The sequence below is a fragment of the Cyprinodon tularosa genome, unplaced genomic scaffold, assembly GCF_016077235.1.
Source record: "Cyprinodon tularosa strain WSP-4 unplaced genomic scaffold, ASM1607723v1 ctg988, whole genome shotgun sequence".
Lineage (NCBI taxonomy): Eukaryota > Metazoa > Chordata > Actinopteri > Cyprinodontiformes > Cyprinodontidae > Cyprinodon > Cyprinodon tularosa.
The window spans coordinates 54,413-126,285 of record NW_024039771.1 but is presented as its reverse complement, the minus strand read 5'-3'; the positions used below and the strand labels follow the sequence as shown (position 1 = coordinate 126,285).

General features: G+C 46.2%; 1 protein-coding gene across 2 annotated transcripts; it reads left to right on the top strand.

The window, feature by feature from the left end:
- Nucleotides 1-27,231: 27,231 nt before the first annotated feature.
- plppr5b (phospholipid phosphatase related 5b) lies at nt 27,232-64,904 on the top strand. 2 transcript variants are annotated; one of them, XM_038275988.1, is made up of 6 exons: nt 27,232-27,677; nt 38,539-38,671; nt 48,917-49,167; nt 55,344-55,520; nt 58,428-58,559; nt 58,743-58,958. In XM_038275988.1, exons 1-6 carry the CDS (start codon nt 27,474-27,476, stop codon nt 58,941-58,943), a joined length of 1,098 nt encoding a protein of 365 aa, XP_038131916.1. In that variant the 5' UTR covers nt 27,232-27,473; the 3' UTR covers nt 58,944-58,958. The 2 variants fall into 2 exon arrangements, with proteins under 2 accessions (XP_038131916.1, XP_038131915.1); XM_038275987.1 differs by lacking the exon at nt 58,743-58,958 and adding an exon at nt 63,793-64,904 and having other exon boundaries at nt 27,241-27,677.
- Nucleotides 64,905-71,873: the final 6,969 nt, after the last annotated feature.

Genomic DNA, 71,873 nt, shown 5'->3' with positions numbered 1-71,873 from the left:
GCGTCTCTCTAAGCGTCTCTCTGAGCGTCTCTAAGCGTCTCTCTGAGCGTCTCTCTGAGCGTCTCTCTGAGCGTCTCTCTAAGCGTCTCTCTGAGTGTCTCTCTGAGCGTCTCTCTGAGCGTCTCTAAGCGTCTCTCTGAGCGTCTCTCTGAGCGTCTCTCTGAGCGTCTCTCTGAGCATCTCTAAGCGTCTCTCTGAGTGTCTCTCTGAGAGTCTCTCTGAGCGTCTCTCTGAGCGTTTCTCTGAGAGTCTCTCTGAGCGTCTCTCTAAGCGTCTCTCTGAGTGTCTCTCTGAGTGTCTCTCTGAGCGTCTCTCTGAGCGTCTCTAAGCGTCTCTCTGAGCGTCTCTCTGAGCGTCTCTCTGAGCGTCTCTAAGCGTCTCTCTGAGTGTCTCTCTGAGTGTCTCTCTAAGCGTCTCTCTGAGTGTCTCTCTGAGAGTCTCTCTGAGCGTCTCTCTGAGCGTTTCTCTGAGAGTCTCTCTGAGCGTCTCTAAGCGTCTCTCTGAGTGTCTCTCTGAGCGTCTCTCTGAGCGTCTCTCTGAGTGTCTCTCTGAGCGTCTCTAAGCGTCTCTCTGAGTGTCTCTCTGAGTGTCTCTCTAAGCGTCTCTCTGAGTGTCTCTCTAAGAGTCTCTCTGAGCGTCTCTCTGAGTGGCTCTCTGAGTGTCTCTCTAAGCGTCTCTCTGAGTGTCTCTCTGAGAGTCTCTCTGAGCGTCTCTCTGAGCGTTTCTCTGAGAGTCTCTCTGAGCGTCTCTAAGCGTCTCTCTGAGTGTCTCTCTGAGTGTCTCTCTAAGCGTCTCTCTGAGCGTCTCTCTGAGAGTCTCTCTGAGCGTCTCTCTGAGCGTTTCTCTGAGAGTCTCTCTGAGCGTCTCTAAGCGTCTCTCTGAGTGTCTCTCTGAGCGTCTCTCTAAGCGTCTCTCTGAGTGTCTCTCTGAGCGTCTCTCTGAGCGTCTCTAAGCGTCTCTCTGAGCGTCTCTCTGAGCGTCTCTCTGAGCGTCTCTAAGCGTCTCTCTGAGTGTCTCTCTGAGCGTCTCTCTAAGCGTCTCTCTGAGCGTCTCTCTGAGCGTCTCTGAGCGTCTCTCTCCTTTACCAGGAATGTCTGTTTGCAACTGGTTGGCTTGTCACTACAGGTCAGATGGATGCAGACAGACAGCGATGGGTCAGGGTCTGTTTGGGGTGGAGGGATCCTGTATTAATGTTTTGATGCCATCTAGTGGCAAAGATGATCAACTGCAGCCTGACTCCCCATCAGACCAATCTGATGTTGTTTTTCCGTGTTATATGCTGAGGTCATCACCTCCACCTTCTGTCATAGTCAATCTGCAGTTACGCTACTTTGAACTTGCTGTTTTTTTTTATCCTCCCAAGATCTTTCAGTCTGATTGGAAACTATGTGAGAACTACCAAAGGATCTTCAGACAAATACATAAATAAATGAATAAATAAATGTTAGTTTGTAAAGAAATCAGTTATTTTTTGTTGTGTTTTGAATGAAACAACCTTTAGAGCAAACTGCTGACAAGCCTTCAGTGTCCGTCCATCCATCTCCTGTGATGGACCACAGGTCAAAAGGTCAGAAGGCCTCTCTCTAATCTTCAGAGTGTTTCAGAGGTCTGGACTCTGACTCCAATTTAGCTCCAGTCTGCTATAGGCTTAGACTGCTGGAGGACATAGGGACCCCTTTTTCATTATTCTGCTTCATTCTGTCTCTATTCTGCCACTCTGCAGAATCTGTTAGTTCAATCTCTAACGTTCTGCTCTCTCTTCTTTTCTCATAGTAGCTTCATCTGGTCTGTTCCTGTTTGGCTGTGACTCCATCCTGGAGAGAAATATCAGCTCTGCCTTCCAGTCACTGAGTCGATGCAATCAGCTGGTTTTCCTTAGATAGAAACCTTTGAATCAATCTGACTGCATGATCTGGCTGACTCTGGAAAGTGACCTGAGATGACATGAAGTGAATTGGAGCTGTAGAAATAGCTTAAATAGAGTTTTAAATAGTTCTGGGCCTCAGACTTAAACGCTGTGAGAAATAAACTGGTTTAACTGGTTTCTGTCTGCTGCTGGTAGAGAGCTGAAGCCTCTATGTCTGGTACTGAATGTTTGACAGAATAATGCCTCCAGTTATTTCTAAGAGTCGACTGTTGGAACTAGCAAACATTTGAAGTGGCTCTAGGATGGGGACCACGTTACCACAGCGACGCTGAGTGACTGGGATGGCCAGACGTCTGGCCTTGGGTCGGACAGGCTTTTCATCACGCCGTCTGGCATCCGGCGCTGCATCCAGCCAGACGCCTGTTTGTTAGTATCCAATCATAGGATATAAAATCAGAAATGCATTGACTACCAGGTCTAACAGATGATTGGCTAAGAGTGGCACCGTGTCAGATTAATATCTGCTTGTCATTGGTTAAAAAATTAAACAAGGATCAGATTGCTGCTAAATTATGCTTTGATAGAAAGTGAGAATCAGGCCAAAGACCAAGTTTATTTCTCAAAAGACAATAGAGCATTAAGTAGTAGAGAACACCATCATGTATTATTTAATTATAGATACTGGGAACTAGGGCTGCAAATAACCATTATTTTACAAATCAATTCATCTGTTGATTATTTTTTCAATTAAATGATGGGATAACCAGCGATTCCTTAAAGTAGAGATTTTACAAAATTAAACCAAATGAAACTAAAACTTTTCCCCTTGAGGAGTTCTGGATAGAGCAAAATAAAAGACTAAAAGTTATTTTTATCTTAAATGCAAAATATTTAGATATTTTACTACAATCTTAGTATAATTCCTGCTGAGTTGCTCTGTCGACTAAAAGCATGTTTTAGATCCTCTAAACTCCAGCTAACGATTAATCGATTACTAAATCTGTTGATGATTCATTCAATAATCGATTAATCAGAATAAATCTAATTTAAATGTTTCAGCCCTGCTGGGAACCAATACTTTTTTTATTGTACCTCTTTGAACCCCTCCACATTGTACTATAAATGACAGTATACCAGATTCTTCTGAACACCGTAGTAACTGATTGATATGTCGTATAATGTCCTCCTTTTTGGTGCTATAGCAACGGCCCGATCCTATCAGTGAGCGACTCCTCTATTTCACCAGGACTCTGTGATCCAGGCTGTATTCTGCCAGGAGGAAGATGGCGTCCAAACAGCTAAGCAGGAAACAGCAAAGGGAACTCTACACGTGCGTGGCGTGGGAGGTGAGTTTGGTTTGCTGTGGGTACAGAGCGCCATGTTGAAGCTGGGGGCAGGTTTCTGTTGACCTCTGGTTTGTTGGACCTTCTGAGAATGAAACAGGCCTCCTAAATGTCCTCAGAGATGAAAGCAGGAAGGACAATCTGTAAATAACCATATTAGGATGTTTATTTGGGAATCAGGATGTCCTGATGTGTTCCTGGCAAACAGCTTTGAAATGAAGCAGTGTTTTCTTTTATATTCTTCAGTAGGACCCTCATTTAAATCGGGGCAAAGCTCTGGATTAACCGATGGATCCACGTTCCCACCCTCACCTATGGTCATGAGATGTGGGTAATGACCCAAAGGACAAGACTGCGACTACAAATAAGTTTTCCTTGGCAGGGTGGCTGGGCGCACCCTTTGAGATGGGGTGAGGAGCGCAGTTACCAGGGAGGAGCTTGGAGTAGAGTCTCTGCTCCTCCACGGTGAAAGGAGCCAGCTGAGGAGGCTCGGGCATCTGTTCCGGATGCCTCCTGGTCGCCTCCATCTGGAGGTGTTTCAGGCATGTCCCATTGGGAGGAGGCCTAGTGGAAGGACCAGGACACGCTGGAGGGATGATGTCTCTGAGCTGGCCTGGTGTCCCCGCAGGGTCCCCCCAGGAGTCTGGGCATCTCTGCTTAGACTGCTGCCTCCACGACCCGGCCCCGGATAAAGAGGAAGAAAATGGATGGATGGGACCCTCATTTGATGGTTAACGGCCATCTTGTTTCAATCATTTGGGGATCTGATGGGAGGATGTTTGTAGATGATGACTTGGACGTTCTCCCTCTTCTAGAATGTCTTATAACTGGTGTGTAGCTGGTTGTGGAGTTCAGCCTCACCCAGGTTGTCTCTGAGATGTCTCCTTTGATTGTTCAGTCAGACAGCATTTGTTACACAGATGTTCCAGCTTTGTTCTGAGATCCAGATGTTCTCTAACCACTGAGTGAAAGAAGGAAACATCCTCCCACCACCGGCTGAGCGTCCTGCAGCGGTGCTGCTCTACTGCCAAAGCCAGCAGAAACACAGAGCACTACATTACATCACTAGTCTCTGGCATTTACGCTGGAAGAGCCACAGTGAGCTAGGTTAAGTGTGAACGTAGCACCACATGCTTGAAGCCACCAATGGTCTTCCATCTGCTGTAGTCCCTTTTCCTCTGCTGATACATTCTTGCTGAAAGACCTACTCTTATATAGAAACCACAGACTGGCCTTTACTGCCACCTGCAGGACTGAAGCGGAAGTGTTCTTCACAACTTGCCCTGGTTTAAATGTTCAACAGAAGGAAAAGCAACCCTGGATTTAACAAATCCCCTGCTTTTTCAATCCAAGGACCTTGGATTGAAAATGAAGACTGTCCTTTCCGTGGTGGTCTTTCACCTGTTCTTGTGTCATTGGGAGTTTTTCTAACATATTTCTTGTCCTTGGATCAACTGAGCTTGTTTTTTATCATTAGCCCTGCTCTGGCCTTTCTCTCAGTTCACGCTGAACAATCGGACCGGTACACCTCAAACTGACTCTGGTGCAGTTCACCTCTGGTGTGAAAATACCAACACGGGTGAACATTGCTTCTCTCTCTTCAGCTGAACCCAGAGATATCCAACGCTGTCCTACAGAGCTGGCTTAGTGTGGTAGGGACGAACTGGACAGGCTTGACTCACAACCCAAAGACAAAAGATTTAAAAGGTTGATCAAAGCAATCTCCGAATCACTGGGCAAAGGCAGAGTCAGAGAAGTAGGATGTTATCAAAGGGCAGGAAGTAAAATCTAAAGAGACCAGTTGAATAAATCTTGCAGGCTGAGCAGCAGCAGAACTGGGTCAGATCGAGGCCTACGCAGCCCTCCCAGGGCATCCCCTATCTCTGCCCAGAGAAGAACATCACATGATGAACGGCGGCCGTCTCCAACCATCCAGAGCCGGTGTCCTCCTTTAGATATGTCCCTCGTTCCTCAGCCCTGAATCAAACAGCTGGAATGAATCATAGGATGCTGACACAGGTCCTCCAGGGTTGGAGACTGCAAAACCTCAGCAGGTTAAGAGATGTTCAAACACATTTACGTTACAATGTTTCTTCATTACACTGATAATAGAACCATTAGGCTCCTAGCATTGATCTTTTTAGACATGTAAACCCTTTTTGTATTCAAATAAGAAAATAAAAAGGAAAAGGAGAGTTTCAACCTGAGCATATTAATGTCACCCTATTGGTTGATGAGGAGGATTGTCCTTCAGTATTCAGTGTTGCCTCTAATTTATGTTTCCTGTCTGGAGCAATAATCTTTAACTTGAGTCAGTAAGTAGGATTTATGATTGCAACGAGGTCTTGTAGTTCCAGGATTTCACCAGAAGATGGCACCCAACACTTCTTTATACAGCAAAGACTCCGCCAGCACCTTTATTAGGTTAGATTATGTCAGAAAATGGCTCATCAACCAAACACTTCCTTTCATGAGCAAGCTAGTAGGACCTGCCTGTGTGTCACAACCAGTTTAGTTTCCATGGTAACCAACCATAGTATTGGCTATAATTGTTTAATTATAGGAAACAGGAACAGACCAGATGAAGCTACTATGAGAAAAAGCAGAGAGAGCAGAACGTTAGAGATTGAACTAACAGATTCTGCAGAGTGGGAGAATAGAGATAGAATGAAGCAGAATGATGAAAAAGGGGTCCCTATGTCCTCCAGCAGTCTAAGCCTATAGCAGCAGAACTATAGAGATAGATCAGGATAACCTGAGCCACTCTAACTAGAAGCTTTATCAAAAAGATCTGGAGGATCCAAGGTTATTCTATAAATTTCCAAACCATTTTGATTGCTGTCTAGTTTCAATTGTTGGTCAGTCTAAAGAATTCAGAGTTATCGATAGCTTAGCATCACAAGTGGACGGGCACTGATCCAAAACTTCCTCCATTTTCTGTTGTGTTACTCCTCCATCTGAACCAATCACCACAGCAGACTCAGACTTAGACAACTTTTACTGTCTAAGTCTGAAATTTCATTTTTGCAGCTCTCATGACATTTCCATTTCTTAAAGTGCAGCAGTGATCAAATGTAAACAGTGTAAACAGACCAAAATAAGAGATGGTCAAAAAAACGCAATAATGTGCGGTGTTGTTGGTTTGGTGTTATCAGTGTGATGCAGAGTCTGTGATTTAGAGTTTCAACATTCATCAGTGTGATGGCGGTGGGGAAGAAGCTGCTGCAGAACCTGTTGGTCCTGCATTGAATGCTGTGAAGCCTCTTCCCAGAGGGCAGCAGGGAGAACAGTCCATGGTGGGGGGGGTGAGGGGTCATTGATGATGTCATGGGCTCAGGACACGCAGCGCTGGGATGAAATGTTTTTAATGGAGGGAAGAGGAGCCCCCATGATCCTCTCTGCTGTTTGGTTTATTCTACCACCGCCGTGCTGAAAGGCTGTTTCAGTGTTCTTAGAGGTGAAAGCCTCCAAACAGCTCGATCTGTTTCTTAAACTGACCATTAAACTTTTCCAGAAGTTTCTCTAGAAGTATTAGTTTGTCTACTTTGTCTGTTGGAGCCATAATGACTCCAGTTCTTCTCCTCCTGACCATGTTTCAAATAACCAAACATATCGGTCTATCATATAATATTGCATGCATATTTGAGTCTAGGTGCATCAATTGATCCTTTGTGTGGAAATCGAGAATTAACTCTGACTTTTTAGGCTTTTTTTGCTTTGTTAAAAACGGCTGCAGCTTTTTTCCTTGTTTCAGACACCTTGGAAAAAGAAAAAGGTTCAGATCCATCACTAAAATGCTGCGTTCCCACGGCATGCCCTCAGACGGTATCTGGTCCACTCCTTTTGTGACAAGTCATGGTTTAGGGACTAACCCAGTTAGTCCCTAAACCATTGACATGGTGAAGAAATCCTGCTTCTGTTATTATTTTCCCAGGATATTTTTTTCCTGCCTGAAATCTTCCCTGAAAATCCAAAATGGCCGCTGTGCCACAGAACATCAGAGACAGCAGCAGTGGTTAGAGGGGTTTCGTGTTGTTAAACGGACGAACCGTATAACTTTTTGGTCATACAGAGATCATATGGTCAGACATCTGCAGAAACACATTCACAGCTCAGCGGGCGTCAGGCATCAGCTGCCTTGCTCAGGGGCATGCTGACATGTGATCCTTCCATGAAGAAGCTTCTTCCCCTGAAGGAGGTCAGCAGCAACACTGTGGTACCACATCTGTTAATAAGCACTCCTGATGGGGAAACCTGTTGTTCCAGCACTATGCTGCTACTGGGCGCCAGTTCACTCAGGAAGCTTTCTCAATTCAAAATGTCTGGAGTAGGGTTTGACTTCCAGGCTTGAAGATGCAGTTAGATCTTTTCTGACACATTTTTCACCATGTGGCTTAAAGATCTCCCCACAGCCCTGTAGCAAGCAGTGAAATAGAAGGTCTGGAAGTGACACGAAAAAAAAATGGTCCCCACAGCACCGTGAAGTCAACGAGTAATGCCCAGCACTCACAGGTCACCTATTGGTTCATGACATGTCAATCATGGTCGTCTAATTTTCCCTCCCCCCTGCGCCCGTCACTGCATGAAAAGTGAGATTTTTGTCCCCGTAAACTCCCGCAGATCTGCCTGATTTTCGTCAGTTTCCGACAATTTGCAACCCGTGCTTGTCCGCGTTTGTCGTGCCACAAATTGTCGGAAACGTACCATGACGTATGTGGAGAGCGATCAGCTGTACTAATGGCCCTAATTAGCATATGAATGCAGCAAACCCGCGCGGCTGGCCAGGTCTGGCTTGAATAACCTTCTCAGTATTGCCTGAAACCACTATTCTCAAACAAATGAAATCGCTCGTGATTGGCAGCAAAACCACACGTGGCCACGCCAGGCTTTAATTTTCTTACTGAGTATTGGACGGAACCACTTCTTTATAAACAAGTAAAGTCGCTCGTGATTGGTTGGCATATATATATATTTACATATATATATTTATTCATTCATATATATATATATTTATTCATTCATATATTTATTCATTCATATATTTATTCATTCATATATTTATTCATTCATATATTTATTCATTCATATGCTGTGTATTTATGTTATTCTACACTACTACACAATTATTATGTTACCATCAAGGACATGAATGAATTTATACAGGAAATGAACATTTGCCAGGAAGCTGTTTATGCAAAGAAAGAGCTTTATTGAAACACACACAACTATATACAACGCGTATCCAAACACATGCCTATCTAAAAATTAAAACTCCGTGAACGGTCCGTTTGCTTCCTCGGGGTTGGAGGTAACTGGCAGCATTCCCTCCGAGGCAGGTCCGATGTGCAGACGCCTACTGTGCGTGGCCCTGTACTTCGGCATCGCTTCTAACCGAGACTGCAGCTTAACACAGAGTTCAGTGAGATCCGGCCTACGAAATGGCGGCGACCGTACAATCCATCCAGAGACACCGCCGACGACGCCATCTTCTTCGTCGGACATGAGGTCGACGGTGGCGGACTTCCAGAGTTCCACTTCCTCATCTGCTAGCACACTCTGCCTCGCCTTCAGCAGCTGAAAAAAAAACAATGAATCAGCGCACTGCATATGGACACAACACATCTATTAATGCACCTGAAAAATAGTCACCAAATAAAGTCTTACCCTCTTTCTTCTGGCCCGACTCCGAGCAGATTGCTTGGCAGCCTCCGCACGCAGCGTGTTGGCTGGCTGCGTATATCTGAAGCTCCTGCGTACCGTCTCAAAATACGTCTTACAGGCAGCTGGAAAACAATTAAATGAGAGTGGTATGAATAAAAAAAAAAAATCAAACGCAAGTCACAGTAACAAGGAAGGAGAAAAGATTAAAACAAGTCACTTACACACAATGTCGTCTTTATCAACATCGTGCAAATCTGGACTTGCCGAGATGGCTCCGAGCAAATAGGAGGTCACCGCCTCATTGTGAGGCGACTGTAGTCTGTGAAAAAAAAAAAAAGTACAGCTATGGTCGGTATTTATCCGTATCCATGTCCTTTTACCGCAGAATGAAAGCATATTCTTTAAACCTTACCCCTGCCGGTTCATAGCGCCTGCAATTAGTCTCCGAGTTGTTAAGACGGCGTACTGCTTCCTGTGAATCACAAAAAATACACTTTAATAAAGCTTTAGGCTAGGCTGCTTTTAGCTTACCTAGCTAGGCTAGGTTGTCTTTAGCTTGCCTAGCTAAGCTAGGCTGCTTTTAGCATAGCTACCAGTAATCGAACATATATTTACCGCTAGCGTGGCGTTGTGCACCCGTCTTCTCTTCCTCGAGTTCGTATATCCCGCAAAGTTGCTCGACTGCAGAGCCGCCATCTTGTCCTCTATGGACTGCAACCTGGAGTGCATCGAATTCTCCAGCTGAGTGAGGCGCTCATTCATGTCGGCAGTATGTTGGGCAAGCTGACGAGACAGTCCGCTGATAGCAATCAACAGTTTCTTCTCGTCAGTCTGCGGGCTGGCCGAAAGTTGTGGACTAAGAGCAGTTGGAGGCGAGTTGAACGCGAGACGTCGTGCAGCCATTGTTCACGTAACAACAAAATACAAACACGGTAACTGGAGATGAAGTTCTTCTGAGTATAGTAACACAAACATGTCTGCTAATATGCTGGTCTCGCGAGAAGTCGTAGTGCACAAAAGCTCACACGTAATTGGACGATGGGGCCGAAGGCTCATCAGGCTCCTCCAATCACATACGACGTCATTGTTATACGGAAGGACTCGCGAGAAGAGCTCGCGTCGCTCCATTCTGGAAGGTGGCGGTAATGCACCTATAAATTGTTTGCAATTGCAATTGTTTGTCTCCATAAGATTGAATTTGAGCAGGTGGACATTAGAGATAATAAATGCAACAACAAGTTTTTGAATCAATATTCTATAAATAATATGTACCCAGGAAGAACAAAAAGCACAGCTCTCTTACAAAATTTTAAGAAATCTATGATAGTCAAAATTAGGACAAATTATTTGAAATTCCCAATTCCTCCTAAATATAAAGAATTACAATTTAAAATAATAAATAACATATATCCTTCAAATGAGTTTTTAAGAGAGAGATTTAAGTTTAATGTTGAGAATTGTGGCTTTTGTACAACTCAATTGGAAACAACTAAACATCTTTTTTATGAATGTAAAGAAGTATTAAACTTATGGGATCAACTTCGAACCTTTCTGTCTTCTAAAACAATAAATTTAGATTTTATTTCCTGGCAAAACATTCAATTCGGTTTATCCATTAAAGAAAAAAAAATTGGAATTTTTAATCAATATTCTAATAATTGTAACAAAGTATTATATCCATAAATGTCGCTATGCAAAATGCTCCCTCTCAATCTCTGCTCTCAAAAATGAACTTTCCCTTTTCAAAAGATGTCTGAGAAAGATGCAGAATTTAAATGCAATTAAATTGTTTGAGTTAATTGAAGAATTTCAGTTGGTAGTCCCCACTGATTAATTTACTTTAACTACTATTATTATTTTATTTATTTATTTTATTTTATTTTATACTTTGTTCCAGCCTGTGCATTTAATTTTTTTTTTCAAAAGCAGGAGTTGTGATATTTCTTCTTGTATTGAAATATTTGTTATTGACTTGTTATTTGAGATTGTTATTGTTTTCTTATATATTCAATAACAAAAAAAAAAAAAAAAAGTGGAAATCTAAAAAAAAAAATTAACCATTACAGCCAACTGATTCTGATTAAAACTAATTTTTGAAGTAAATTATTTTGTGTATTTTCTTTACATAACATTTGCATACACAGTAATCTAGCGTACTTTAATTAAATAAATCAATTCAAGCTAAAATGTAAGAGTCTATAAATAGGCTATACTGAGCCTGATCTATTTCTACCATCTATTTGGGGGATATTTATTGCCACACTTTGGGCCACTTAATACCAATTTAGCATGCTGACCTACACTATATTGCCAAAAGTATTTGCTCACCTGCCTTGACTCACATATGAGCTTAAGTGACATCCCGTTCCTAATCCATAGGGTTCAATATGACGTCGGTCCACCCTTTGCAGCTAGAACAGCTTCAACTCTTCTGGGAAGGCTGTCCACAAGGTTTAGGAGTGTGTTTATGGGAATTTTTGACCATTCTTCCAGAAGCGCATTTGTGAGGTCGCACACTGATGTTGGACGAGAAGGCCTGGCTCTCAGTCTCCGCTCTAATTCATCCCAAAGGTGTTCTATCGGGTTGAGGTCAGGACTCTGTGCAGGCCAGTCAAGTTCATCCACACCAGACTCTGTCATCCATGTCTTTATGGACCTTTCTTTGTGCACTGGTGCACAGTCATGTTGGAAGAGGAAGGGGCCAGCTCCAAACTGTTCCCACAAAGTTGGGAGCATGGAATTGTCCAAAATGTCTTGGTATGCTGAAGCATTCAGAGTTCCTTTCACTGGAACTAAGGGGCCAAGCCCAGCTCCTGAAAAACAACCCCACACCATAATCCCCCCTCCACCAAACTTTACACTTGGCACAATGCAGTCAGACAAGTACCGTTCTCCTGGCAACCGCCAAACCCAGACCCGTCCATCAGATTGCCAGATGGAGAAGCGCGATTCGTCACTCCAGAGAACGCGTCTCCACCACCGCTTTACACCACCGCATCCGACGCTTTGCATTGCACTTGGTGATGTATGGCTTGGATGCAGCTGCTCGCCCATGGAAACCCATTCCATGAAGCTCTCTGCGCACTGTTCTTGAGCTACATGAAGTTTGGAGGTCTGTAGTGATTGACTCTGCAGAAAGTTGGCGACCTCTTCGCACTATGCTCGTCAGCATCCGCTGACCCCGCTCCGTCAGTTTACGTGGCCTACCACTTCGTGGCTGAGTTGCTGTCGTTCCCAAACACTTCCATTTTCTTATAATACAGCTGACAGTTGACTGTGGAATATTTAGGAGCGAGGAAATTTCACGACTGGATTTGTTGCACAGGTGGCATCCTATCACAGTTCCACGCTGGAATTCACTAAGCTCCTGAGAGCGACCCATTCTTTCACAAATGTTTGTAAAAACAGTCTGCATGCCTAGGTGCTTAAATTTATACACCTGTGGCCATGGAAGTGATTGGAACACCTGATTCCAATAATTTGGATGGGTGAGCAAATACTTTTGGCAATATAGTGTATGTCCTTATGACCACAGTGTACCAATCTTCTAATGGCTACTTCCAACAGGATAATGCGCCATGTTATAAAGTGAATCATCTCAGAATCATTTCTTGAAACTTTTCCACTTAAGTAATTGTGAATTGAGCATATTGACAGACAACATTTTATTTTTTATCTTAAATGCAAATTTAAAAAAAAATAATTACTGCTCTAAATGTATTGCTCTGTCAGCTAAAGATCTGTTTTGGTCTCTATACTTTAATTAAATAAATCAATTCAAGCTAAAATGTAAGAGGCTATACTGAGCCTGATCTCTTTGTATCAGAGATTTTCTTCCTCAGAAAGATGTCACTTGGGGTAAAACCCCCCCTGCAACCCTGGTTTGCATTTGTATAGCTCACAGCATGTTCATTTACATGTTAAAGCCTCCCCTAGAATTCCATGGGGGGGAGGCATGGGGGGAACACTGCCTAAGAAAGTCCACGTCAATTTCTGACAATTTACGGGAGTTTTCGGCGAAGCCTGCAAATTGCCGTAAACTGCCGCTAAACTGAAGTTCCACGACAATCTACAGTGCCGTATATTGACGAAAATCCCACTTTTCATGCAGTGCGTACCCTGACCCATGAACAAATCGACCCCCCAATGCTTGTGCAGGCGCGAAAGTACAACCGTGACAGCCTGTTTAAGTTCTATGAGATGTTGAACAATCTAATGCTACGTTCACACCAAAAGCAGCACAGGCAGCTAAAATGTGTGTGCTACTCCATTTTTTATGCTTGTATAAGTTTAGCTGTGATGCTAAAAAAGCATCTTTGCTGCTCTAGCTGAGCTGTGATGGGCGGAGCTACTCTATCCTTTCTCTGCCTGGAACTATGGCAGCCATATCTGCTGTGATCAGCGGGTAAAAAGTAGTCTGAATCTATGTTGAAGTGAGAAAGTCCTCCTGAAAACATGGTCTGTGCAGTCAGTTCATCCAGATTACCATCCTGCCTTCAAAGATGATTTCTCTGTGGGAGCCGCTCAGACCCCCACATACCGGCGCTGCGCTGTCACTGGGAATCCCCAGCAGCAGCTGCTTCAGGCCCGCTCGCCTCTTGGGGGTTTTCCCCTCCTGTTGGTGGCGGCTGGAAGTAGATGTTAACGTTTTTCAGGTCTGTGCTACAAACTGCAGGCAGCAGGATAATAAAAGCCAACATATTCTTTCTACATTTGAAGTTAATTTAGGCGTTAATAAACTGCTTCAGAGGAGTGATCATAGCGCTCTGCATCAGCAGTGCTGTGTCTGACTCCCTGCCAGCTCAGATCAGCTTCTCTCATTGGTTGATGTGGCGCGTCCAACAAAAGTAGAATTTTTCCAACTCCGGCATCTGCTGCTCCTGAAGCGCGTTGTGCTCGTCAGAAGCTCATGAAATCAACACTCATGCCTCAGCTTCTCGGACGCGTTCCTTTTGCTGCTCTAGATGCTGCAGGACCTTCTGCTGCGCCAATATCTGCGTCAGCCATAGACTTTGCATGTAAATACGCTGCTTTTGCTGCTTCTGCTGCTTTAGATTTGAACGTAGCATAACCATAGATGGAGAAGAGGACGCCATGGCTGGAAGCTAGCCACCGTTGTCACGGCTCGTGTCACGGCTTGTTTCATTTTCGATCTCGGAAGCATCCGAACACCTCAACAGACAGCATCTGTTTTGAAGGCGCGGCTTTGAGGGGTGGTCTGAAAGGAGAGGCATGGTTGTGTATGTTCAAAAATATAGCTTGCTGGAACCATTTTTCAATGATCTCCTACGGCACCTTTAAAGATTAGTCCAACAAAACCTTGCTATGGTTTAGAAAAAAATGCTGAAAAAACAGGTCCACCCTTTATTAATGGGGAGTTGTTGAGGTTTGTGTTGGCCTGGCTGCCTAAGCGAGATGTTTTGTTCCCCTGTAAAGGGTTGGGGCTGCGATGAAAGCAGGAAGGAATGTTCTGGAATTTTGTGTTTGGAGAAAATCCTCTTGAGTATTTCAGGCAACATTTGGGATGGAGATGTTTTGCATTTAAACTTTTCACCGTTATGTCGTTTGGATTTCCACAGGTTTGGAGAGCATCTTTGATGTGTTTCTGTTCTTTGTGCTTGTTTTAGTAGAGGCATGCTCGGCCTGGTGTTGGAAGGTTCTGATGACTGAAAGTTTGTTTTCCAGTGGGTGGTGTGAGTCATTAGCATGATTGGATTTCCTATAGACTTCAGTGTGGAGGTTTCCATCTCCTTCCATGCTCACCAAACAGTCCACTCTGTTTGTGCCATTCTATAAAGCCTGGAACTCAACCCTATTTCTGACATGTTTAAGTGAAAAAGCTTCCTGGATCCGAAAAGAAACGTCTTAAAACTTGGAAACAAAGTCCAGGGGATCGTTTTATAACTTTTTTGATTTTGTTGGAATGTCCAAGACCTGGGTGGTTGAGAATCTTCACCAGCATATTCAGTCATGTAGCCGACCATTAACAGAGCCCACTGGGATTCCAATGGGTGACTGGAACATCGTTGGAAATCTAGGTTAATTTCAGTCAGCCTGGAATGGGATGAGGCCACCAGGAGAGGGTCCAGAGAGGCAGCAGTAGCTCCTGACTCCAGCAGGCTGCGCTGCTCTGATATGGTTGTCTTCCTGACTCTATCTTAGTATCAGGTGCTCGGATAAAAGTTAATCTTGGCCAAGTTTAAAAGCTACTGTAAATTTGCCAAAGGATCACTGAAATTACTTTGGTATGACTGTGGAACTCGTTGGACCATAATTATTAACCTAACCATTACAAGAGCAGGATAACCCCAACTATTAACATAACCATTACTAGAGCTTAGCTAAACCTAACTATTAACCTGACAATTACCAGAACAGACTAAGCCTAACTATTAACCTAACTATTACCAGAGCATCTAACCCCAACTACTAACCTAACCATTACCAGCGCTGTGGTTGTCGGTGTGGCGCGGAGGTTGTTGGTGAACTGGGCGCGGAGGCGGCAGCGCTGTGGTCGTCGGGCAGACTTGGTGAACTGGGCGCGGAGGCGGCAGCGCTGTGGTCGTCGGGCAGACTTGGTGAACTGGGCGCGGAGGCGGCAGCGCTGTGGTCGTCGGGCAGACTTGGTGAACTGGGCGCGGAGGCGGCAGCGCTGTGGTCGTCGGGCAGACTTGGTGAACTGGGCGCGGAGGCGGCAGCGCTGTGGTCGTCGGGCAGACTTGGTGAACTGGGCGCGGAGGCGGCAGCGCTGTGGTCGTCGGGCAGACTTGGTGAACTGGGCGCGGAGGCGGCAGCGCTGTGGTCGTCGGGCAGACTTGGTGAACTGGGCGCGGAGGCGGCAGCGCTGTGGTCGTCGGGCAGACTTGGTGAACTGGGCGCGGAGGCGGCAGCGCTGTGGTCGTCGGGCAGACTTGGTGAACTGGGCGCGGAGGCAGCAGCGCTGTGGTCGTCGGGCAGACTTGGTGAACTGGGCGCGGAGGCGGCAGCGCTGTGGTCGTCGGGCAGACTTGGTGAACTGGGCTTGGAGGCAGCAGCGCTGTGGTCGTCGGGCAGACTTGGTGAACTGGGCGCGGAGGCGGCAGCGCTGTGGTCGTCGGGCAGACTTGGTGAACTGGGCGCGGAGGCGGCAGCGCTGTGGTCGTTGGGCAGACTTGGTGAACTGGGCGCGGAGGCGGCAGCGCTGTGGTCGTCGGGCAGACTTGGTTAACTGGGCTTGGAGGCAGCAGCGCTGTGGTCGTCGGGCAGACTTGGTGAACTGGGCGCGGAGGCGGCAGCGCTGTGGTCGTCGGGCAGACTTGGTTAACTGGGCTTGGAGGCGGCAGCGCTGTGGTCGTCGGGCAGACTTGGTGAACTGGGCGCCGAGGCGGCAGCGCTGTGGTCGTCGGGCAGACTTGGTGAACTGGGCGCGGAGGCGGCAGCACTGTCGTTGTCGGGCAGACTTGGTGAACTGGGCTTGGAGGCAGCAGCGCTGTGGTCGTCGGGCAGACTTGGTGAACGGGGCGCGGAGGCGGCAGCGCTGTGGTCGTCGGGCAGACTTGGTGAACTCGGCGCGGAGGCGGCAGCGCTGTGGTCGTCGGGCAGACTTGGTGAACTGGGCGCGGAGGCGGCAGCGCTGTGGTCGTCGGGCAGACTTGGTGAACTGGGCGCGGAGGCGGCAGCGCTGTGGTCGTCGGGCAGACTTGGTGAACTGGGCGCGGAGGCAGCAGCGCTGTGGTCGTCGGGCAGACTTGGTGAACTGGGCGCGGAGGCGGCAGCGCTGTCGTTGTCGGGCAGACTTGGTGAACTGGGCTTGGAGGCAGCAGCGCTGTGGTCGTCGGGCAGACTTGGTGAACTGGGCGCGGAGGCGGCAGCGCTATGGTCGTCGGGCAGACTTGGTTAACTGGGCTTGGAGGCGGCAGCGCTGTGGTCGTCGGGCACACTTGGTGAACTGGGCGCGGAGGCGGCAGCGCTGTGGTCGTCGGGCAGACTTGGTGAACTGGGCGCGGAGGCGGCAGCGCTGTTGTTGTCGGGCAGACTTGGTGAACTGGGCTTGGAGGCGGCAGCGCTGTGGTCGTCGGGCAGACTTGGTGAACTGGGCGCGGAGGCGGCAGCGCTGTGGTCGTCGGGCAGACTTGGTGAACTGGGCGCGGAGGCGGCAGCGCTGTGGTCGTCGGGCAGACTTGGTGAACTGGGCGCGGAGGCGGCAGCGCTGTGGTCGTCGGGCAGACTTGGTGAACTGGGCGCGGAGGCGGCAGCGCTGTCGTTGTCGGGCAGACTTGGTGAACTGGGCTTGGAGGCAGCAGCGCTGTGGTCGTCGGGCAGACTTGGTGAACTGGGCACGGAGGCGGCAGCGCTGTCATGGGTTCCTCTCTAAACAGTTTCCCAGTGCTTCAACATGGCTTCCTCTCCTGCTCACACAATTGTTCCCATTGAAGGGAAGTGGCCTGCAGGCAGAGCCTTCACATGACTGGGCTGCATGAATGTGTTATGAAGCATGCTGGGGGGGGGGGGGGGGGGGGGGGGGGGGGGGGGGGCCTTAATAAGTGCTGTCTATTCAGATGCAGCGCTGGAATTTCATCTTTAGAAGGGTCTTGCTCACATCAGATGTGTGGTACTTCTGTCGGCTTGTGTTTTGGTTTGGTCCTTGCCTTGCAGATGCAGGAAGTCATTGACTGGAAGGTGTTGGGTCTCTGTGAGAAATCAGACTTTCTTAAAGAAACGCTGATAAATTAAAGGCAATGCAACCAAAGCTAAGAGAGCAGTGCTGACTGCTGAATGTTCATAGTTTGACCTGCCGTCAGTGTTCCTGTGGATGTCATCAAATATGGAACCCAGAGCACAGGTTATGCAAATATTTACCCAGAACTTATTCAGAGTTCTCCCTGATCCCACTTTCAGAGAGGTGGTGGTCTTGTTGGAGTCTTGTTCCCTTCACATCGGGTGCAAACAAACGTCTCTGCTGTCAGAACGCTCGTGCGTGCTTTATATAACAGAATTACTTCTAGCTGTCTGCGTGTGACCGCTCAACTCAGCTCTGATTCGTCTCTGTGTCGCTAAATGAGAGAAAGTTCTGCTCGTAACGCAGTCATAAATGGGGTCAGTGCAGTAGCTGAAGTGAAAACATTAAAAAGGGAGAGCTTCCTTATATAACATCACATCAGCATGCGACTAGGCGGAAAGGCTTTCCTCTGCAGTTCCAAAAAAATTAAAAACAATCCTCTGGACTTTGTTCCCAAGTCTGAAAACGTTTCTCTTCCATCCAGGAAGCTTTTTCAATTCCAAATGTCAGAAATAGCGTTTAGTTCCAGGTTTTATCCAGCAGAAACAAAGCCTGGTTTTAGTTTAGAAAACATGCAAATAGAAACAGATGAACGGGTCCCCCCCTTTGGAATGGGGGTCGTTTGGCTTCTTTGTTAGCCTGCAATGCCCCATACCTGTCTATGTCTCTGAAAGGGGGGGGTCGTTAGAGGGAATAGTTGGCCTGCCTGAATAGGTGAGGTCTTCTGTTCTCCTGTAAGGCAAGGCAAGGCAAATTTATTTGTATAGCACATTTCAGTACAAAGACAATGCAAAGTGCTTTACATGATTAAAATATTGGAAAATAAAACAGAATCAAAGCAAGTAGGAAAAAATACAAAATAAATAAAACAAAATAAAAAATGCAGAGACAAAAAAGAACATTAAAGCAGTTGGACTAAAGAAAATCAAAAAGTTGAACTAATGATGGTTCAGTTGAACTGTTTAACTAGAACAGTGGAAGGCAATCCTAAACAAATGTTTAGTCTTGATTTAAAGGAACTCAGGCTTTCCGCACTTTTACAGTTTTCTGGAAGTTTGTTCCAGATAAGTGGAGCATAGGAACTAAATGCTGCTTCTCCATGTTTAGTTCTGGTTCTAGGTATGCAGAGCAGGCTGGAGCCAGAAGACCTGAGTGGTCTGGAGGGTTGATACACTGATAGCAAGTCTGTGATGTATTTAGGTGCTAAGCCATTCAGAGATTTATAGACTAACAGAAGTATTTTAAAGTCTATTCTCTGAGATACAGGGAGCCAGTGGAAGGACTTTAGAACTGGGGTGATGTGCTCTACTTTCTTAGTCCTAGTGAGGACACGGGCAGCAGCGTTCTGGATCAGCTGTCTGATCCACTTTTAGGCAGACCTGTGAAAACACCGTTGCGGTAATCAATGGCGTAAAGGGGTTGGGGCTGCGATGATAGCGGGAAGGAATCAACTCTATCCCTTCCTTGTAGGTTTTTGAGGTTCACCACCGATCACATGGTGAAGTTTGCAGACGACACCACGGTGGTGGGCCTCATCAGAGACGACAACGACCTGGACTACAGAGAGGAGGTGGAGCAGCTGGTGGAGCAGAGATAACAGCCTGATCCTGAAGGTGGAGAAGACCAAGGAGATGATGGTGGACTTCAGGAAGAACCGGCCTAACCACGCTCCACTGCTCATCAACAGCTCAGCTGTAGAGGTGGTCAGCAGCACCACATTCATCACAGACACCCTCACCTGGACTGGAAACACCACCTCACTGGTCCAAAGGGCCTGTTCTCCTTTAATTAAAGATGAAAATGGAAACACTATGCGGAGCGACCCTTGATGTGTATAGCCTTATTTCATCAGCCTCAGATGTTTGTTTTCATATATATAAACACTATATTATGACTACGGCCTTTTAATGAGAATGAAGAGTGGGATTACACAGGCACAGGGAGAGCCATCACTGGGGAATTAAAAACATGAAGTTATGGACTGGAGAGGAGCCATTAAAGGGGGGGGGGGGGGCACAGAAACAAGGCAGGAGCTGAGGAAGAAAGGGAGCATGAGGAAAAGCAGAAGGAAAAAATCTAACAGAGAATATCTGCTAAGAATGATCAAAGAAATAAGGACACAGCAGGATAAAAAAAAGATCTAAAAAACAGAAGATGCAACTTCTATAATAAATAAACACTAGAGGATGATGAGCTGTTAATGCTGGGGAGCCTGCAGGCATTCATCCAACTCTACCTCTGATTCAGACAGCAGTTCAACTGCCTCCACAGGCTGGCTACTGTTTGCAGCCAGTTTCCATGGAAACCCTGGATGTGACGCATCAGGAAAAGCTGAGCCGTCCGCTACAGAAGGCTGACAGAAACGCCTTCATTCACTCCTCTATCAAACCGTCCGTCTTCTCTGACCAAACTACTAACATCCTGGTCCTCCAAGTGTGTCCCTTGTCCTGGATGTGCAGACGCCCTGCTGAGGAGCTGTGGACAGCCTGTTTGGATCATCTGTAGAAATATCTGGACATTCTTTCCACCTGTCCCATCAACCAGGAACCAGAAATACTTTAATAATCCCAGGGAGGGATTACTTTAGTTACATTACTCCATCTGTAATAGAGTGACTATAGGACCAGTTTGATAGAACACTATCTAATACTATATATATAATCAGGGGGGCCCCGCTGCATCTCACCATCAGTTTGGGGTCCTTAGGCTGGAAAACCTTGAAGACTACTGGTCTAGAGAACTGCCTAAAACAGGGTCGGCCATCTTTATCAGCTTCTTCCAGTCCTTTTCATCTCCCTGGTTCTGAAGTCAGAGGAGTCCAGAGTAAAAAGGAATGGAAAGATTACCCTTTGCTGCTGTGGATGTCAGAGCAACAGGTCTATAGTAAGCTGACCAGATTACTGAAAACTAATCTGGAGACATTTCAGCTCGTAGATAAAAAGGAAAAGTCTGGTTAGCGAGGAATAACAATGGATCATTATTTATACCTAAAACTAATATGAGATTTAATGAATTTAGCATTTATCAGTAAATGATCATTGAGTCTGGGAGCGGCCATTTTTGCCCAAATATAGTAACCCCTCCCTCCTGCCATCTTCCAGCAGTGACGTCACGGTGCGGTAAGCCTAGCGCCATTCTCCCCGCTTTCCAAGCTAAATCAATGGGAACTACTAGACACATCTGCAATCAACAACAATTATTGAAGATTTCCAGAGGACTTCACCATTGAAATTCACCAGAGCTATAGTGAAACTGACAATGCCCACGTGCATGGCAGCTGGATGCTGGAATACATCGGGTAAAAGTGAAAAAAAGAGTTATTCCACCTTTCTGATTCCTGATCCTCCACGGACGGGTTGGTCGTTGGATCGCCAACTTGAAGAGGGAGGATTTGCCATCGAACTTCTGGCCAGAGAAAAAACCCGTAATATGTAGCCAACATTTGGAAGAAGAATGTTTTCAAGATGACTTGGATAATAGCTAAGAGAGATGGGGTCCACCCTGGACAGGTTGCCTAATCTAAAGCAGGAATCCCTTCCAAACACATAGAATCTCATCATACATGAGTATTATGATAGTGATTATTATTATTATTGGGTTTTTTTGTTTTCTCACCTGATTAAATACTAAAAATGCTAATCACCATAATATTTGGACCTACAGCTAATAAATGCAGATTAAACAGGCGGTTATCTCTTCCTCCATTCAGTTTCCCTTCTACTGCCTCTTATGTTTATAAACTTTACTTCAGAAAAGAACACCTAAGGCTGGAAGTCTATGCTCAGAAATCATAACTATAAAATAGCAAAACAACTTCTAACTCTACAGACAATAACTAACTATCTGCAGATATAAACCAAAGGGCTCTGATCAGTTCCATAAACATCTTTAGATGAACCCTTGTTGATCCTGGAGAACCACTGAACCAGATTATCTCCTTCTAAGGAGTTTTCCATCATTCTGGTTCATTTGATCTGATTCTGTTTCCTCCTGCAGCTGCAGCCGATGGTCTGACTGACTGTTTGTTGATTAGTTTGGTTTATGTTACATTTCTGCTGCTCATCTTTAGTCAAACAAACACATCAAAGCCCTTTTTTATTAACCTGGGAACAAAGCAAACATTTATCCCAATGATCAGCCCAGTTCAGATCAAATGAACTAATTAACCCCCCCACCATCACACAGGGCAGCTGAGACCAGATCTGATAACCAACTTCCTGGTCTGCGCTCTGCTCCTCATCTATACGCTAACAGCTGCTAACCAGCCTGCTAACAGCTGCTAACTGGCTAGCTAACAGCTGCTAACCAGCCTGCTAACAGCTGCTAACTGGCTAGCTAACAGCTGCTAACCAGCCTGCTAACAGCTGCTAACCAGCCTGCTAACAGCTGCTAACTGGCTAGCTAACAGCTGCTAACCAGCCTGCTAACAGCTGCTAACTAGCCTGCTAACAGCTGCTAACCAGCCTGCTAACCAGCCTGCTAACAGCTGCTAACCAGCTAGCTAACAGCAGCTAACCAGCTAGCTAACAACTGCTAACCAGCCTGCTAACAGCAGCTAACTAGCAGCTAACAGCTGCTAACAAACTAACTAAGATACAAAACCAGCTAGCTAACAGCTGCTAACCAGCCTGCTAACAGCTGCTAACTAGCCTGCTAACAGCTGCTAACCAGCTTGCTAACAGCAGCTAACCAGCTAGCTAACAGCTGCTAACCAGCCTGCTAACAGCAGCTAACCAGACAGCTAACAGCTGCTAAGGAACTAGCTAAGAGATACCAACCAGCTAACTAACAGCAGCCAACCAGCTAGCTAACAACTGCTAACCAGCCTGCTAACAGCAGCTAACTAGCAGCTAACAGCTGCTAACAAACTAACTAAGAGATACAAAACCAGCTAGCTAACAACTGCTAACCAGCCTGCTAACAGCTGCTAACTAGCCTGCTAACAGCTGCTAACCAGCTTGCTAACAGCAGCTAACCAGCTAGCTAACAGCTGCTAACCAGCCTGCTAACAGCAGCTAACCAGACAGCTAACAGCTGCTAAGGAACTAGCTAAGAGATACCAACCAGCTAGCTAACAGCAGCCAACCAGCTAGCTAACAACTGCTAACCAGCCTGCTAACAGCAGCTAACTAGCCAGCTAACAGCTGCTAAAAAACTAGCTAAGAGATACCAACCAGGTAGCTGATAGCTGCTAACCAGTCTGCTAACAGCAGGTAACTAGCAGCTAACAGCTGCTAACAAACTAACTAAGAGATACAAACCAGCTAGCTAACAGCTGCTAACTAGCCTGCTAACAGCTGCTAACCAGCTTGCTAACAGCAGCTAACCAGCTAGCTAACAGCTGCTAACCAGCCTGCTAACAGCAGCTAACCAGACAGCTAACAGCTGCTAAAGAACTAGCTAAGAGATACCAACCAGCTAGCTAACAGCAGCCAACCAGCTAGCTAACAACTGCTAACCAGCCTGCTAACAGCAGCTAACTAGCAGCTAACAGCTGCTAACAAACTAACTAAGAGATACAAAACCAGCTAGCTAACAGCTGCTAACCAGCCTGCTAACAGCTGCTAACTAGCCTGCTAACAGCTGCTAACCAGCTTGCTAACAGCAGCTAACCAGCTAGCTAACAGCTACTAACCAGCCTGCTAACAGCAGCTAACCAGACAGCTAACAGCTGCTAATGAACTGGCTAAGAGATACAACCAGCTAGCTAACAGCAGCTAACCAGCTAGCTAACAGCTGCTAACCAGCCTGCTAACAGCAGCTAACTAGCCAGCTAACAGCTGCTAACAAACTAGCTAAGAGATACCAACCAGGTAGCTGATAGCTGCTAACCAGTCTGCTAACAGCAGGTAACTAGCAGCTAACAGCTGCTAACAAACTAACTAAGAGATACAAACCAGCTAGCTAACAGCTGCTAACTAGCCTGCTAACAGCTGCTAACCAGCTAGCTCTCCTCTCATCAACCGACTATTTTAAAAACCTACAATGCAGCAATAGAGTTGATTATCTCACGCTATCATTGCAACCCCAACCTCTTTACAGGGAGAACTATTCAGCCAGGCTAACAATCACCTTTAACAACCCCCCTTTCAGAGATATAGAGAGGTTATGGATGATTGCAGGCTAACAAAGAACCCAAACGACCCCCATTCAGAAGGGGTGGACCCGTTCATCCATTTCAGTTTGTCTAAACAAAACAACAATTTGTTGGGCTACTGTATAAAACCTGAAACTTAAGGTATTGGTGGACATTTAGCGGACCATGAACCAGGCAGAAATTAAAGATTTCCGGCATGCTCGTGTAAAGAATGTGGATGCCAGAAGAGGGCGCTGTGTGCTGTATAAAAAGCATTATGGCGCTCGATAATCACAGAGGTTTGCATTTCCTGGACTCATTCTTAACATCTCACTAGGGTTTACCTATCAAAAGGCTCAATGATGGATTTTATGATATAGATAAGTATTTTCAATACCCTTATTACGTAGTTTTTGGGCTAGCCGGATTGTATTATTATGTTCTCGCATTCAAAGGACGGATCGTGCTTCTGGGATGGATCGGGTAGTGACAGTGCTTACAAGCAGCATTCAGATTCATGCCTGCCAGCTAGAACGTATTCTGTGTGGCTGCAAAGTGTACTACTGCCATCTACAGTACTGGAGGATCATGTCTCACTCAGAGACTCTAACCAGAATTATAAATAATTATTTTCCAGGCCTGGTCTTCTCCAATCGATCACCCCGAATGGATTCTCCCACTCGTTGTCAGGGGAACACCTCCTCTCCACTAGGAAATACGATGACGACATGGAAACAAATGTTAAGCTGTCAACCTGGACCTGCTTCCCATTGCACTGGCAACAAATCGTTGTTTCCATGGTGACACTGCGTGCCAAAGCCAAGAGCTTCTGACTGGGGCGCCATCTGTCCAGACAGCATGGGGGGTGGGGGGTGATCAGTTATAATGATAGGTGTTTTACAGCAGAAAGACCTATCTGCTCTAAATATATATATATATATATATATATATATATATATATATATATATATATATATATATATACCATTGATTCTAATAGTGATCTGTTCTAATAGTGATCTGTTGTAATAGGGATTAGTTCTAATGGTGATCAGTTCTAATAGTGACCGGTTGCAAGAGTGATCGGTTGTTATATTGATCAGTTCTAATTGTGATCAGTTGTTATAGTGATCAGTTGTAATAGTGACAAGTTGTAATGGTGATCAGTTCTAATGGTGATAAGTTGTAATAGTGACCTGTTCTAATATTGATGAGTTCATATAGGGATCTGTTGTAATATTGATCAGTTCTAATGGTGCTAAGATCACTATTACTATTGTAATAGTGATCAATTCTAATACTGATCGGTTTTAATATTGATTAGTTGTAATATTTATCAGTTTTGATAGTGATCTCTTCCACTATGGTTCTAATTGTGATCAGTTGTAATATTGATCAGTTCTAATAGTCATCGGTTGTGATAGTGATCAGTTGTGATATTGATAAGTTCTAATAGTGATCAGTTGTAATAGTGATTGGTTGTAATATTGATCAGTTGTAATGGTGATGAGTTCTAATAGTGATCTGTTCTAATGTTGATCAGTTGTAAAAGTTATCAGTTTTCACGGTGATCAGTTCTAATGATAGGTTCTAATGGTGATCAGTTGTAATATTGATGAGTTCTAATAGTGATTGGTTGTAATATTGATCAATGTTAATATTAATCAGTTGTAATAGTGATCAGTTTTAATGGGGATCAGTCGTAATAGTGATCAGTTGTAATGATGATCAGTTATAATAGTTATTGGTTCTAATAGTGATCAGTGCTAATTGTGATCAGTTCTAATATTGATCAGTTGTAATAGTGATCGGTTCTATAGGTTATCAGTTCTAAGGGGGATCAATTGTCATAGTAATGAGTTGTAATAGTGATCAGTTGTAATAGTGATCGGTTGTAATAGTAATCAGTTGTAATGATGATCAGTTATAATGGTGATCAGTTATAATAGCTATTGGTTCTAATAGTGATCAGTGCTAATATTGATCAGTTCTAATATTGATTGGTTGTAATAGTGATCGGTTTTAATGGTTATCAGTTCTAATATAGATCGGTTATAATATTGATCAGTTTTAATAGTGATCAGTTCTAATATGGATCGGTTCTAATAGTAATCAGTTCTTATAGTGATCAGTTTTAATCATGATAAGTTGTAATATTGATCAGTTGGGATATTGATCTGTTGTAATAGTGATCGGTTCTATAGGTTATCAGTTCTAAGGGGGATCAATTGTCATAGTAATGAGTTGTAATAGTGATCAGTTGTAATATTGATTAGTTCTACTATGGATCTGTTATATATTGATCAGTTGTCATAGTGATCAGTTGTAATAGTGATCGGTAGTAATAGTAATCAGTTGTAATGATGATCAGTTATAATGGTGATCAGTTATAATAGCTATTGGTTCTAATAGTGATCAGTGCTAATTTTGATCAGTTCTAATATTGATCAGTTGTAATAGTGATCAGGGCTAATATTGATCAGTTCTAATATTGATCGGTTGTAATAGTGATCGGTTTTAATGGTTATCAGTTCTAATATAGATCGGTTATAATATTGATCAGTTTTAATAGTGATCATTTCTAATATGGATTGGTTCTAATAGTAATCAGTTCTTATAGAGATCAGTTTTAATCATGATGAGGTATAATATTGATCAGTTTTAATAGTGATCATTTCTAATATGGATTGGTTCTAATAGTAATCAGTTCTTATAGAGATCAGTTTTAATCATGATGAGGTATAATATTGATCAGTTGTGATAGTGATCAGTTGTGATAGTGATCAGTTATAATATTGATCAGTTATAATATTGATCAGTTGTGATAGTGATCAGTTGTGATAGTGATCAGCTGTGATAGTGATCAGTTGTAATATTGGCCCAGAGCCAACTGACAGTTCTTCTCTGCCCGTGTCGCTGGCGTTCCACAAACAGATGAGAGGCGTAGCCATCAGGAACCAGGGCGTTCCGGTCTCTATCCTGTATGGAATTCCAGATGGTCAGAAACAGCCTTATCAGTACATCCAGTAGTTATGAACATCAAAGAGGTTCTTTTGCAAACTGTTCATCAGTTTTATCTTTTAAAGGCAAACGTCTGTATTTACTATCAGTAACAATTGTAGGTTAGTGGAAATGGAGGTGAAACTGTACTGTAGATATAAACATATTTCTCTGAGCCAATCAGAAATGCTTCTGACAGTCGCTAACCTTACATCTAATAACCAATGAAAAACAAGTCATTATAATGTTAACCTCCTTTTAGATCTATATCATATATATTCTTTATTTTTCTCTCTTTCTTGCTGGAAACGTGTAAAGAAAGATAAAAAAACTAGAAATTAATGAAATGAGGCTATTTTCCCTCCATCTACCCCCTCCCCCTCCATCTAATCTCCCCCTCTCTCCCCCCTCCCATCCCCATCTCCTCTCCCCATCCCCCTACTATCCCCTCACCTCTCTCTCTCCCTCAGTCTCCCTCCCTCCCTCTCCCCTCTCCTCCCCCCTCCTATCCCCCTCTCCTCTCTCTCTCTCTCCCTCTCTCTCTCTCCTCCTCCTCCCTCCCCTCCTCCCTCTCTGCTGCAGACAGGGCTCCTCCAGCAGTAGAGGAGCTGAGGTACGGGGTGAATACAGCGGCTCTTAGCGGGCAGCGGATGCGTGATGAGCGGGTCAGAGGCTCTGGGCTCCACCGCCGGTACCGGCTAGAACCGGCAGGGGGAGGGGAGGGGTGGGGGGGTTGTGATTCAATGTGTGTCGCTGTCCGTCTGCATCATGCTGTACTTCCAGCTGGTGATCATGGCGGGGACCATCATGCTGGCCTACTACTTCGAGTACACAGACACCTTCAGCGTGCACGTGCAGGGCTTCTTCTGCTACGACACCTCCTACACCAAGCCCTACCTGGGCCCCGAAGACAGCAGCGCCGTCCCGCCCATCCTGCTCTACGCCCTGGTGTCTGGACTGCCCACGCTGCTGGTGAGTGCACTCCCACTCCCCCCCACTCAGCCTGAGGGTCCAGGTTCCTCCTGACCAAACCTCATTAGATAGGAGCACAGCTTAGGGACCAAGAAACCAGTAGAACCAGTGGAAAGTCTGAACTGGAAGCAGGTCCAGAAGAATCTGCTGAAACATTAACAGATGACCTGTTAATTAACAGATTAGTGGATGTTGTTGGATAGTTTGCGATCACTTCCACCATAGTGAACTTTTTGAAGAGTTTCAGTCTGGCTTTAGAGCTCATCATAGCACTGAAACAGCTCTGGTGAAAGTCACTAATGATATTCTCATGGCCTCAGATAATGGACTTGTATCTGTGCTCGTCCTGTTGGATCTTAGTGCTGCATTTGATCCAGTTGATCATAATATTCTTTTAGAAAGACTTGAATATTTTGTTGGAATTAAAGGAACAGCACTAGACTGGTTTACATCTTATCTATCTGATCGAATTCAGTTTGTTCATGTTAATGATAGATCTTCCTCATGCTCAAAGGTTACCTGTGGAGTACCACAGGGATCAGTGCTAGGACCAATTCTCTTTACTATATACACTACTCAAAAAAAAAATAAATAAAAAAAAAGGAACACTTTATAATCAGAGTAGAGTATCAAGTAAATTAAACTTGTGGGATATTGATTTGGTCAGGTCAGTAGCAGAGGGGGTTGATAATCAGTTTCAGCTGCTTTGGTGTTAATGAAATGAACAACAGGTGAACTAGAGGGGCAGCAATGAGACGACCATCAAACAGGAATGGTTTTACAGGTGGAGGCCACTGACATTTTTTTTCACCTCCTCATCTTTTCTGGCTCTTTTTCACCAGTTTTGCATTTGGCTAGGTCACTGTCACTACTGTTAGCATGAGGCGCTACCTGGACCCTACAGAGGTTGCACAGGCAGTCCATCTCCTCCAGGATGGCGCATCAATACGTGCCATTGCCAGAAGGTTTGCTGTGTCTCCCAGCACAATCTCAAGAGCATGGAGGAGATTCCAGGAGACAGGCAGTTACTCCAGGAGAGCTGGACAGGGCCGTAGAAGGTCTACAACCCATCAGCAGGACCGCTATCTGCTCCTTTGTGCAAGGAGGAGCAGGAGGAGCACTGCCAGAGCCCTACAAAATGACCTCCAGCAGGCCACTGGTGTGAATGTCTCTGACGTAACAATCAGAAACAGACTTCACCAGGGTGGCCTGAGGGCCTCACGTCCTCTAGTGGGCCCTGTGCTCACTGCCCGGCACTGGAGCTCCATTGGAATTTTCCATAGAACACCGGAATTGGCAAGTTGGCCACCGGCGCCCTGTGCTTTTCACAGATGAGAACAGGTTCACCCTGAGTGCATGTGACAGACGTGAAAGGGTCTGGAGAACGTTATGCTGCCTGTAACACCATTCAGCATGACCGGTTTGGTGGTGGGCCAGTGATGGTCTGGGGAGGCATATCCATGGAGGGACGCACAGACCTATACAGGCTAGACAACACTACCCTGACTGCCATTAGGTATCGGGATGAAATCCTTGCACCCATTGTCAGACCCTTTGCTGGTGCAGTGGGTCCCACATTGAATCCTGGTGATTCAGCAATTATGAAACATTGCTGAATGTCTGCAGAGTTAGAAGGGATGAACTGGAAGTTTGTGGCTTTTGTCAGATGCAGGGGAACAAAGGTATAGTTATGACCTGCTGATTATGGTTTCACAATCAGCATTGTTATTCTGCAGCAATAACTCATTCATGGTAAGAGCAGACGGTTTAAAAATGAATCAGATTTGTTCCTCATGGCAAAGCTGGCAGTCCTCCAAAGTCAGCTGGGCTGCAACAGACTGAAAATAACAGGAAACCGACAAAGTGTGAGAATGTAGACAAAGGAGACCATGTGTTGGAATCTGAGTATGAATGACTTTCTCTTCTGGCTGCAGGTTTGATCTGTACTAAATAGACCTGCTGTGACCCTGATGGGTTGCTTCTAATTGGGTCCAGATGTTTTGTCCAAAGAACCTTTTATTGTTTTTTTTTTTTGTTTTTCTTAAAGAATGCCCCCCTTGGAGACATCATTTGTATTGTGTCCTGTCAGGCCAGAGTAACAGGATACGGTGGAATGACCTAAAATGCGTCCACCAAGAGGACACATCAGACCATCTGGTTGACAGAGAGTGAGAAGGAGCAGCTTTATCTACAGCTGCCTTCAGTCCTGTTTGCTGCTGGTTCTCCTCACTGGTGCTGATGGACCTGTGGTCATTCTCTGATCTGCCGTTCTAGGCCAACAGGCCTTGCTATTACTGTTTAATACTCAACTTTTTCCATCATGCTTTTTAACACCTTATTTAATGAGATATGAATTCGCAATAAGCTTTGGAGCCGTCTTACCGTGGAGCCGTCTTACCGTGGAGCCGCCTTACCTCGGAGCTGTCTCACCTTGGAGCCGTCTAACCATGGAGCCGTCTCACCGTGGAGCCGTCTTACCGTGGAGCCGCCTTACCTTGGAGCCGTCTTACCTTGGAGCTGTCTTACCTTGGAGCTGTCTTACCTTGTACCTTGGAGCTGTCTCACCATGGAGCCGTCTAACCATGGAGCCGTCCAACCTTGGAGCCGTCTAACCATGGAGCCGTCTAACCATGGAGCCGTCCAACCTTGGAGCCGTCTAACCTTGGAGCCGTCTAACCATGGAGCCGTCTAACCATGGAGCCGTCTAACCATGGAGCCGTCTAACCTTTGAGCCGTCTAACCATGGAGCCGTCCAACCTTGGAGCCGTCTAACCATGGAGCCGTCTAACCATGGAGCCGTCCAACCTTGGAGCCGTCTAACCTTGGAGCCATCTAACCATGGAGCCGTCCAACCTTGGAGCCGTCTAACCATGGAGCCGTCTAACCTTGGAGCCGTCCAACCTTGGAGCCGTCTAACCATGGAGCCGTCCAACCTTGGAGCCGTCTAACCTTGGAGCCGTCTAACCATGGAGCCGTCCAACCTTGGAGCCGTCTAACCATGGAGCCGTCTAACCATGGAGCCGTCCAACCTTGGAGCCGTCTAACCATGGAGCCGTCCAACCTTGGAGCCGTCTAACCATGGAGCCGTCCAACCTTGGAGCCGTCTAACCTTGGAGCCGTCTAACCATGGAGCCGTCCAACCTTGGAGCCGTCTAACCATGGAGCCGTCCAACCATGGAGCCGTCTAACCTTGGAGCCGTCTAACCATGGAGCCGTCCAACCTTGGAGCCGTCTAACCATGGAGCCGTCTAACCATGGAGCCGTCTAACCTTGGAGCCGTCTAACCTTGGAGCCGTCTAACCATGGAGCCATCTAACCTTGGAGCCGTCTAACCATGGAGCCGTCTAACCTTGGAGCCGTCTAACCATGGAGCCGTCTAACCATGGAGCCGTCTAACCTTGGAGCCGTCCAACCTTGGAGCCGTCTAACCATGGAGCCGTCTAACCTTGGAGCCGTCTAACCATGGAGCCGTCTAACCTTGGAGCCGTCTAACCTTGGAGCCGTCTAACCTTGGAGCCGTCTAACCTTGGAGCCGTCTAACCTTGGAGCCGTCTAACCATGGAGCCGTCTAACCTTGGAGCCGTCTAACCATGGAGCCGTCTAACATTGGAGCCGTCTCACCTTGGAGCCGTCTAACCATGGAGCCGTCTCACCGTGGAGCCATCTTACCGTGGAGCCGCCTTACCTTGGAGCCGTCTTACCTTGGAGCTGTCTTACCTTGGAGCTGTCTTACCTTGTACCTTGGAGCTGTCTCACCTTGGAGCCGTCTAACCATGGAGCCATCTAACCTTGGAGCCGTCTAACCTTGGAGCCGTCTAACCTTGGAGCCGTCTAACCATGGAGCCGTCCAACCTTGGAGCCGTCTAACCATGGAGCCGTCTAACCATGGAGCCGTCCAACCTTGGAGCCGTCTAACCATGGAGCCGTCTAACCATGGAGCCGTCCAACCTTGGAGCCGTCTAACCATGGAGCCGTCTAACCATGGAGCCGTCTAACCTTGGAGCCGTCTAACCATGGAGCCGTCCAACCTTGGAGCCGTCTAACCATGGAGCCGTCTAACCATGGAGCCGTCCAACCTTGGAGCCGTCTAACCATGGAGCCGTCTAACCATGGAGCCGTCCAACCTTGGAGCCGTCTAACCATGGAGCCGTCTAACCATGGAGCCGTCCAACCTTGGAGCCGTCTAACCTTGGAGCCATCTAACCATGGAGCCGTCTAACCATGGAGCCGTCTAACCTTGGAGCTGTCTAACCTTGGAGCCGTCCAACCTTGGAGCCGTCTAACCATGGAGCCGTCTAACCTTGGAGCCGTCTAACCATGGAGCCGTCTAACCTTGGAGCCGTCTAACCTTGGAGCCGTCTAACCTTGGAGCCGTCTAACCTTGGAGCCGTCTAACCTTGGAGCCGTCTAACCATGGAGCCGTCTAACCTTGGAGCCGTCTAACCATGGAGCCGTCTAACCTTGGAGCCATCTAACCATGGAGCCGTCTAACCATGGAGCCGTCTAAACATGGAGCCGTCTAACCTTGGAGCCGTCTAACCATGGAGCCGTCTAACCTTGGAGCCGTCTAACCATGGAGCCGTCTAACCTTGGAGCCGTCTTATCTTGGAGCCGTCTAACCATGTCTAACCATGGAGCCGTCCAACCATGGAGCCGTCTAACCATGGAGCCGTCTAACCATGGAGCCATCTAACCTTGGAGCTGTCTTACCTTGGAGCCGTCTAACCATGGAGCCATCTAACCTTGGAGCTGTCTTACCTTGGAGCCGTCTAACCATGGAGGCATCTAACCTTGGAGCCGTCTAACCATGTCTAACCATGGAGCCGTCCAACCATGGAGCCGTCTAACCTTGGAGCCGTCTAACCATGGAGCCGTCTAACCTTGGAGCCGTCTAACCTTGGAGCCGTCTAACCTTGGAGCCGTCCAACCATGGAGCCGTCTAACCATGGAGCCGTCTAACCATGGAGCCATCTAACCTTGGAGCTGTCTTACCTTGGAGCCGTCTAACCATGGAGCCATCTAACCTTGGAGCTGTCTTACCTTGGAGCCGTCTAACCATGGAGGCATCTAACCTTGGAGCCGTCTAACCATGTCTAACCATGGAGCCGTCCAACCATGGAGCCGTCTAACCTTGGAGCCGTCTAACCATGGAGCCGTCTAACCTTGGAGCCGTCTAACCTTGGAGCCGTCTAACCTTGGAGCCGTCTAGTCATGGAGCCGTCTAACCTTGGAGCCGTCTAACCATGGAGCCGTCCAACCATGGAGCCGTCTAACCTTGGAGCCGTCTAACCATGGAGCCGTCTAACCTTGGAGCCGTCTAACCTTGGAGCCGTCTAACCTTGGAGCCGTCTAGTCATGGAGCCGTCTAACCTTGGAGCCGTCTAACCATGGAGCCGTCTAACCTTGGAGCCGTCTAACCTTGGAGCCGTCTAACCTTGGAGCCGTCTAGTCATGGAGCCGTTTAACCTTGGAGCCGTCTAACCATGGAGCCGTCCAACCATGGAGCCGTCTAACCTTGGAGCCGTCTAACCTTGCAGCCGTCTAACCTTGGAGCCGTCTAACCTTGGAGCCGTCTAACCTTGGAGCCGTCTAACCATGGAGCCGTCTAACCTTGGAGCCGTCTAACCTTGGAGCCGTCCAACCTTGGAGCCGTCTAACCATGGAGCCGTCTAACCATGGAGCCGTCCAACCTTGGAGCCGTCTAACCATGGAGCCGTCTAAGCTTGGAGCCGTCTAACCGTGGAGCCGTCTAACCTTGGAGCCGTCCAACCTTGGAGCCGTCTAACCTTGGAGCCGTCTAAGCTTGGAGCCGTCTAACCATGGAGCCGTCTAACCATGGAGCCGTCCAACCTTGGAGCCGTCCAACCTTGGAGCCGTCTAAGCTTGGAGCCGTCTAACCATGGAGCCGTCTAACCTTGGAGCCGTCTAACCATGGAGCCGTCTAACCTTGGAGCCGTCTAACCGTGGAGCTGTCTAACCTTGGAGCTTTCTAACTGTGGAACCATCTTTTGTGCTGTCTTGCCAACAGCCACTGTTGTTTTTTCTACCTGAAGTCTGTTGTGGTTATAAACCTGATTACCTCCAAACAAAGAAATATGGAGACATTGAAAATGTGGTGCAGAAGGCCTAAATGACCTGCAAATCCTCGTCAGGCGTTACAGATGATGACTGATGGGCGTCCTGTAATAGCTGTGTATGTAATTCAATAAGTCACAGTGTAAGGGCCAGGATGGGGGAGGAGAAGAGCGCACACGTCCAGCATCTCCAGAGGACACCTTAACTCCTTACCCTGAGAGAGGCCAAGAGAAAGCAGAATAGACAGAAAACACTTTGTTGCCGTGACACTGTCAGCTGTTGAAAACCAGGATAAAGTGGGACAAATGGTCTGGATGCTGCTAAGCCATGTCTGAAGGCTGGCCTTGGACCTCAGCTTTCCCAAACATCCCAGTGGTTCCTAAAGCTGTTGGTGGCTGGAAGAATAAAAGCAAATTTTCTTTTTCCTTAACAAACACATCTTCTTTTTTTACACCATTATAGTCATAAGAAACTTTATTAATGAAAAAGTAATAACAGAGGCTTGATTTCCATTTCTTACAGGAAGTAGGAAATACGCTATCACAGTTAGTGAGTTTGATGTGCTCAGAATGTAGGACCCACAATTCTAGTTGAGACAGACAGTGATTGCTTTAAAGGAGTTTATAGACAGAAAGGAGCTATGGATCTGCAGCAACTGATCCATACCCCCATCACTGACAACTCTGGTTTAGGGAGAAGCACATTAGTTAGTGACCATGATAATCTGACAGAAGAGGATCGTCCATGAGAGTCACTTACCTGGTCTAACAGTTCACTCCATCTCCATGGAACGAGGCGGGATCCCGCCGATGGACTGACAATGAGATGCGGCCGGCGCCGCCCACAGTGAACCAGATGCTGCAGCCTCAGTGAACAGGCAAGAATTGGAGGTCAGGGAAACAGTTCAGAACACGAAGGATCAGAGATCCTGGGTCAGTAGCCCGGTCCAGAGTTCTGATCAGAACAGGAAAAGGCTGGTCCAGGATTCCAGGCAGAACCTTCAGATGGGAACAGGCAGCCTCAGTGGTCGAGAGGCAAACTACAGTACGCTAGAACTCGCTCCCTCCGCTGATCCAGGGTACGCTTAGTGGATAAGAGACCGGACATGATCAGGAACACTACAACAATACTAAAAACCACTCTAACCACTGGCCTCTGCGAACGAGAACACAGTGAGTGATCTGGACCCGATAGCTGGGCTGAGCCATATGTAAAGCAGCAGGAGCAGGTGGATTAGATAAATAAAATGTTCTGAACATTTAGAACCAAACAGAACCAATGGTTCTGCTGAATTACCGGATCTGTTTTCTACTATCAAAACAGTGGATGGAGGAAGCACTGTGAGCCAGAGGGCGGCGAGCTGTGAGCCAGAGGGCGGCGATTACTGCAATAATAACCTGCTGGCCTGGAGCTTAGAAATCAATTTCTTCATTTCTGAGAGATGATGTTCAGACAGCATCAACTCCACCATGATTGTTCCTAAACAATGTGGAGCTGCAGGACCTGAGCAGAGGAGCCGTCAGCTGAAGTGAGGCTGTTGCTGCTGAATAATGGCTGCTGTTATTTTTATCTTTGCAGCTGCAGCACAGCCCCCAGTGATGAGAGGAATTCACCATGCACCCTGCAAACGGGAAACAGAGCAGTAACATGTTCAGCATTGCAGAGCTGTGCTAAACACACTGAGGCTGCAGCTTAGATGGCAGGATCCCCAGAATCAAAGGCTCTGTTCTGGGCCATGGAGGTCCATGCAGGTCATTTCAGACAGTTTCTGTCCCACGCAACTTAGGCCTTTGATTGGTTCATCATCTGCCACAGTTTCGTTTTCTAACAGGAATGTTTTTATTCTATAATGTATGAAATGTGAAGCCTCGGACCATCGGAACCATAGGATTTAGGCTCCATCCTCACAGAGATTATAGATGGAACCAGGCATGGACTGGTAATTAGGCGTACCGGGCATTTGCCCAGTGGGCCGACGTACTGTTTGGGCCACCAGACCCGACATGCATATTAATAATATGTATTATTATAATAATAATAATAATAATTATTATTATTATTATTATTATTATTATTATTATTATTATTATTATTATTATTATATATCTGCCTCGTTATATTTGCATAATGCATGAAGAAAAATAAAATCAGCAGCGCAAAAGTCTGTTCCGATCATCCGGCCACAGGCTACTGCAGCCCATTGGTTATCATCCCTGACAGTCTAAAGGGCTAGGCCAATCAGAAAGTAGAAAAACACCTTCACTCTCCATTGGAACTTTGTGCAGCGGTGTTCACAGTAGTAATGGAGAAGAAACAGAAGGGAGGCGCAGAGAAAGTGTGTGAAAAAGAAGAAACGAGTTTTTCAAACGGACGCTGCGAAATGTGTCAAACTGAATGACATGTTCCCATCAGCAGGCCCTTCATCTGCTCCGGTGTCTGATGTAAAATATAATGGTGGAGGTGGTTGCAGACATCCAAAGTCTCCCGGAAGTTCCGGGAGTCTCCCTGATATCGATAGTTGTTCACGGATGCCCACGAGTCGGATAAATTATCCCTGATTTTAGACTCTGCGAGGTGGAGTTTTTTAATCCCAGTGAGAGCGAGCAGCACTACAATAATTTATGCATCATGTGCGGATTAGAACTACTGTGATTGCTGGTGAAACCTGTGCAGTATATCTGTCCAAAGCGAGGCTCTGATCAACCAGCGATCCAGGAGACTGGTTGATCAGAGAGCTGATTGGATCAGTCAGAAAAATAAGCCAATAAGTTTCAGTTTACTTTTTTACAGTCACCTGATTTTACAGCAGAATATGCTAAAGCGTATTCATGTCTTGTGAGGGGGAAGAATGATGGAGTGTGCATGTATGGCTGGCTGCACCGTGCAAAAGGTATTCACCACTAAAAATGCAACCATCAGGAGGTGGCTCACATATTGTGAGAAACGTCATGCTTTATTTTGTTTTGTATGTATTGCATTGGGAAAGACTTCTGAATCAAGCTCATTTATTACTGGGATGTCTGATTGGAGGCATGTGCACCAGCGCACAGAAGAGCATGAGAAGAGTAGCGGAATATGTGTGGTTGACAGTGACTTTTCTCTCTCTCTCTCTCTCTCTCTCTCTCTCTCGCTCTCTCTCTCTCTCTATCTCTCTCTCTCTCTCTCTCTCTTTCTCTCTCTCCCTCCCTCTCTCCCTCACTCCTTGATCTAAGAATTGTTGCTGTGCTGTGGTGGAGTTTACATTTTACAGTGTTAATAAATTAAGATTTTGGAAGTATTTTAAGTGTCCACTCTCACTAATTTCCATGGACCTGGCCTCAAGGTATTGCACAGTTGGTATACACATTCAGTACACCAAAAAAAATGTGGTGGGCCAGTCTAGTCCAAAATGCCAGGGCCAATTTTTTGTCCCAGTCCATCCCTGGGTGGAACTCCCTGATCGGGTGGAACTCCCTGATCGATTTAGGAGCAGTAAACACCTTGGTGTTGAGGTTTTAAAAAAGTTGTGTTTGTTTCCCTTACTGTACCCACTGTTGCCCCTTACCGTACCGTCTGTTGCTCCATACTGTACCCTCTGGTGTCCCTTACCATACCCTCTGCTGTCCCGTACTGTACCCTCTGCTGTGCCTTACCATACCCTCCCATACCATGTGTTGTCCCTTACCGTACCCTCTGGTGTCTCTTACCATACCCTCTGTTGTCTCTTACCATACCCTGTGGTGTCCTTTCCGTACCATCTGCTTTCCCTTACTATACCGTCCTGTACCCACTGTTTTCCCTTACCCTACCCTCAGGTGTACCTTACCGTACCCTCCGGTACCCTCTGGTAACCTCTGGTGTCCCTTACTGTGCCCTCTGGTGTCTCTTACCGTACCCTCTCGTGTCTCTTATCCTACTTCTGGTGTCCCTTACTGTAGCCTTTGTTGTCCCTTACTGTACCCTCTAATGTCCCTTATCCTACCTCTGTTGTCCCTTACTGTACTCTCTAGTGTCCCTTATCCTACCTCTGTTGTCGCTTACCATACCCTCTAGTGTCCCTTATCCTACCTCTGGTGTCGCTTACCATACCCTCTAGTGTCTCCTATTCTACCTCTGGTGTCCCTTACTGTACCCTCTAGTGTCGCTTATCCTACCTCTGGTGTCCCTTACTGTTCCCTCTAGTGTCTCCTATTCTACCTCTGGTGTCCCTTACTGTACCCTCTAGTGTCGCTTATCCTACCTCTGGTGTCCCTTACTGTTCCCTCTAGTGTCTCCTATTCTACCTCTGGTGTCCCTTACTGTACCCTCTAGTGTCCCTTATCCTACCTCTGGTGTCCCTTACTGTTCCCTCTAGTGTCTCCTATTCTACGTCTGGTGCCCCTTACAGTACCCTCTAGTGTCCCTTATCCTACCGCTGGTGTCCCTTACCATACCCTCTGCTGTCCCTTAGCGTACCCTCGGGTGTCTCTCACCATACCCTCGGGCGGATTCTTTAATTCAGTTATTAAACTGTCATTTCAGAAGGTATTTATTTTCTCTTGTTGCTGAAGTCTGCATACTATCAATTATTTCCACAATAAATAGAAACATACTTCAGTTATTATATAATCAAAAAAAATCAAAAGTGATTCAAATTGATCAATATTTTCTGTGGTGATTCCTCTATCTTACCTTCAGCGATATCTCCAGTGCTCGGTTAGCATAAAGCTAACCCATTTCTGGGTGTTTCTAATGCCGAATAAACCCATCAGTTCTTGATTTCAGTTGTTCCTTCAGTCCACTCTGAATAAAGACTGTTCTTCCTCAGATTACCGTCACGGAGACCATCCTGTTCCTGGTCCAGTACACGTCCAAAGAGTTCGACCGCTCTGAGAAGACGGTGGCCACTGGAGACTGCTGTTACCTCAACCCGTTGGTGCGCAGAACATTCCGTTTCCTGGGTAAGTAAGGGAATGGACTCCACTTGGAGTTCCCAGTTCCAAACATTTCTACTTCATGGAATTGCAGAGGCTCCTGGATTCAGAGCATATACAGTCCAGTGGGGCAATCCTGGTGGGGCCTGATGTCCACCAGGGTCTTCCTGTCGTTCCACTTCCTGAAGGCCTGCTGACCCTAACCAAAGCATTGTACGTTCAAAAGCTGCCATCCCGTCAGAACTTTGTTTACAAGCATTGGTTCTGTTGGTGAGCCAGAACCATGCAGGTGCCAAGAGGCCACCCATTAGAAATGAGAGACCTACAGAGAAACCAGAGCCAGGGCCAGATGGGGAGTCTATAGAGAGCTGAGAGGAGAACCACAAACAGAACAGGGAATGTGAGGGGTCATTTTGAATGGCTGCTACTTTATCTCTTCTGGGGTTCGTTAACCCCCCTAACAGCCATGTACACCCCCCATGTGACCTCCTTGGCCAATCCAGTGGGAGGGATCAGTGCCACCTAGTTGCCCCTAACTCTTTGTTCCACCTGCAGTATATTAATCTCAGCGCCCCCTACCATTAGTTAGAACTGAGAGAGCTTCTTAGATGAGAGTAGAAACGACTTCTAGAAAACTTGAACCTTTCAAACTAGATAAATGAATCTCAGTCCTGCTCCTCCACTACCACCCACTCTGCATTTTTAGGCGTCTTCTTGGTTTAACACCTGAATCCTAGGAAGGAAGGATAACATCTTCTGCAGCGCTTTCTGGCTGCTGATGAGGTTTTCAATCAATTGATCAGGTGTACTGCAACAGGAGCACCTGAAAAATGGCAGATAAAGGATAAAAATCAACTAATAAAGCCGATCTAATTGGATATCAGCTCTTCTAGTGTAAGAATCAAATAAACATTAACTGAATAACTTCATCATATGTTTTTCAGTTTTTCTGTTACTCCTTAGAACACAGAATGAACCTTTGACAGCCTTAAATGAAGTCCTTCCTAACTCTGCCTTCTCCGGTTTGGGGGGGGGGGGGGGGTTGTACTGCCCCTAGTAGAGGAGTTTAAGTATCTTTGGGCCTTGTTGGAAGATGGAGCAGGAGATCGATAGGCGAACTGGTGCGGCATCTGCTGTGAAGCGTGCACAGTACCAGTCTGTTATGGTGAGCCAAAAAGCAAAGCTCTCGATTATCCTGTCGATATACGTTCCAACCCTCATCTATGGTCATGAGCTTTGGGTCATGACCGCAAGAACAGGATCCAGGGAGGACTCAGAGTAGAGCCGCATCTCCTCCACATCGAGAGGAGCCTGTTGAGGTGGCTTGGGCATCTGATTAGGATGCCTCCTGCACGTCTGGAGCCACTGTCACCCCAGTATCTGGGGCCACTGTCACCCCAGTATCTGGGGCCACTGTCTCCCCAGTATCTGGGGCCACTGTCACCCCAGTATCTGGGGCCACTGTCACCCCAGTATCTGGGGCCACTGTCACCCCAGTATCTGGGGCCACTGTCTCCCCAGTATCTGGGGCCACTGTCTCCCCAGTATCTGGGGTCACTGTCACCCCAGTATCTGGAGCCACTGTCACCCCAGTATCTGGAATCACTGTCTCCGCAGTATCTGGAGCCACTGTCACCCCAGTATCTGGAATCACTGTCTCCGCAGTATCTGGAGCCACTGTCACCCCAGTATCTGGAGCCACTGTCACCCCAGTATCTGGAGCCACTGTCACCCCAGTATCTGGAATCACTGTCTCCGCAGTATCTGGAGCCACTGTCACCCCAGTATCTGGGGCCACTGTCTCCCCAGTATCTGGAGCCATTGTCACCCCAGTATCTGGAGCCACTGTCACCCCAGTATCTGGAATCACTGTATCCACAGTATCTGGAGCCACTGTCACCCCAGTATCTGGAGCCACTGTCACCCCAGTATCTGGAATCACTGTCTCCCCAGTATCTGGAGCCATTGTCACCCCAGTATCTGGAGCCACTGTCACCCCAGTATCTGGAATCACTGTATCCACAGTATCTGGAGCCACTGTCTCCCTAGTATCTGGGGCCACTGTCACCCCAGTATCTGGGGCCACTGTCTCCCCAGTATCTGGGGCCACTGTCACCCCAGTATCTGGAATCACTGTCTCTGCAGTATCTGGAGCCACTGTCACCCCAGTATCTGAGGCCACTGTAACCCCAGTATCTGGAGCCACTGTCACCCCAGTATGTGGAATCACTGTCTCCGCAGTATCTGGAGCCACTGTCACCCCAGTATCTGGGGCCACTGTCTCCCCAGTATCTGGGGTCACTGTCACCCCAGTATCTCGAGCCACTGTCACCCCAGTATCTGGAATCACTGTCTCCGCAGTATCTGGAGCCACTGTCACCCCAGTATCTGGGGCCACTGTCACCCCAGTATCTGGAGCCACTGTCACCCCAGTATCTGGAGCCACTGTCACCCCAGTATCTGGAATCACTGTCTCCGCAGTATCTGGGGCCACTGTCACCCCAGTATCTGGAGCCACTGTCACCCCAGTATCTGGAGCCACTGTCACCCCAGTATCTGGAATCACTGTCTCCGCAGTATCTGGGGCCACTGTCACCCCAGTATCTGGGGCCACTGTCACCCCAGTATCTGGAGCCACTGTCACCCCAGTATCTGGAATCACTGTCTCCGCAGTATCTGGGGCCACTGTCACCCCAGTATCTGGAGCCACTGTCACCCCAGTATCTGGAATCACTGTCTCCCTAGTATCTGGAGCCACTGTCACCCCAGTATCTGGAATCACTGTCTCCGCAGTATCTGGGGCCACTGTCACCCCAGTATCTGGGGCCACTGTCACCCCAGTATCTGGAGCCACTGTCACCCCAGTATCTGGAATCACTGTCTCCGCAGTATCTGGGGCCACTGTCACCCCAGTATCTGGAGCCACTGTCACCCCAGTATCTGGAATCACTGTCTCCGCAGTATCTGGAGCCACTGTCACCCCAGTATCTGGAATCACTGTCTCCGCAGTATCTGGGGCCACTGTCACCCCAGTATCTGGAGCCACTGTCACCCCAGTATCTGGAATCACTGTCTCCGCAGTATCTGGAGCCACTGTCACCCCAGTATCTGGAATCACTGTCTCCGCAGTATCTGGAGCCACTGTCACCCCAGTGGCTTTTAGTCAGTAGATTGTATGGAATCACCTTTTTGTTGAATATTTACCATTTGAACAGCAGAAATGTTTCTCCTCAGTGTTAGAGGACAAAAAGTCAGATAAACACTTTTCCCAAGCGCTTTCACGCCATGTCACTCCGTATTCAACACCTCCCGCCTTGAGTTCCCAGAGTGCTGCGTGTGAGCAAAAGTGAGCAGAGAGTCAGGGGACTGTGATCACTTTGTTGTTGACTTGTGAATAAGAGCATCTCCGTGGAGATGTTGGATCAAACATTCACAGGCAGATTGTATATAAAGCTACTGATTAAAACTGAAGAGCAGCTGAAATATGGTCAGAATTCAAATATTTCACTGCTGGATCTTAACAAGGCTGTAGGCAGAGCTTCTAAATCCATCCCTCCATGTTCCATCATCCTCATCCATGCTGGGGTTGTGAGGGGTGCTGGTGTATATATGGGCGAGAGTCGGGGTCCACCATGGACGGGTCGGCATCTATCGCAGGGAGCTTCTAAATGAAAAACAAAATTTGGCGGGGGGATAAAAAATTATATAAATTCTGGTCTAACCCTCACTGGCAGCTGTTTTGTCTCTGTCCCCCTGCTGCTGTGTGTCTGGTGACATCATCACGCTGGGTTAGCAACAGAAATCAGGAAAGTAAACAATGAAGAGCAACATGTCAGGAAGCCAAGGCATAGTCAGTGTGCTTTATTGTTACTTTAGTTTATTGATTCTGTGAAATGATTCGATTCCTTATCGATTATCTAATTGATTCTCGTCACAGTCATCTACATCTAAAGGAGAAGGCATCCGTTTTATGAAAAAGCATTATTGTAAATTCCAGGAAATAAACTCATCTCCCACTGATTTAAATTAACGAGCGTCACCTTTCTCTCGCTACCTGAACTGTGGAGCAACTTCGTAGCATATTTCGTTACATCCATTGCAATAGCTAGAATCATGTAAGATTCCTGCTACCAGTAGTTTTAATTAAACATGCTAGCAATGAAGGGCTGCATTAACGAGAAAGGCACACTCCCTTAATAACCCCAAAGAGAGGTAGGGAATTGGTTTATTTCCACAAATGGCATACGATTTAGTAGGAACCACATTAAGGACAGCCAGTGAAATATAAAAGCTATTTACCAACAGAGTTGCCTTCCATGCTGGTCGGAACTTTAGCTTCTGTTCTGAAGCATAAAACACAGCATTCGTTAAAATGTATCCCATGTTGTGTGCGCAGAATTTCTGTATGTTGGGTGTATTTCCTCCCGCGGATATAATTACCACTTTGCACTTTGCAAAGCGCCTTGTTGTCATCTTTCCCTTCTGTAAAATGAAGCCAAACCTTTGATCGCTTTAGGGCGGAATTTTTTTGTTTTGCTTTCTAGACTTACGCCTGGTCACGTCGTACCTGCTTACTGAATGCTGTGTGCGTAGCTTGCATAAAAAATATGATGTAAGTCGTGCTGCCCAGGCCCTAGGCTCTGGTGCTGCATAGAATTATTAAGCGAACTGTCAACTGGTGCCATCGAATTAGAACACACGGAACGGGTTCTGAACAGGAACCGGTTTCGATTCCCTCCCTAGCATCAAGCCTTAAAACGATGACTTAGGAAGCTAGCAGCTACAGAAACCAGTCCTAGACCCCTTCCGGAACCCGTCCTGGAAACCATTCTGGAATCAGATCTAGGAACCTGTACAGGAACCCGTCCTGGAAACCATTCTGGAATCCGATCTGGAACCTGTACAGGAACCCGTCCTGGAAACCATTCTGGAATCCATTCTGGAACCTGTACAGGAACCCGTCTTGGAAACCATTCTGGAATCAGATCTAGGAACCTGTACAGGAACCCGTCCTGGAAACCATTCTGGAATCCGATCTGGAACCTGTACAGGAACTCGTCCTGGAAACCATTCTGGAATCCATTCTGGAACCTGTACAGGAACCCGTCTTGGAAACCATTCTGGAATCAGATCTAGGAACCTGTACAGGAACCTGTCCTGGTCCCCTCCTGGAACCCATCCTGGAAACCGTTAAGGAATCCTTTCTGGAATCCATTATGGAACCTGTGCAGGAACCGATTCAGGAACCAGTTCTACCACCCGTCCTGGACACCTTTTGGAACCACTTCTTGAACCCATTCTGGAACCCCTTCTGGAACGCGTTCTGGAATCCCTGCATTAAGGGATTTTGGTTTGGCCCTGTTGGATGTTTGGGGTTTGGCAGCTGAGGGAACCCGCTGGGCCTCAGTGGATCCCTCAGTCTTTGCTGGCCTGGCCAGGCTCTGGGTCGAGGATCTGTCTGTTGTGACTTAGGGCAGTACATGTCCAGGACCTCCTCCTTGGTATTACTGGGGCTAGGGGCCACAGGGGCATCAGATGTAGGAGTTTGTCATGCAATGAAAGGGTTCTCGGTTCAAGAGTGTCCTTGGTCAAGACACTTCACCCATACATCCATGTCAGCACTCCAGAGCAGTGGCAATGAACAGCTCCTCTTGATAATTTCAGACTGTGACGTTGAAAACGATACAACCTAGACATCAAACCCGTATATATGATCGCCAAAGCACCCACATGCTTGGACTTCCTGCGGAGGATGAGGAGAGCCCACCTGCCCCCCCCCATCCTCCCCACCTTCTCCAGAAGCACCATAGAGAGCGTTCTGAGCAGCTGTCTCTCTCTGTGGTGTGGAGGCTGCAGCGCCTCAGACTGGAAGAAGGTGAGAACAGCAGAGAGGATCATGGGGGCTCCTCTTCCCTCCATTAAAGACATTTCATCCCAGCGCTGCCTGTCCCGAGCCCGTGACATCATCAATGACCCCTCACCCCCCCACCATGCTGCCCTCTGGGAAGAGGCTTCACAGCATTCAATGCAGGACCAGCAGGTTCTGCAGCAGCTTCTTCCCCATCAGACTGCTGAATTTTGTGTGAAATGGGTTATTTTATTTATTAAAAAAATGTAAATATAGTCATTTGTTTATATTACTATTTCTCTATGAATTAATGAACAAATGCAGGATGGATGGATGGATGGATGGGTGGGTGGATGAATGATGGATGGATGATGGATGGATGATTAATGGATGGATGATGGATGGATGGATGATGGATGGATGGATGAAAGTGAAGTTGTATCCATTCTAGGGATGCAGGATCTATAAATGTTAGCATCAGTATCGGTTGTTATTCGTCATTTTTTCTTCATTAATGTTTTAGAGCCCTTTATAAAATAAAGCACTAAAGGCAGTCATCTGTCTAGATCTATAAATATCAGAGTGCTGTGGTTCTATTGTGTTCTCAACAATAGTAAAACATTCAACAAATATGTTATGTATATGTTAAATATGCTTGAGCTAATTTTTGGAAAATATAAACCCTTTTGAAAGCGTTCAGGTTGATCAGCTGTAGGTCCATCAGCCCCCACCCTTAGGACACCCCCACCCTTACAGTTCCCCCACCCGCTCCCACCCTTAGAGTTCCCCCACCCTTAGAGCGCTCCCACCCTTAGAGCGCCCCCACCCTTAGAGCGCTCCTACCCTAAGAGCGCCCCCACCCTTAGAGTTCCCCCACCCTTAGAGCGCTCCCACCCTTAGAGCGCTCCCACCCTTAGAGCGCCCCCACCCTTAGAGCGCTCCCACCCTTAGAGCGCCCCCACCCTTAGAGCGCTCCCACCCTTAGAGCGCTCCCACCCTTAGAGCGCCCCCACCCTTAGAGCGCTCCCACCCTTAGAGCGCTCCCACCCTTAGAGCGCTCCCACCCTTAGAATTCCCCACCCTTAGAGCGCCCCCACCCTTAGAGCGCCCCCACCCTTAGAGCGCTCCCACCCTTAGAGCGCCCCCACCCTTAGAGCGCCCCCACCCTTAGAGCGCTCCCACCCTTAGAATTCCCCACCCTTAGAGCGCCCCCACCCTTAGAGCGCCCCCACCCTTAGAGCGCTCCCACCCTTAGAGCGCCCCCACCCTTAGAGCGCTCCCACCCTTAGAGCGCTCCCACCCTTAGAGCGCTCCCACCCTTAGAATTCCCCACCCTTAGAGCGCCCCCACCCTTAGAGCGCCCCCACCCTTAGAGCGCCCCCACCCTTAGAGCGCTCCCACCCTTAGAATTCCCCACCCTTAGAGCGCCCCCACCCTTAGAGCGTTCCCACCCTTAGAGCGCTCCCACCCTTAGAGCGCCCCCACCCTTAGAGTTCCCTCACCCTTAGAGCGCCCCACCCTTAGAGCGCCCCCACCCTTAGAGCGCTCCCACCCTTAGAATTCCCCACCCTTAGAGCGCCCCCACCCTTAGAGTTCCCCCACCCTTAGAGCGCTCCCACCCTTAGAGCGCTCCCACCCTTAGAGCGCCCCCAACCTTAGAGCGCTCCCACCCTTAGAATTCCCCACCCTTAGAGCGCCCCCACCCTTAGAGCGTTCCCACCCTTAGAGCGCTCCCACCCTTAGAGCGCCCCCACCCTTAGAGTTCCCCCACCCTTAGAGCGCCCCCACCCTTAGAGCGCCCCCACCCTTAGAGCGCTCCCATCCTTAGAGCGCCCCCACCCTTAGAGTTCCCCCACCCTTAGAGCGCTCCCACCCTTAGAGCGCCCCCACCCTTAGAATTCCCCACCCTTAGAGCGTTCCCACCCTTAGAGCGCTCCCACCCTTAGAGCGTTCCCACCCTTAGAGCTCCCCCACCCTTAGAGCGCCCCCACCCTTAGAGCACCCCCACCCTAAGAGCTCCCCCACCCTTATAGCTCCCCCACCCTTAGAGCGCCCCCACCCTTAGAGCGTTCCCACCCTTAGAGCGCTCCCACCCGTAGAGCGCCCCCACCCTTAGAATTCCCCACCCTTAGAGCGCCCCCACCCTTAGAGCGTTCCCACCCTTAGAGCGTTCCCGCCCTTAGAGCGTTCCCACCCTTAGAGCTCCCCCACCCTTAGAGCGCCCCCACCCTTAGAGCGTTCCCACCCTTAGAGCGCCCCCACCCTTAGAGCGCCCCCACCCTTAGAGCTCCCCCACCCTTAGAGCGTTCCCACCCTTAGAACTCCCCCACCCTTAGAGCGCCCCCACCCTTAGAGCGTTCCCACCCTTAGAGCGCTCCCACCCTTAGAGCGTTCCCACCCTTAGAGCGTTCCCACCCTTAGAGCGCTCCCACCCTTAGAATTCCCCACCCTTAGAGCGCCCCCACCCTTAGAGCGTTCCCACCCTTAGAGCGCTCCCACCCTTAGAGCGCCCCCACCCTTAGAGTTCCCCCACCCTTAGAGCGCCCCCACCCTTAGAGCGCTCCCATCCTTAGAGCGCCCCCACCCTTAGAGCGCCCCCACCCTTAGAGCGCTCCCACCCTTAGAGCGCCCCCACCCTTAGAGCGCTCCCACCCTTAGAGCGCCCCCACCCTTAGAGCGCCCCCACCCTTAGAGCGCCCCCACCCTTAGAGCGTTCCCACCCTTAGAGCGCTCCCACCCTTAGAATTCCCCACCCTTAGAGCGCCCCCACCCTTAGAGCGTTCCCACCCTTAGAGCGTTCCCGCCCTTAGAGCGTTCCCACCCTTAGAGCTCCCCCACCCTTAGAGCGCCCCCACCCTTAGAGCGTTCCCACCCTTAGAGCGCCCCCACCCTTAGAGCGCCCCCACCCTTAGAGCTCCCCCACCCTTAGAGCGTTCCCACCCTTAGAACTCCCCCACCCTTAGAGCGCCCCCACCCTTAGAGCGTTCCCACCCTTAGAGCGCTCCCACCCTTAGAGCGTTCCCACCCTTAGAGCGTTCCCACCCTTAGAGCGCTCCCACCCTTAGAATTCCCCACCCTTAGAGCGCCCCCACCCTTAGAGCGTTCCCACCCTTAGAGCGCTCCCACCCTTAGAGCGCCCCCATCCTTAGAGTGCCCCCATCCTTAGAGCGCCCCCACCCTTAGAGCGCCCCCATCCTTAGAGCGCCCCCACCCTTAGAGCGCCCCCACCCTTAGAGCGCCCCCACCCTTAGAGCGCCCCCACCCTTAGAGCGCCCCCACCCTTAGAGCGCCCCCACCCTTAGAGCGCTCCCACCCTTAGAGCATCCCCACCCTTAGAGTTCCCCCACCCTTAGAGCGCCCCCACCCTTAGAGTGCCCCCACCAACTTTTATCGCAAAGTTACACCCTTGGTCCAAAGAGTCCATTCATGGAGTCAGAATGGGGAAGGCCTCCATAAAACACTCACATCCTGAAAATGAGGTTGACTATGCTGGTGTTTATATCTGTCAGCATGCAGAGCAGCGCTACACCATGGAAGGAAAGACAGGGGAAAAGGAACCTTTCAATCACAGCTCAGAGCTTCACAGGGACTTAAAAGCTGCTAATGTGGCTAAAGCTGCCTGACTGAGCACCTGTTGGACAAATCAGCCTGACAGAGGATTAGGCTTCAGCAGACGGGGAGCAGCTTCAGCCTTTCAGTCGCTGACACATAAAGCCTGATTGGGAGCATTAACGCTGAGACTGTGTTCCTGCTCTCTGCAGGCAGGACACTGCTGGAGGAGGAGACTGCAGCTTCTAATGGAAGCTTTTTAAGATTTGGAAGAAAATAAATATAGGCCTTTTGTTGAATTTATGCATTTAATGGACTTCATGCAAAGCTGCTTATTTCAGACATACTGGAGAAGACCAGCCGTCTTTAAAACTGAAAATATGCCTGGTTACCGTGGAAACACAGACGTGGGTTTGGGTTCAAAAAAGAAAATCTGATTGAACTTTAATCCAGAAATGTACTTTATGTACTTTACTAAAAATAATAATAGCTGGAGCTGAATACTTAATACCAACTGATCAAGCCATGACAATAAACAAACAGAACAATCACATATTGCAGGGTGATAAAAACCTTTGGAAAGTTGAGTGGAAGGAAAAACTGTGGTAGAGAAGAAGTCCAAGCAACAGGTATGATTGAGCACACTGAGAGGGTTTTGCAGAAAGCAGGCTAGAACCGTCTTTAAAAGGTTTACTTCCGTCTACGAAAGAGACGCTGGGAAAAGTTAAAAATCGATTCCAGATATTTCTGATCAATACTCGGATTTAATTTCAACATAAAAGTTTATTTTTACTCTTTTATGCATCACTTCTTGTTATTAAACCAAATATTCTTTGGCTCCGTCTCATGTGTTCCATCGGCTCCCCTCTGCCCAGGAGTCTACGCCTTCGGCCTCTTCACCGTGGACATCTTCGTCAACGCGGGGCAGGTGGTGACGGGAAACCTGGCGCCGTACTTCCTGACGGTGTGTAAGCCCAACTACACTGCGCTTGGCTGCCAACAGGCCCTGCGCTACATCAGCCACCAGGAGGCCTGCACAGGGAACCAAGACGACATCCTGAGGGCCCGCAAGACCTTTCCCTCCAAGGAGGCGGCCCTCAGCGTCTATGCCGCTCTGTACCTTGCTGTGAGTTCATTTTCTTTTCTGTTTCTATGATCTGATCTGTGTGGGAATCACAGTGGGGCCCCTGGGGGACCTTTAAAGCAGTGATGAAAGTTTTGTGCTTGCCTAAAGCTTTTCACTGAAGTGATGACGTGCCAGTCTAATTATTGGGGTTTTTAAATGTGAAGGTCATGGTCAGAGTCTCAGGCTGGTTCCAAAGGAAATCCCAGAATATCTTCGTCACTTTTGAAAGAGGACATTTACTTTGAATGTTTCTTTATCATTACATCAGATTTATACATATTCAGTCTCTTTGAATGTTGCTGACAGTCTGGTTTCCTACTGTGCAAGAGGTCCCTGAAGGGCCCTCGAGTCATGAACGTATGGCGGGGGACTCCCTGCACTGCGGGGGGAGCAGATTGCCTGGCTTATCTAGGTCAGCTAGCAAAGGCAAAAACACACACACACTGATCTGTTTTGCTATCCTTATGGGGATCTACATTGACTATCATTTATTTAAACGGTCCAACCCTGATATTAACCCTGACATTAACTCCAGCCCTGATATTAACCCCAACCCTGATATTAACCCTGACATTAACTCCAACCCTGATATTCACCCCAACCCTGATATTAACCCCGACATTAACCCTGACAATTACCCCAACCCTGATATTAACTTTGACATTAACCCTGACAGTTACCCCAACCCTGATATTAACCCCAACCCTGATATTAACCGTGACATTAACCCTAATATTAACCCCAACCCTGATATTAACTTTGACATTAACCCTGACATTTACCCCAACCCTGATATTAACACCAACCCTGATATTAACTTTGACATTAACCCTGACATTTACCCCAACCCTGATATTAACTTTGACATTAACCCTGACAGTTACCCCAACCCTGATATTAACACCAACCCTGATATTAACTTTGACATTAACCCTGACATTTACCCCAACCCTGATATTAACACCAACCCTGATATTAACCCTGACATTATGAGAAACCCTGATATTAACCCTGGCATTTACCCCAACCCTGATATTAACCCCGACATTAACCCTGACAGTTACCCCAACCCTAATATTAACCCCAACCCTGATATTAACTTTGACATTAACCCTGAAATTTACGCCAACCCTGATATTAACTTTGACATTAACCCTGACATTTACCCCAACCCTGATATTAACCCCAACCCTGATATTAACCCCAACCCTGATATTAACCCTGCCATTTACCCCAACCCTGATATTAACCCTGACAATAACCCTGATATTAACCCCAACCCTGATATTAACTTTGACATTAACCCTGACATTTACCCCAACCCTGATATTAACCCCAACCCTGATATTAACCCTGACATTAACTCCAACCCGGATATTAACCCTGACATTTACCCCAACCCTGATATTAACCCTGAAATTAACTCCAATCCTGATATTAACCTTGACATTTACCCCAACCCTGATATTAACCCTGATATTAAAGGAATAGTACACCCAAAACATGATTTGCCTTCATTTTCTACTCACTGCGGCAGACCAAGCCAGGTGAAAGTGCGCATTCAGCGTCTGCTCTTGATAATGCAAGCGTAGAAGAAGAACTTTGCTGTTTACCTGTGCAAAGGAAGAAACAACGAAAGAAAAATGTCTGAGGACTTCAGTGTTGAGGAAGAGCATGAGTTGAATGCGCACTTTCATCTGGTTTGGTCTGCCGCGGTTTCCGTAGGCCCGTGAACTAGCAGGCGCGCGCTTTTAGGAAATCCTATACACTACTGTTTATGCTCTAAAAACATTCTAAATGACTTCGTTTCGAGGAAATTCTGGATGCTACCCACTCAGGACACTTGGAATACATTGGACGAGCAGTATGGAGGAATATTGACACGTTTTTTGTGGACTTTTATGGACCTTTCTGCCTCGGGCACCTTAGACCTCCATTATTTGAATGTCAGCAGACAGCAAGAAGCCTCCCAGATCTCCAGATGCATTTGAGATATCAAAAAAGTACTCCAGAGTGTTGTTCAGCATGGGGGTGAGTAGAAAATGAAGGCTAATCATGTTTTGGGTGTACTATTCCTTTAACCCTGGCAAGTACCCTAACCCTGATATTAACCCTGACATTAATCCTGACATTTACCCCAACCCTGATATTAATGCCAACCCTGATATTAACCCTGATATTAATGCCAACCCTGATATTAACCCTGACATTAATCCTAACCCTGACATTAATCCTAACCCTGATATTAACCCTGACATTAATCCTAACCCTGACATTAATCCTAACCCTGATATTAACCCTGACATTAATCCTAACCCTGACATTAACCCTGACATTAATCCTAACCCTGACATTAACCCTTACATTAACCCTAAAATTAACCTCTCTAGTCCCCGCAATCTCACCTTCGGGTTCACTTCCTCTCAGCCAGTGACGTGCTTCATGAGTGACGTTTTAATCTCTGGTGTAATTGGTGTAAGGTTTTGAACATGCCCAATTGTGTGTAGTTTATTTAAAGGGGTACCGCATTACAGACTTGTTTTAGAGAGAAACACAGACACCAGCAGGTGGAGCCATTGAGCGCTGCTCCAAGCTGACACCAAGAGTTCCAAACCCAACAGCTCTGGAACTGTTATAGCTAGAGGTCTGGAATTTTCTGCATGTGTGGTTTACATGATGTAGAACACATTTAATATAACCAGACATGCCTTTTCTCAAGAATGTCTTTATTACTGCTGTTCAAACAAGACCTATGATTTCCGAGAAGAAAAACAACCAATTTGACTCATGTTTGAACAGCTTGGTCTGTGTTCTACTCACTTAGCTTTCAAATAATGTATTTCACATGTAATCTTGGCTTACAGCCCCTAAGTTATTTGTTTTTCCATTTGGGTATGCAAAATATGAGAGAATTTTCCAGAAAGAGGTGGGTTTTAAGAGGTTAAACCCTATCCTGAAATTAACCTCAAACCTGATATTAACCCTGACATTAACCCCAGACCTGATATTAACCCTGACATTAACCCCAGACCTGATATTAACCCTGATATTAACCCCAGACCTGATATTAACCCTGACATTAACCCCAGACCTGATATTAACCCTGACATTAACCCCAGACCTGATATTAACCCTGACATTAACCCCAAACCTGATATTAACCCTGACATTAACCCCAGACCTGATATTAACCCTGACATTAACCCCAGACCTGATATTAACCCTGACATTAACCCCAGACCTGATATTAACCCTGACATTAACCCCAGACCTGATATTAACCCTGATATTAACCCCAGACCTGATATTAACCCTGATATTAACCCTGACACTAACCCCAGACCTGATATTAACCCTGATATTAACCCTCACCCTGATATTAATCCTAACCCTGAAATTAACTCTGACATTTACTCTTACCCTAACATTTAAAAAGTTAAAGTCATAGAATGTGGAAAGTAGCTTTACAAATAAAAGTGTCCATTATGACATAAATTAATAAATAAATAATGCAATATATATTTGATTGATTTAATAATCTTGAAATAAAAACATTAGATAAAAAAATTCTTTAAACAGATAATTTTTTATTTAATGGAATACTAATTGAAAATTTATCCATAATATTATTTATTTGATCCTGAAGGAATCAGCTCTCCATAGCTCGTCCTCTGCTCTTATTGAAAGGCCGCGCTCAGCTCTCAGCTCTAGCTTCAGACCTAGCAACCAGCTTTGCTTCAGCATCATCATCCTCTCTGCACCTACATTTTCCTCTCATTTATCAGACACTAAAGTCTCAGTGGGGTCCAGGTCATCCCATACGGGACGTTTGGTCCTGTTATGATGGCCGCTCATTTGGTCACTAAAACTTACAGTGTTGGAGCATAGCAGCCGCTGCAGAGTGCAGGGGTGCATGCGCAGTGGTTTATGCTAACGCCTGGAGTGATGCAGTTTATGCAGCCTTACATCATGACTCATGTTATGCAATGGCTCTTTCTGCTGTGACCACAGGCTGCAGCATGCATCCAATTACAGGGAAAGGGTTCAAACGTCAGACCACGTCACTAAGGACATGAAATTGCCATAAATGCCTTGAATTACCATCACATTTGATCTAACCTAACATCTGGATGGTGGGCTCCGACCTGTAGAGCATTACATCATCTTTCAGGACCATCTGATTCATCCTCACAGAAAGAAAGAATCCTGTGATTTCAGCACAGGTCTGAATGGGTTGACCTGTCCTCTAAGAACCGAGTCAGAAATGACTCCTTTCTGCTTCAGCTTCAGGGTTTTCTCAGGTGTAACTGCGCACCTCTGCTTGGTTCAAATTTTCCGCTAAAACATCTCTGTCTCTGGATTTATTCACGCCTACATAATTTGGATTCATCTGAAGCTGTTGTCCACCTGCATGTCCAACTTTTAGGCTGAGCCCAGCGGTCCAGAAGGTGCAGGATGTGTCTGTGTCCATTCCAGCCGCAGCGCTAGCCACCACGGCCATTCCAGCCGCTGTGTTAACCGCTATGGCCATTCCAGCTGCCACACTAGCCGCCACTGCCATTCTAGCTGCCACGCTAGCTGCTAAGGCCATTCCAGCTGCCGTGCTAGCTGCTAAGGCCATTCCAGCTGCCGTGCTAGCTGCTACGGCCATTCCAGCTGCTGCGCTAGCTGCTACGGCCATTCCAGCCGCCGCGCTAGCTGCTACGGCCATTCCGGCTGCCGCACTAGCTGCAGCCGGAATGGCCATTCCATTACCAGCCAAGGATCCATCAGGGACCAGCCAAGGACCAATCAGGGACCAGCCACCCATCAGGGACCAGCCAAGGGCTGATGTCACCGGCTCCCAGGCAGATGTTGTGCAGGACAGCATATGCCGTTATGACCTGTAGAAAAAAAAAGACAAAAATATGTATTTTTATTCAGTCATTTTTTTCATTATCTTTATTACATGATTTATTAGAAATTAAATTTAACTTCATCTAGATCCACTATTTAACTTTTTTTTTCATTTTTATGTTTAGATTTTTTTTCTGTATTATTATTTTTTTATATATATAAGTGCAAATAAAATTAGGCAGTAAGGGGATAACAGTTTAGACAAAAAATGATTTATTTCTCAATCTAGCACAGTTTGGCTTCTCAACACAACATTAGTAATAGTGAAAGTAGTGATTTAGGTCAGTTATTTCCAGGGTTTGAACACATTTAACTATTCATTTCAAATTCCTAAAGTTACAAACAAACTTATATCAAGTCTTACAAATAAATATAAAATTTGATATCTAAACATATCTGTCAATCTGCTGATAAGCGTTTGTTTAATAACTGGTATATTCTGATCACTAGCAGGCCCTGTGGGTTAGAATAATAGCAGGTAGATCTTACCTCTCCACTGCGCTCTGCCAGCCTGAGAAAAATCCGCCGCCGGTTTTGCTGCCGCCGAAGCCGTCAAAGCCGACTCTCCTCCACCAATAACAAGTAAATAAAATATATATAGTTTTTTGTTTTTGTTGTTTCTTACATATTTCTCGAGCTGTCAGGTTTTGTTTTGCGCTGTTTTTGGGGTAGACGTGATGACGTCATGTCGCAACCAGGAAGTGCTCCAAAGGCTAGACCGTCCCATTTACCAACGGCTGAGGATCCTCCGGAGCAGCCTACCGAGGCTGGGTCCTTCGAAGGAAGCAGCCTGCGAATTGAGACCCAGCTACTGACAGGTTTCAGATATTTCAGGCTAACAATGGAACCAAACTGGTCAGTTTCAATTTGCATGTTTCCAAGCAATTCGAGGCCTTATCTATATAAAGCCTCAAACTCACTGCGAATCCAGAAATTTGAAATGAGAAAGGTTGCTGGAGGGATCGAAACGTCTTCAGACCTTGGAAACCAAGTCCAGTGGATTGTTTTTTAAACTTTTTTAACTTTTACGGAATGACTATGACCTGGATGACTGAGAATCTTCATTTCTGTCCTCACTTTGTTGGTTGATGACAGAAAATGTGGAGCAGAAGTTTCATTTTAGGGTTTTCTGTAAGCTTTTGTTTGGAACAGTCAAATAAAAGAAAGTTTTCTCAGATGAACTGAACATAGGTGCTGGAGGTGGAACCTGTTGGATCTGTTACTCTGGGTTTTGTTCTCCCTGGTAGGTCTTTAGTCTAATCCTTCCTTTGTCCCCGTAGATGTACGTGACGTACACGGTGCGCGCCAAGGGGACCCGCCTGGCCAAGCCGCTACTGTCTCTGGGCTTCATGTGTCTGGCCTTCCTCACTGGTCTGAACCGTGTGGCAGAGTACCGGAACCACTGGGCCGACGTCATCGCCGGCTTTATCATCGGCATGGCTATCGCCACCTTCCTGGTGAGAAAGTCCGTCTGCAGCAAGGTCCCGCTTTGGTCACACAGTCAAAGGTTAAAGGTCATCAGAGGGCCCCCCACAGCTAACCCAAGCTAGCAGCTAACCAAACCTTTCAGCAGCAGGACCAGGAGGAACCTGAAAGCTTTAATACATTTGTTGTTGGGGGGGTAAATATGTTATTCAATTCAATAATATTCAGATTCTCAGATATTGTTGATGAACAGTTAAAAACTCTTGACTAAAACTAGCGAAACATAACTAAACTCAGCTACTATAGATAAGGAGGAAAACATGTTTGGAAATCGGAATAAATAAGATGATGCAATGACATCACAGTTTAGCATGATTTTATGTTTGAGAGCAAAAGTAGCTAAAGGCTAATTTAGAACAATTTTTATGATTTCAAAAACATTTATCATACATATCCAAGAGGTGAATAAAACATTAAAGGGCCAAACAATGTTTTATTCAACAATCTGCTTAATCATAAATCACTAACCTTTAGTTAATGGATTCTTAGCCTTCTTTGAGTGAGCTAGTAGCTAGCAGACACAAGGACTCCCATTAAATTACTTTTGGTCATAACTTGGTAATCAAAATGTAATGATAATGGAGGAAACACATGAACTTTAACACCATCAGTTGAAATCAGAATCCTTTCCTTTCCCATTGAGTTGCGTCCCAGTGTTCACGGGGATGGACGTCTGTGTCTTCGGCAGGCGTAGAGCTAACAGAACTGGCAGCGTTGCGAGGCAAGGGCTCAAACATGTACGGCTGGAAGCCTTCTACACCAAACCAAGCTTCTGCCGCCCTGGCGTCCTCTTCCACAACATCTTCGTCCCCGCTTTCCTCCTCTAAATAAAAAATGGATGACGGAGGAGACTCATCCACGACCTCTGACACTAAACTCTCCTCCTCTTGCATGTTTCCGCTGTCCATAGCGTTCCTTGACAGCGTCGTTTCTAAGTCACAAATTTAGTGCTACTTGGTCCCAATGGAATTTCCCATTGGGAACCTACTAGCACTAAGATGCTAACTGGTTAGCAAGATGCTTCCGACAAACTGGCCACAACCAAACATGCTTGTGAACCTTCGGCCACAACCATCCCGCCCCCTTGATAAATGACAAATCACATTCACTTTATTCACTCGTGTAAAGTCGGGCACCACTCGGGAGAATTCAGAAATGTAATGGTTGGAACAGCTGCTTCCCTACGACTTGAAACCCTCAGGGAAATAAAGCCTGTTTTAGGTTTATCAACAACTCAACACGTTTTAGCATAGCTTACCATGTGGTTGAACCTTTTAGCTTCTCTTTACCCAACAGCAAACATATGAAATGATCCAAAATCATCAGAGAATCAAATTATTTAGCTGGAAACTCCACCTAACTTGCACCAGACCTGTACCTCTGCTTTAGTTCTCCAGCATTTAGTGTTAGCAGCTTAGCATGCAGCCCCACAGTAGCCTGTTCTTTGTAATCAGGGGAAAGCCCCCCCTACTCTAACCTCTTCAAGCATCAGAAAGTTCCTGAAAATCAGAGAAAAATGTTTCAGTCTATTTTTGCAGCATTTGGTTTCTGATATCACCCACCAGATCTTTTGAAACTATGCCGAGATTGGTCCGAGCACGGTAACCCAGATAACTGTCGAGGGTAAATAGCTTGCAGAACTAAACCAGACCGTGCCAGATACAACCGAACCGCGCTAACATGGTACTAGTTCATCAGTAGGGCTCGGCACGGTTCAGTTCTGGCTCAGTTCGCAGATAGCAAAGAGAGCATGAGCAGACCGCGTCATCTCAGACATTCATAGAAATCCTAGCTTCCCGACCGTGCCACAATATTTCCAGTGATGAACCTTAACGTCTGTCCTTGTTTCCTGCGTCTGGAAGCCCTGATTAGACTATCGTGTGTCGTATCCACTTCCCAAAAGCCGACTCTGTCAAGTAAATTCAACTTCGCCTGACTCTCCTCAAGCAATGAAATATCACAATTAGAACCAAAATTCCTCAATCTTACGCGTGCAGCCATGTTGGTTTGCTTGATTCCCTCCTTCAATCATAGAGAGCAGTAGTACCGTAGATTGCCACTAGGAGGCAAGGAACCATGCTCGCGTGGTTTGTAAACGGTCGAGCTTGGCACAGTTAACTGATCCAAGCTCGGGCCGAAATCTGCACGGATCGATTCCAGAGGGTAGTGGGAATGGGGGTTGTGTGTCTGAAGGCAAACCTTCCTCCGCCTCACCCAATTGGTATGCTAGGGTTAGGGTAAAGCATGGACCGTGGTTCCCAAAATTATGATCACGGTGTATGGCACAGGATTAGGATAGCCTAGCTTAAGTTTATGAGAGAAAATCAAACGTTGTAAATTCAGTCGGCCATCGTGAGGTGGTTGTGTACTAACGCTGCTGTTGAAGCAGAGCTATGACCCGATTTACCAGAACCTCGAGCACTGAGCATGCATGAACAAGGGAGTTCTTCCAGATTGAGCAGTGTGAGCAGGTAGGTCGCACCAGAGTGTCAGAGTGCACAGTGTGAGAACAAACATCGTGAGCTGTGAACTTTTATAACCTGCAGTTTTGTCGTACACTTTGAGTTGTAGCTGGTGCAACAATTCGAAAAATCGCACTGTGTATGCCCGACTTTAACAGAGTGCATGTCCTTCCTGCTCCGCTGCCAGGTTTCAGTGAATCCTCCACTTTGTTAGGATTATAATGATGTAGGAGGGATCAGCTACAGATCTGATGGAGGCAGATGGTTCACATCTTCCTTTGCCTATTTTCCTTTCTAGTTGAAAAACATCTTGATGAACATTTTCAGTCAAGACCTTTTAGTTTGACTCTTCAGGGACCCTTAGGTCCAGGAGGCTGACGGACCGGGACATCTCAGTGGTGGTCTTTGTTTCCGTAGGTGGTGTGTGTGGTCCATAACTTCAAAGGGAAGCTGCTGCTGAATGAGGAGCTTCCTGAGCAGCAGAGCAGCATGGCCATGCTGAACGTGGGCCAGGTGGAGAGTCCTCTGGAGAAGTACATCGCCTCACAGGTGGGTTCAGCTCTTCTACTGAGCAGAAACATTCAGAACCAACATCCTGGCAATGCTTTGAGCTTCTCCTCATCGTGGAGAAGCTTATGGAGATATGAGGATGTTTGTTTGTTAGTACATTATTTTAGATCATTTTAGTCGTAGTTGTTCTCCTGATTCCTCACATGCATGTTGCTGCTGCAGGAAACTGATGATGAGGAGGGGGAAACTTCCTATATGAAGCAGTGCCTCCAGGCTTTCCTGCGCTGGCTCTGTGGTCTCAGCTGGGTTCAGCATCTCAAAAATAAAAGGCAAAGAAGCTTTGAAGTCTTTTGGAAAATGAACTCTGTAGATTTCTGCTCTTTCGTCCTCTCTGCTCCCTCTGCTGTGGTGGAGTGGCTTTGATCCACTGTTTGCTCGCTCCCCTTCACCTCTATAATGTTAGCTTAATGAGCCACAACGACTCAGGACAGAGAAGCTAATATCAGCTGATATCAACTGATGTCTACCGATGTTTGTTGGCGTTAGCTGATTTTAGCTAGAGTTAGCTTATGTTAGCTGATGTTAACTGGTGTTAGCTGATATTAGCTAAGGTTAGGTAATGCTAGCAGATGTTAGCAGATGTGCTCTTCATCAATAAGAATGTAATTTAACAGTATCATTATATAATTATCAAAGTCTTCCTGCCTCTATTGTTAACAGTTTTAGCAATGTTAGCTAATGTAGCAGTGTTAGCTGATGTTAGCTAATGAGCTGGCTTTTGCTGATGCCGGCTAATGTTAGTTGATGTTAGCTAAAAAGCTGGTGTTAGCTGATATTAGCTCATGTTAGCTGATGTTGGCTGATGTTAAGTGGTGTGAGCTGATGTTAGCTAGTGTTATCTAATGTTAGCATATGATAGCTTTGTTGGCTGATGTTAACTGGTGTGAGCTTAGGTTAGCTGCCCTTAGCGGATGTTATTCGAGGTTAAGTAATGCTAGCTGATGCTAGTAGATGTTAGCAGATGTCATCACTAAGAATTTACAGTATCATGTAATCATCAGTCTGTCTTCCTCTACTGTTGACTGGTTTTAGCTGATGTTAGCTAATCTAGCGGGTGTTAGCTGATGTTAGGGTTAATTTATTAAACTGAAGTTCTTTGGTTCTTAAATAGATCAAACGATGCTGGTGAAGATTCTCAGTCATCCAGGTCATAGTCATTCCAAAAACTGGACTGAGGGGGACTGAGTCTGTTGGAAAATGTACGAATGTTGGAAAAGGTGGACTTAGGTAGTCTGTGTTGGTCTGAGGTGGTCTGAGGTAGTCTGTGTTGGTCTGAGGGGGACTAAGTCTGTTGGAAAATGTACTCTGTATTGGTCTGAGGTGGACTTAGGTGGAGTGAGGTGGTCTGTGTTAGTCTAAAGTGAACTGAGTTGGTCTGTGCTGGTCTAAGGTGGAATGAGTTGGTCTGTGTTGGTCTGTGGTGAACTGAGGTGGAATGAGGTGGTCTGTGTTGGTCTAAAGTGGACTGAGTAGCTCTGTGTTGGTCTGAGGTGGAATGAGTTGGTCTGTGCTGGTCTGAGGTGGAATAAGTTGGTCTGTGTTGGTCTGAGGTGGACTGAGTAGCTCTGTGTTGGTCTGAGGTGGAATGAGTTGGTCTGTGCTGGTCTGAGGTGGAATAAGTTGGTCTGTGTTGGTCTGAGGTGGACTGAGTAGCTCTGTGTTGGTCTGAGGTGGACCGAGGTGGAATGAGTTGGTCTGTGCTGGTCTAAGGTGGAATAAGTTGGTCTGTGTTGGTCTGAGGTGGACTGAGGTGGAATGAGGTGGTCTGTGCTGGTCTGAGGTGAAATGAGGTGGTCTGTGTTGGTCTAAAGTGGACTGAGTAGCTCTGTGTTGGTCTGAGGTGGACTGAGGTGGAATGAGTTGGTCTGTGGTGGACTGAGGTGGTCTAATGAGGTCTGAGGTGGAATGAGGTGGTCTGTGTTGGTATGAGGAGGAATGAGGTGGTCTGTGGTGGTCTGAGGTGGAATGAGGTGGTCTGTGTTGGTCTGTGGGGGAAAGTGGGGTTCTAAGGTGGACTGAGGTGGTCTTTGCTGGACTGATGTGGACTGAGGTGGTCTGTGTTGGTCTGAGGTGGACTGAGGTGGTCTAATGAGGTCTGAGGTGGAATGAGGTGGTCTGAGGTGGATTGAGGTGGTATGAGGTAGTCTGTGGTGGACTGAGTTGGTCTAATGAGGTCTGAGGTGGAATGAGGTGGTCTGAGGTGGATTGAGGTGGTATGAGGTAGTCTGTGGTGGACTGAGGTGGTCTAATGAGGTCTGAGGTGGAATGAGGTGGTCTGTGGTGGTCTGAGGTGGAATGAGGTGGTCTGTGTTGGTCTGTGGGGGAAAGTGGGGTTCTAAGGTGGACTGAGTGGAATGAGGTGGACTGAGGTGGTCTTTGCTGGGCTGATGTGGACTGAGGTGGTCTGTGTTGGTCTAAGGTGGAATGAGGTGGTCTGAGGTGGATTGAGGTGGTCTAATGAGGTCTGAGGTGGAATGAGGTGGTCTGTGTTGGTATGAGGAGGAATGAGGTGGTCTAATGAGGTCTGAGGTGGAATGAGGTGGTCTAATGAGGTCTGAGGTGGGACGAGGTGGTCTGTGTTGGTATGAGGAGGAATGAGGTGGTCTGTGTTGATATGAGGAGGAATGAGGTGGTCTGTGGTGGTCTGAGGTGGAATGAGGTGGTCTAATGAGGTCTGAGGTGGAATGAGGTGGTCTGTGTTGGTATGAGGAGGAATGAGGTGGTCTAATGAGGTCTGAGGTGGAATGAGGTGGTCTGTGTTGGTATGAGGAGGAATGAGGTGGTCTAATGAGGTCTGAGGTGGAATGAGGTGGTCTGTGTTGGTATGAGGTGGTCTGTGGTGGTCTGAGGTGGTTGCTGTTGGTCTAAAATGGACCGAGTCGGTCTGTGCTTTTGTTAGGTTGACTGAGGTAGTCTGTGGTGTACTGTTCTGTTATTAAAGGGTATTTGGTACCAGCTGTGGTTTTTCAGTCCTGTGAAATATAAAATTAAACATTTTCTATTCTCGTTTTTCTGCATTAAACATATTCTTCTCCTCATTTCCTCCGGTCTGCGTCTTTCTGTGTGCGTGTGTCTGTGTCTCTGTGTGTCTTTCTGTGTCTGTCAGTGTCTTTCTGCATCTTTCTGTATCTGTTTGTCTTTCTGTGTTTTTCTGCATCTTTCTGGGCCTTTCTTTGTCTTTCTATGTCTGTCTGCGTATTTCTGTGTGCGTGTGTCTGTGTCTCTTTGTGTCTTTCTGTGTCTGTCTGCGTCTTTCTGTGTGCGTGTGTCTGTGTCTCTTTGTGTCTTTCTGTGTCTGTCAGTGTCTTTCTGCGTCTTTCTGGGCCTTTCTTTGTCTTTCTATGTCTGTCTGCGTCTTTCTGTGTGAGTGTGTCTGTGTCTCTTTGTGTCTTTCTGTGTCTGTCCGCGTCTTTCTGTGTGCGTGTGTCTGTGTCTCTTTGTGTCTTTCTGTGTCTGTCAGTGTCTTTCTGCGTCTTTCTGGGCCTTTCTTTGTCTTTCTATGTCTGTCTGCGTCTTTCTGAGTCCGTCTGTGTCTGTCTGTGTGTTTCTTTCAATGTCTGTCTGTGTCTGTGTGTGTCAGTCAGTCTGTCTGTGTGTGTGTGTCAGTCTGCATCCTTCTGTGTCTATGCATCTTTCTGTGTCTGTCAGTGTCAGTCTGTGTCTGTCAGTGTCAGTCTGTGTCTGTCAGTGTCAGTCTGTGTCTGTCTGTGTGTGTCTGTCTGTGTGCGTGTGTGTCTGTGTGTGTCAGTCAGTCTGTCTGTGTGTGTGTGTCTATGCATCTTTCTGTGTCTGTCAGTGTCAGTCTGTGTCTGTCAGTGTCAGTCTGTGTCTGTCAGTGTCAGTCTGTGTCTGTCTGTGTGTGTCTGTCTGTGTGCGTGTGTGTCTGTGTGTGTGTGTCAGTCTGCATCCTTCTGTGTCTATGCGTCTTTCTGTGTCTGTCTGTGTGTGTGTGTCAGTCTGCATCCTTCTGTGTCTATGCGTCTTTCAGTGTCAGTCTGCGTCTTTCTGTGTGCGTGTGTCTGTGTCTCTGTGTGTCTTTCTGTGTCTGTCAGTGTCTTTCTGCATCTTTCTGTATCTGTTTGTCTTTCTGTGTTTTTCTGCATCTTTCTGGGCCTTTCTTTGTCTTTCTATGTCTGTCTGCGTATTTCTGTGTGCGTGTGTCTGTGTCTCTTTGTGTCTTTCTGTGTCTGTCTGCGTCTTTCTGTGTGCGTGTGTCTGTGTCTCTTTGTGTCTTTCTGTGTCTGTCAGTGTCTTTCTGCGTCTTTCTGGGCCTTTCTTTGTCTTTCTATGTCTGTCTGCGTCTTTCTGTGTGCGTGTGTCTGTGTCTCTTTGTGTCTTTCTGTGTCTGTCCGCGTCTTTCTGTGTGCGTGTGTCTGTGTCTCTTTGTGTCTTTCTGTGTCTGTCAGTGTCTTTCTGCGTCTTTCTGGGCCTTTCTTTGTCTTTCTATGTCTGTCTGCGTCTTTCTGAGTCCGTCTGTGTCTGTCTGTGTGTTTCTTTCAATGTCTGTCTGTGTCTTTCTGTGTCTGTGTGTGTCAGTCAGTCTGTCTGTGTGTGTGTGTCAGTCTGCATCCTTCTGTGTCTATGCATCTTTCTGTGTCTGTCAGTGTCAGTCTGTGTCTGTCAGTGTCAGTCTGTGTCTGTCTGTGTGTGTCTGTCTGTGTGCGTGTGTGTCTGTGTGTGTCAGTCAGTCTGTCTGTGTGTGTGTGTCTATGCATCTTTCTGTGTCTGTCAGTGTCAGTCTGTGTCTGTCAGTGTCAGTCTGTGTCTGTCAGTGTCAGTCTGTGTCTGTCAGTGTCAGTCTGTGTGTGTCAGTCAGTCTGTCTGTGTGTGTGTGTCTATGCATCTTTCTGTGTCTGTCAGTGTCAGTCTGTGTCTGTCAGTGTCAGTCTGTGTCTGTCAGTGTCAGTCTGTGTCTGTCTGTGTGTGTCTGTCTGTGTGCGTGTGTGTCTGTGTGTGTGTGTCAGTCTGCATCCTTCTGTGTCTATGCGTCTTTCTGTGTCTGTCTGTGTGTGTGTGTCAGTCTGCATCCTTCTGTGTCTATGCGTCTTTCAGTGTCAGTCTGTGTCTGTCTGTGTGTGTGTGTCTGTCTGTGTGTCTGTGTGTGTGTGTCAGTCTGCATCCTTCTGTGTCTATGCATCTTTCTTTGCTGCTAAGTCTTCAGTAAATTGTCAGATTAAAGTGGATCTAATGTTTTCTCTCCTCTTCTGGACAGAATCACATCGGCTTCGCTGAGGTCACATGACGTGGAGTCTGCGGTGTGGCAGACCCACTGGACGTCCACGCTCTTCACCGTCCAATCCTATTAACCAGAGTGCAGCACTGTGTTTGTCTGTAGTTCCATGTTGTCTGCAGTGGACCGACCTGAAGGGACCAAAAAAGGTCGGCTCCTCCTGCTTCTCCATCTATGCACTTATTCCAGTTGCTCTCCTCCAAACCAGCCTTTTACTGCGATAATCTAGGAAGAATTCAGATGAGTAGAAGAACAGGAAGAGCTGGCGACTGTCAGCGCTTTATGTTCCTATCTAAGAACATGATTGGCTGCTTATTTCTGTGCTCTATGTAAACATCCTCCCTAAAGTCAGGAACGGATCCGTGTTTGTAAAGAACGGCATTGTGGGTAAAGCAGCAGGAATGAGATGGATCCAGAACAAGTTCCTCCTCATCCTCAGCAGAACCTCACAGAGACCAGCAGCTGTGGGAAGATCCACGGGGTTCCACTCTGAGCCGCTTCCAGAACCTTTACTGCTCTTCGCTTCAAGGTTGCCTCTGATCAGCTGTCTGTGGATCCAGGAGACGCTGATTCGTCATTTCTCCTCATCAGCAGCATCAGATCGAAAACGTTTAGAAACAAAACGCTGCAGCAATCTCTCACATGGAGCAGGTATGCAGCCCCTGTGGAACTGGGAGTGGTCCTCTGCTGCACCCTGCTGGGGATGAGAGGACAGCGCAGACTGTCCCCAGTTATAAGGCGTTGTAGCTGGTTGCTAACCAACCGGAGCGGAACAGATCCGGTTACCCAGCTCCCTCCAACATATTGGTATGCTGCTCCTGCTGGTCCGACCAGTTACTGTCTAACGCAACAAATGTTCCTGTTTGTTCAACAGCAGACTACGACGGAGGGTTAGGGCCAGCTAGATTTATTTTTTTTTCTATTTCCAGAATAAAGTCGTAAAATTTCGAGAATAAATTCGTAAAATTACGAGAATAAAGTTGCAAAGAGAATAGTCATTCAATTACGCGAATAAATACATAAAATTACGAGAATAAAGTTGCAAAGAGAATAGTCATACAATTACGAGAATAAAGTCGTAAGATTACGACAATAAAGTCATAAAATTTTGAGAATAAAGTCATAACATTATGATAATAAAGTCGTAACATTAAGAGAATAAAATGGTAACATTACAAGAATAAAGTCATAAAACTACGAGAATAAATTCGTTAAATTATGAGAATAAAGTTGTAATATTACAAGAATAAAGTCGCAACAAAAATAAAGTGGTAACATTACGAGAATAAAGTCGCAACGGGAATAAAGTGGTAACATTACGAGAATAAAGTCACAACGAGAATAAAGTGGTAACATTACGATAATAAAGTCGCAACGAGAATAAAGTGGTAACATTACGAGAATAAAGTCGCACTGAGAATAAAGTGGTAACATTACGAGAATAAAGTCGCAACGAGAATAAAGTGGTAACATTACGAGAATTAAAGTCGCAACGAGAATAAAGTGGTAACATTACGAGAATAAAGTCGCAACGAGAATAAAGTGGTAACATTACGAGAATAAAGTCGCACTGAGAATAAAGTGGTAACATTACGAGAATAAAGTCGCAACGAGAATAAAGTGGTAACATTACGAGAATAAAGTCGCAACGAGAATAAAGTGGTAACATTACGAGAATAAAGTCACAACGAGAATAAAGTGGTAACATTACGAGAATAAAGTCACAACGAGAATAAAGTGGAAACATTACGAGAATAAAGTCACAACGAGAATAAAGTGGTAACATTACGAGAATAAAGTCGCAACGAGAATAAAGTGGTAACATTACGAGAATAAAGTCGCAACGAGAATAAAGTGGTAACATTACGAGAATAAAGTCACAACGAGAATAAAGTGGTAACATTACGAGAATAAAGTCACAACGAGAATAAAGTGGAAACATTACGAGAATAAAGTCACAACGAGAATAAAGTGGTAACATTACGAGAATAAAGTCGCAATGAGAATAAAGTGATAACATTACGAGAATAAAGTCGCAACGAGAATAAAGTGGTAACATTACGAGAATAAAGTCGCAACGAGAATAAAGTGGTAACATTACGAGAATAAAGTCGCAACGAGAATAAAGTGGTAACATTACGAGAATAAAGTCGCAACGAGAATAAAGTGGTAACATTACGAGAATAAAGTCGCAACGAGAATAAAGTGGTAACATTACGAGAATAAAGTCACAACGAGAATAAAGTGGAAACATTACGAGAATAAAGTCGCAACGAGAATAAAGTGGTAACATTACGAGAATAAAGTCGCAACGAGAATAAAGTGGTAACATTACGAGAATAAAGTCGCAACGAGAATAAAGTGGTAACATTACGAGAATAAAGTCACAACGAGAATAAAGTGGTAACATTACGAGAATAAAGTCACAACGAGAATAAAGTGGTAACATTGCGAGAATAAAGTCATAATGAGAATAAATTTGTAAAATTATGAGAATAAAGTCGTAATATGAGCATCATGTGAAGTTATACTTTAGCATCGGTTTGACAAATCAGGAAATGTTTCAGCAGCAGCATCAAACAGGGCAGGATGTCAAAGTGGACTCTGGTTGCTGATTGGTGGAGCTGGTCGGACGTCATCTGCTGGGCGGAGCTCCAAGCTTTCTTATTGAAACAGGTTGTGGTATGATGAGTTAATTCTGATAATATTACAACTTTATTCTCATAATTTTCTCATAATTTTATGACTTTATATATTATATATATATATATATATATATATATATATATATATATATATATATATATATATATATATATATATATATAAAATAGAAGAAAATAAAAACCTGTAGCCTGGCCCTAATACTCTGTCGCAGCAGACAGATTATCAATCTCACTGTCATTTATTTAATATTCCTGTCGTCACATTACAATATTCCCTTTAATGGGATTAACTTGGAAAATATACGAAGCCTCTGAAATGAAGCTGATCCCAGCTCCTTTCTAAATCCTCCTGGTTGTTAAAGTTACCGCTAACTATTAGCTTAATCGTTGAACGAAGGCCTTTAGAAACCATGGATCTGTCGTTCGGCTTATTCTGGTAAATCCTTTCAGATCAGTGGTTCTGATCACGCATCAGTAGTCATTTTTAGGGCGGGACATTTAGCTGTGATGAGAGCAGCTGAACTAAACCAGCATGGCAGCAGGCGGACGTAGCCTTGCTATGCTAACTCACCACACCATCTTTACCATCAACTCATTTCCACAACCACATATTTATCTATATATATTTATTGCATATATATTTATTTAGTTTCCAAAAAATATGTAATCATGGTTCTAAAATTACATATTTCTATCCTTAACTCACTGAAGAATGCTAAAAGACATAAAATTGTTTTAGGACTACTCTGAGACAATTTGATGCTTTTTCCATTTTCTCTGTTAGTTATCAATTCATCCTTAGAAAAAAGTAGCCATGGTTGTTCAGCGAGCTGAGATGAGAGCCTGGCAGTGAAATGATGGAAGCAGAGGGAAGAGGAGGTGGAGGAGAACTCTGACCTTCAGTGGAACCTGAAGGAAGATGGAGGAGATCAGTTCATTTCTATTCAGTTTATTTCTATAGCGCCAATTCACATCCTCTCAAGGTACTTTACAGTTCACCAGATCATCCAGGCAGATTGATTAAAAGTTTTCAGCAATCCCTCACATTAAGCATGCTTGTAGCGACAGTGGAGAGGAAAAACTCCCTTTGAACAGGAAGAAACCTCCAGCAGAACCAGGCTCAGTGTGAGCGGGGTTCAAGGAGACGGAAGCGGGGATAGTAAAGGCATCATGAGCTGACCCCGTCCCTCTGTCGCTGGAAGGCTGGCATTCATTTCTGTTGAGCTACCTTTAGGGAACAATCACTTCATTCATGAGGGATATGAGGCTCTCCTTTGCTGCTGCTGTGTTTGCTACCCTAAGCTAGCAAAGCTAGCATTAGCAACCTGCTAAAAGCTCTGTGTTGAACAATGTAAGCTTAGATTCAAAACTAAAGGTTGTTAACGCGTTAAAGTTTTGGTTTGGTGGCCATTGTTAGCTTCTGTGAACTTCTACAGTGCAACATGAAGTTTAACCACTGTAGGTAACAGATCTGCTCGGGGCCCCGCCCCTTCTTGTGACGTCAATATACGGCAACTCCACTCGGACAAACTGTGTAGCACCCGTTTCTTAAGGACCTCAACATATTACCTATATTTGCTATTATTTTAGTAGTAGATGAAAGTAGAAAACAATCATTGTCAGTCTGGAAGGAAAGTCCTGCGTTCTAAGACAGACTGAGCTCTGCTATTTAACACGGAGACAAAAAAAGTCTCAGTTTATTTTTATTTTTTTATTAAGATCTCAGGTCAGAGGCGGGAAAGTGGGAAATCTAAAAAATGACTTTCATAGAGATTTTAGACAAATATAACAGTTATTCTACTTGTAGAAACATAGTGTAGCTTAACTGAGTGAGCTAAAAGAGGCTAACCTGTTAGCTACTGAGCACAGCTAGCCACAGCGCTACCCAGCCCTTTATATCACGGTCTAACAGTTACTTTGTTCACCAGAAACAGATTTGTTCAGTTTTGTTATCGATCAGGTAAAACTTCAACAATCATTAGACACGCTAACGCTACAGATGCTCCCGACTCGGCACATGGACACTGTATTGTTGTTGTCTGGGCAACCACAGTGTTGGTAACTCCTCAGTAAGGAAAGCAGCTATTGGCTGTGCTAGAAGTCGCTGAATGACGTCATTGCCTAATTAGCATAATCTGCCACATGATGGGATGTGCATGTTATTGACGCCGTGGGAGAAATAACGTAAATAGAGACAAAGTGAGTGAAAACACTCAGAATATATAGAGCTACTTTTTCTGTTCATTAATGTTTGTTTATTTTTTTTAATCTAATTTATTTATTTTTCCCCTTGTGGTCCAAAAGGAGCCTACAAATCATGGTAGAATATGAACATTTTCAACCATAAATTTTTTTTTATATTACATTAACATTAATATTCTCAATAGAACAAAAAAGACTACAAAGAATCAATGACAATGTGAGCAAATAATGGTCATTAATATTATTATTTTTATTCAACTAATAAGATTTCCCTCCACACTCAGGCTGTGCTTTCCTGCTCACAGAGAGAGTGGGTCATCATGTTGGTCAAGCCTCTCTATTTTTATTTTTTTTTTTTATTAAGTCATAGACATTTACTTAAAAAAATACTCTCAGAGAGAACATCAAAGGTTTACAAGAACAGATAAAGATTAATTACAATAAAAGAAAAAACAGAAAAGTAAAACAACTAACAGGGGATCTATCAGCAAACATTTAAACCAAACATAGACAGTATCATAGAAATAATAAAAACAAAAAGGTGAATGCACTTAGAATAGCAGATGTTGGGAGGAATCAAGCTACATTTTTTGGCATATTTGTCATTTTTTATCTTTTTAAGAGAAGAAAAATGTGTTTTAATGTCATTAATAAAGCAATGAAGGGAAGGTTTAGAGTTTCTCCAGAAACAGAAGAAGAAGAACGGGGTTGGGACGAGGGAGGCGCCCCACGGCAGCACCTGCCGCAGGAGGACAAGAGTAGGAACGATACGTGCTTTCACCTAAGAGTCTCCAAAAGCCGCCAGTGACACCAGAAAAGTTGCTAGATTTGTCCATAGTCGCTTTTTTGAAAAAGAGTCGCTGGAGGGGTCTGAAAAATCGCTACACATAGTCGCTGAGTTGGCAAGACTGGCCAACCACTGTGTTTTACATCGTGGCAGTGTTCAGCCAATCATGTAGCGTAACGTCACTGGCAGGAAGCCGGACCCGAGCAGATTTGGTACGCTACAGCGTGTCACCAATAAGGACAGAACATCTAAAAATGATGTAGGAACCCGTTGAGAGTGCGGATGGATTGCAGCAGCCATTTTGGCTCTGGGATGGTCACTCTGACTCAGTCTGCTCCTTCTGAGCGGTTCTGCTCAGGGATTTATCTCCTCTGGTTTAGTTCTGCTAAAGCCCAATAGACCAGGTGAGAATGCTCTAGAAGCTGAGTCTGAATCCAGTCCAGATGCTGCGCCGTTCTGCTAACTTTAGCAGCTCAGGGAGGTTAATGAAAGGACGGTAAATGGATTTATTCAGCGGATCATCCAGGTTACAGGAGGATTTCAAGGATGGATGAACATTTTCATGGTTCACCGTCCCTACCAACCCTGGTTCTGGTCAGTTCTAGGGGACTCCCACCACAGCTTTCCTGGGATGTGGACACCTGGCAGTGATTCCTGGTCCAGCATGCCTAGTTCACTCAGACTCTCTCTTTCTTTTCCATTAGTGCTTCATCTATTCAGGCTATGATGGATCACCAGGATTCGTTTCTATTAAAGTGAAGGAAAATTACGTAACTGCGTGATGACGGATTGGAAGATGCGTCCTTTATAAAGGACGGGTCCGCTGTATCCTACGTAGCCTCGTGTTTCCTATTATTCATTGCGAGTCTAAGCAAGCCAGAAAAAGACGGAACAAGGCGAACAGTGGTCAATATTGGAAGTTCAGTTTAATATAATCCAAGTCTGTGAATAGTTCTGTCTGAAATGAAATAGCTGTTTTAATGGTTATTGAGTCAGATATGTAGCCGGTGTCTTCTGTTAGAGCTACCTACTGCTAGCAATACCAACTGCTAGCACTACCGACTACTAGCGCAACCTACTGCTAGCTCTACATACTGCTAGCACTACCTACTACTAGGGCTACGTACTGCTACTGCTAGGACTACCTACCACTAGCGCAACCTAATGCTAGCTCTACCTATTGCTATCATTACCTACTACTTCCGCTACCTACTGCTAGCACTACCTACTGCTAGGACTACCTACCACTAGTGCTACCTACTGCTAGCACTACCTACTGCTAGGACTACCAACTGCTAGCACTACCTACTGCTAGAGCTACCTACTGCTAGGACTAACTTATGCTAGCACTAACTACTGCTAGGGCTACCTACTGCTGGCACTACCTACTGCTAGGGCAACCTAATGCTAGCTCTACCTATTGCTATCATTACCTACTACTTCCGCTACCTACTGCTAGCACTACCTACTGCTAGGACTACCTACCACTAGTGCTACCTACTGCTAGCACTACCTACTGCTAGCACTACCTACTGCTAGCACTACCTACTGCTAGGACTAACTTATGCTAGCACTACCTACTGCTAGGGCTACCTACTGCTGGCACTACCTACTGCTAGGGCTACCTACTGCTGGCACTACCTACTGCTAGGGCTACCTACTGCTAGCGCTACCTACTGCTAGCGCTACCTACTGCTAGCACTACCTACTGCTAGGACTAACTTATGCTAGCACTAACTACTGCTAGGGCTACCTACTGCTGGCACTACCTACTGCTAGGGCTACCTACTGATAGCACTACCTACTGCTGGCACTACCTACTGCTAGCGCTACCTACTGCTAGGGCTACCTATAGGGCTCGGGATCCACGTTGCATTGTGGGACGTCGCGGTCATATTGACGGCTACGCAAACGTAAACATAGCTCTGACACAACGTTGTTGTTGAAAGAAGAGACAGAAGTAGAGAGAAAAAAGATGTTAAAATCCCGAAAAAGATCTGGAATTTACCGGGACACATTAAATAGAGAAGCCAGGGACCGGTATGGTGACAAAATCAGCATTATTAATAATTTGGATCCATATAAAGTTCCAAACAATGAGTGGAGCACCGATGAGTGAGCGCCTATACTTCAAAACAGTTCCCAAGCTACAAGTCCTTGGAGTCTCATGTGCAGTTCATGAATGGATGGGTTCAGGAGCTGCAGATCATAAAGCCAGCAAACAGTGGGAACACAGCAATCCGTACGAAGGTAAGCTGTGATCAGACGGGCTCTGGAACCTGCTAGTTTAGCAACTGCTAACCGCTAATGCTAACAACCACTCACGCATGTAATGTACTTTTAACTAGCTGCTATGTGTTTCAAAGGTGTAGTTAGTAACGTTAACTGCCAACCCTCCGGGTTTCTCA

Coding starts and splice junctions, on each gene's coding strand:
- plppr5b (XM_038275988.1), top strand. CDS start 27,474: ATGCTGTACTTCCAGCTGGTGATCATGGCGGGGACCATCATGCTGGCC. Junction 49,168..55,343: donor ATGCCGCTCTGTACCTTGCT/GTGAGTTCATTT, acceptor TTGTCCCCGTAG/ATGTACGTGACGTACACGGT. Junction 55,521..58,427: donor TGGCTATCGCCACCTTCCTG/GTGAGAAAGTCC, acceptor TTGTTTCCGTAG/GTGGTGTGTGTGGTCCATAA.